The 60,948-nt window shown below is 52.0% G+C and overlaps 2 protein-coding genes across 4 annotated transcripts; one reads left to right on the top strand and one right to left on the bottom strand.

Annotated features, from left to right (window-relative positions):
• The first annotated feature begins 1,922 nt into the window (after window positions 1-1,922).
• TNIP1 (TNFAIP3 interacting protein 1) lies at window positions 1,923-48,306 on the top strand. Of its 3 annotated transcripts, none has more exons than XM_060008500.1 (18): window positions 1,923-2,087; window positions 17,161-17,332; window positions 18,507-18,641; window positions 20,259-20,344; window positions 22,028-22,108; window positions 24,748-24,939; window positions 29,673-29,767; window positions 31,390-31,510; window positions 35,160-35,249; window positions 36,871-36,936; window positions 37,085-37,216; window positions 39,798-39,926; window positions 42,149-42,280; window positions 43,580-43,705; window positions 44,252-44,317; window positions 44,700-44,891; window positions 45,745-45,835; window positions 47,540-48,306. In XM_060008500.1, exons 2-18 carry the CDS (start codon window positions 17,197-17,199, stop codon window positions 47,572-47,574), a joined length of 1,905 nt encoding a protein of 634 aa, XP_059864483.1. In that variant the 5' UTR covers window positions 1,923-2,087; window positions 17,161-17,196; the 3' UTR covers window positions 47,575-48,306. The 3 variants fall into 3 exon arrangements, with proteins under 3 accessions (XP_059864483.1, XP_059864484.1, XP_059864485.1); XM_060008501.1 differs by having other exon boundaries at window positions 45,749-45,835; XM_060008502.1 differs by lacking the exon at window positions 44,700-44,891.
• A 522-nt stretch (window positions 48,307-48,828) lies between these two features.
• Window positions 48,829-56,944, bottom strand: GPX3 (glutathione peroxidase 3). The gene is made up of 5 exons (XM_060008512.1): window positions 56,772-56,944; window positions 51,925-52,078; window positions 50,894-51,011; window positions 50,361-50,460; window positions 48,829-49,941 (listed from the first exon to the last, which is right to left on the bottom strand). Exons 1-5 carry the CDS (start codon window positions 56,856-56,858, stop codon window positions 49,720-49,722), a joined length of 681 nt encoding a protein of 226 aa, XP_059864495.1. The 5' UTR covers window positions 56,859-56,944; the 3' UTR covers window positions 48,829-49,719.
• Window positions 56,945-60,948: the final 4,004 nt, after the last annotated feature.

The following is a 60,948-nucleotide window of genomic DNA, read 5'->3' on the forward strand; positions in this document are numbered from 1 at the left end:
CCATGTGCATGGCCTTAAGTAAGTTCTTTACTACTCTGAGGACTCAGTTTACCATCTGCCAAATAGGGGATTGTGATCAACGGTCCAATGGCTCCTAACATGTAATGTTTAGAACTCAGACTGAAATGGATGGAAGAGGTGGATGTGGTCATGACTTCGAAGAGATGCATCTTCTCACATATTGCAGTTGTTAAGAAAAATTATCCAGAAGGAGGGAATCGGGCAAAAAGATGACTGTGTGACCTTTTTGTGCCATACTAGAGCACTGTCCAACAAGCCCACCTCTAGGAATCACCCGGCACTTTGGGGAATGAAACCATTTGCATAATTCTCTAAGGTCAGACATTTACAAAAACAGCTGAAATAGTTTGGAAACAAAATGCAAACAGTTGGAGACTCTTCATTTTTTAAAGTAAATTTCAGTGTTCATGAGAAGGACTTTGTTTGGGATTAGGAAGAGTGCATTCCAGGAAAAGCAAACTGGGAATTACAGACAAGAGCAGGAAGAAAACCGGACAGGGCAGGCGGGGACAGCGCACAAATGGGTGAGGTGATGCCTGAGAGCTGCAGTATGAACCAGTCCAAGATCGTAATCTCCTGGTGATTGGTCACACTCAGTGGTGCTTTGTTTGGTGTTCGCATCCCTCTCTTCAAAATATGTGTACTTATTTTCATAATTAAAATGAACTAGAATTAATATCGTTTTGAGACTCTGATAACCCCTTTGAAGTAACTAAAAGCATCCCAGGATGTCACAAAGCCTGAAAAAGAGTTCTTGGATTAGGCATATAGTTGTGTAGGGGGTGTGTGTGTGTGTGTGTGTGTGTGTGTGTGTGTGTGTGTGTGTTTTCACACAGAGTCACAGTTAATTTACAGAGCTCTCCTGTAAAATGAGGGCCTGTATGAAATAGTTCCCCAAATCCTTTCTGAGGATGAGGGCCTGTCAATGACTAAGTTTTCAATAGTTCCGGTGAAATGAATCTTTCGGAATAAGTTTTTCATAAAGCTATATTAAGCTAATTTGAAGAGCTGTCCTATATTCCAAGGTTAGGACTTGACACTTTTTGAAATTAAAATTTACCCTCTTTTAAATAAAATGGTGGGCTTAAAAAAACAAGTGTTCCCAAGCGTAAACCAAGTTACTGCTCCTTCCTGGTCTGGGAAATCTCACAGCCTGTTTGCATGATCTGGCCCACATATAGGTAGACCGTGTAGAAAGTGGGCTACGGATTTGCTCACTTGGGTTTCAATCTTGGTTCAGCCACTTACTGAGGTCATCTAACCTCCACGCGCCTTGTACATTAATTTATTTACGGTTAAAAAAAAGGGGGGGGGATAAAAACCATCTCACTAGGGTGGCTGACCGAATTAAATAAATAAAGCATGCAAAGTGCTTACCAAGTTTGGAGCAGTAAGTACGCAAAAAATGTCAGCTGTGACAATGAGATTCTTTAAGGGTACTTTCACCTCAGAATTTCTGTGAGCTCTGTAAGAAGTCCGGGGGAGCCCTGGACCGAACTCTAGGACCCCGAACTCTAGCTCTGGCTCAGCTACAAATGCTTACATGCCGTTTGGCAAGTCTCCCCCTCTCCCCCACCGGGCTCCGGCCCCTGTGCCCCTCGGCGCAAGGAAAGGGTGGGTGGTCTCTTAGGCTCGTCTCTACTCTGAAATTCCGGCTTTCAGTGTGGCCCCAGCCTCATTCCGGCGCCCGGAGTTTCCGCAGCAGGGAGGGCGGCGAGGGACTGCCCGGACCTGCGGAGGTTGCAGCCCGAGGCAAAGGCTACCCAGGAACCGGCCTGCTCCGGCGGCGGCTGTTTACCTCTCTGCGTCCCACCCCGGTGGCTGCGGACCCGCCCAGATGGCGCAGCGTGATTGGGCGAGCGGCCTGTCAATCACTGGGGACTTTCCCAGGGGGTGGGGCGGCCCGGCCCCCAGCACTTCCTAGTCACCGGCCCTGTCCCCTTTCCCCGACCCGGGGTCCTGTGCAGTGCTGTGGGGCCAGAGACTGGCCCAGGCCTCTACCGCGTCCCTGGACTCGGGCTGGACGCGGAGAGCGGGGTGCTGTCTCCCCGGGTCCCCACCCTCAGGTAAGCCGGCCGGGCGGAGCGGGGATGGAAAGGAATGGAGTCTGGGACTGGGCCGGTCCCAGCCTCGGTAGTCCACCGGGCGTGGCAGGGGGGAGGTCAGGCCCGGACTGGTGGCCTGGGTTTCTTGTCTCCTGGGCTCCGGCGCCCGAGGTCCCCGGGCGCAGGGCACCTCCAGGGGCGGCCGGGTCCGGCCGAGTGGGGAATCCCTGACCTGCGCGGAGGGTGGTGGGCGCGCGTGCGCACTGAGTGGGCAAGCGTGTCTGGGAACTGCAGGCGGGCTGTGTGCTGGGTGTGCGGACCCGCGGGTTGCAGGGTGTGTGTGCGGGCGTGGGTCTGTTTATAGTGTGGGAGACCAGTTTTGGAAGCCGTGTGCACACGTAATGAAGAGGAAAATAACTCTTATTGGGCGCTTTCCAAGTGCTGAACTAAGCTCTTTACATGTATTAAACTCGTTTAATTGCCACTTCCATCCTCAAAACGAGTATGATTATTATTATCCGCATTTTACCGGTTAGGAAACCGAGGCACTTGGAGATTGGAGTCATACAGTTAGAGAGTTGCAAATTCAGGATTTGAACGCTGGCGTTTGACTCCAGACTCTGTGCTATATACTGTTTCTGTTGAACATATTTTGCCCACTGTGGGAGACAACATTTGGGTGCATTTGCAGGGTAGCTGTAGTGAATTTTGGGGAGCGATTTGGGGTGTGGAGTTTCTACATATGCGTGAGTTTTCCGCTGTAGAACATTTGTCTGCAAGAGTGTGTGAAGTTGTGTGTACATGGAAGTGACTGTATTATATATTCTTTAATTGTATGGGAATTTTGTGGGTGGGAATTTTGTTCCGCTGAGTGAGACTTCGTGTTTTGGTTGGAGGGGGGGACTTTTGTGGATGATGCAGAAGAATCAGCAACGTTTATCCCCACCCCCTTGCAGAATGACAGTGCAGAGAAATGTATGGATTCCTAATGCATCATTTTTATTTCACAGTGTTGTCAAAATAGAATTTAATCAGCTCTTACTCATTTTCCAAACAATGTGGTAGGGTAGAGGGGAATTCAGCACCTGATGAGAGATCCGGAAAGAGGACTCTCAATTTTTTTTTCATTCCTGACAATGGATATTGCATTAGGAGGCTGGAATGTTTATTAGCACAGACTCATAGCAATCCTATGATGTATTAATATCACTGTTTTACAGCAGAGAGAACTGAGGCAGTGAAAAACCAATAATGGTAATAATAACAGCTTACATTTATCAGCACATACTGTGTGCCAGGCACAGTGCTTTATGTTGAGTATCTCATTTACTCTTTTCAGCAACCCTAGGAGAGAGTCACTAGTAGTAGCCTCAATTTTGAGGTGAGGAAACTGAACCCCCAAAAGGTTAAGACTTGCCCAAGACTAGTAAGCCTTGAATCCTGGGCCCTGTTTCCTTTCCACTATCCTGGCTGTGTCCTGGGATCAGGGCCTGGCACTTCAGTGAAGCACTTGATCATGTCCCTCTGGAGGCTGCAGCCGTGAGTGTCCTGTGTTCTACATACTTATGTGACCCTGTTTTCTCCCACCCGTGTGTGTCCGTGGGTATGGCATGGCACTCACGCTGAGGGTTGCTGCCTGCCCCTATTCCCACATCAGGGCCTTTGGGGCCCCAGGAAGCCGTGGGGTCTGACTCATACCCTAACCCCCAGTGCTGCCTGTGACTTGGGCCCCGGATGTTCTGGGTTGGGTTGGCCGACCTGATTTGAACACCTCAGAATTGTAGGAGGTCGGCTGTCTGCCTCCCTCTCTGAGTGCTACTGGGTACTATTTTATTCTTGCACTCACTGTGATTTAACCGCAGCAGCCTGCTTTTTTTCCCCTCGGACAGGCCAAGCTTATTCTTGCCTTGAGGCCTTTGTATGTACTGTTCCTTCTGCCTGGAACACCTTTCCCCAGCTCTTTTCATGGCTGGTTCTTCCTTATCTGTCAAGTCTCAGCTCAAATGTCACCTCCTCAGAGGGGCCTTCCCTGACCTTTCTATGCAAAGTAACCCCTTTTTTCACTTTCTGTCATATTACTATTATATATATATTTTAATACATTCATCACGCCCTGAAATGATCTTGCTTATTTGCAATTGAGAAAGTATGTGTGTAGACACGGTATGTGTCAGGCATACAGTAATTTTTACTGTTTGCTTGTTTGTTGTCTTCCTCTTTTCCTAGAATAGAAGGGTGAGAGCAGGGACCTCTTTAGTCTTCACGTGTGCGTTCCTGATACTAGATAAAGAGTGTCTGGGGTAAGGCTTTGCTGGGTTTGTTCAGCAGATGAGTAGAATAGAAGAAACTAGAATAATGGTGCATTTCACAGATGAGAAAACTGAGTCCTAGAGATGGGAAGGCGCTTGTCCCAGAGAGGTAGTGGCAGAGTCAGGGTGAGAGCCAGAACTTGCTTCCCAAGGCATTTTTCTTTTCTTCTGATAGTCAGCAAACATTTCCTGACAGCCCTCCGGCCTGGTGCTGTGTGGAGTGGCGTGGTACTCAGGTGAATAAGGTACTGGCTCTGCCCTCCAGGAACTCGTTGTGGACTGGGCAGAAATGTGCCATGAGCGCTAGCTGGAAGGCGTAGTGTGCCAGCACGTGCCCGGCAGTAAGTCTGACTGGGGTGTGGAGCAATTTGGGGGTGCCAGATGGTCAGGGGCCTTCTGGAAGGAGGCGACTTCAAGGCCGGGCCCAGGCAAGATGATGAGGTGCAGAGTGGGGCCTGAGCCCCTTCTGCAACTTAGGGTAAGAGGATCTGGGCTAAGGCTCTGCTGCACTGGGGGAGCTGACCACCTGGGCTAGGAAAAACCCAATGGTCTTGACTACCAGGCAGAGAAGTGTCAGTTTTTCCCCGTCAGCAGCACTGGGAAGTGATCAGAGCATTGGCAAGCCCAAGCGTGCATGAGTCCCCTGGGTGGCGTGTTAAACAGATTGCAGGGTTGCGCCCCCAAGGGTGTCTGATCCAGCTGGTGGCCGTGATGCTGATGCTGCCGGTCCAGCTGCTCTCTGAGAACCCGTGGTGTAGTGTGCCTGATTTAGAGTTCAGCACACCTGGGTGCGTGCTGTGTCTGCTTCCTCTTCTATAAGTTTATGTGACGTAAGTGCTACTTCCAGAGTGGTGTGAATTAATGAGACAGTGTGTGTCAAGCGCTCAGCACAGGGCTGGCATGGGGTAAGTGATCAATCGCTGCTGGCTGCCGAACATCATTAAATCTCATTAAATTAATGAGAAATCTCATTAAATCTCATTAATGAGGCTGATCATGAGGCTGTTGAAGGGATTTCAGTAGGAGACGATGCAGGTGGTCCGATTTTTCAGGCTTCGGGGTGACTTGCCTTTAATCCTCTGCCACCTCTGGACCATGCTGTGTCCTCTCTCGATGGGTCATCCTTTGTTTTGTCTCAGACGTCTTTCCATCCCTGTTTGGAATAGTGGCAGTAGACATGTGGGAGGGCCGCAGAGGACATCTGGCCCGAATTTCCTCAACAGCACCCAGCACCGCAGCAGGTGATTAGCCAGCCTCCGCTTGACCACCCCCAGTGCAGCGTCAGGAGTGAACTGCCTTGTAGGCGGGGCGGCCCCTTCCAGTGTTGTTACAGGTGGCTCCCCGGTGTGGGCCCACCTCCTTTCTCGTCCCTCTTTTTTCCCCTCACTGCTCACCTGACCACATGGAGGGAGGGGTGCAGGACGAGAGAGAGGGAGGGCAGTAGGAGGTGTGGTGAAAAGAGCGCGCAGCTGGCCACCCGAAGACTGGGTTTGCTTCCCCTCTGTGTCACCGCCGTCCCTGCAGCCTTGGGCAGGTCCTCCTCCCTTTGCTGGCTTTGGTGTCCCAGCTGCAAAATGAAGGGATTGCAGTGGCAGGCATCTTAGGGCATTACTTCCAGAAAACTGTAGCCCAGTGACTGGGCTGCCCTTTATGGCTCCGGTAGTTGCGGAGTTCTTCCCACAGGGCCAGGCCTTTCTGTGCCCACCCTCCCGGCTTCTTGCTGCTGCCCACCCCCCACCTGCCCCTCCTCTTCCTGTTCCTCTTTGGAGAGTGTCTGGAGCCCCCTGGAGAGTGGCCAGAAGGAAGGCACAGGGAAGCAGGGAGAAGCGCCCCTCGTTCTGTGGGGAGCAAGGCTCCATGGCCCGCAGAGATAGACCTGGGCGGCCACTTGTGGGAGGAAGTCCTTGTTTTTCCCCGTGACCGGCCCGGGACAGTCGCTCTTCCGATAGGAACAGATGACTGGGCTGAGGGGCGGCTGGCTCTTTGTCTGGGGGCTGTCCCCAGGTGGGGCTGAACTCTCCTCTCCCCAAGGAGCCCACCCCCGAGGCTGTTGCCTGTGTCCTTGAGCACCTGTGGAGTGGAGAGACCCGGTGGCCCAGGCAGATGTGTGAGTGTGTGTGTGTGGTGGGGGGAGGGAGCTGGGGGCTGGGGTGTCGTGTCACCAGGGAGTCATCTACTCAGAGACCAGAGCTGGTGCTTTTAGGGCGGGCGTGGGGGTGTCCCATGAGTCAGGGGCCCTTGGTTTTGTCTCCACCCGCAGTGGAGGACGCCTGTACCGCTCTCAGCTGGCCAGCACACCCTGGTCCTGTGCCTTCCTCACGGCCAGCTTCATCTCAGTGGTCTGAGGGACCCCAGTTCCTGCCACACCCCCACTGCTGCCTCTGAGGTGCTGCCACTCCCCGCCCCAACCTCTGGGAAGAGGAGTGGGGGTCTGAGGACGGCAGACCTGACTTCTAGAAAACACGAAGGAATCTTTCAGACACAGAGGTAACATGCAGACACTTGGGCATCCACCCATCCAGCTTAAGAAAGAACGTATTTTCTGTTCATGTGAAATTTCTCCCCGATCATCTCCTTCCCCACCCCTCCAGAAGCAAACAAGTGTTCTGAATTTAGAGCTTATTCTCTTGTATTTCTCTACAGTTTTATTATAAACATATACATCTGTAAACAATATTTAGTATTGTTTTGTTTTAAAATGTTATTTAAATGCCATCATACTGCCTGTGTTCTTCTGCAACTTGCTTGTTTCGCTTAGTGTTATATCCGTGAGGTTCATCCTTGTTTGTGTCTCTAGCGGGTGCCGGTTTGTTTTGCACAGCTGTATAGTATTAGCATTCCCTGGTGTGAAATGGCGTCGGTGTCTTTATTCCTTTTCTTCTTCATTAGGTTGTTTCCAGCCTTTGCTATTAAAATAGGCCCTCTCCAGCTTTTATCTGGCTAGTCTTGCCCCCGGAAGCTCTCTTCCTAACCACTGTGGCTCCTGTTGGGATAGTCTACAGAGTGTTCCCAGTTGGTCCTCACAGCATTTCCATAGGGGGAAGAAACCAGGAAAGTGAGGACTGCTCAGGGTCACTTGGTGAGGGAGCAGAACCAGGAGTTGAACCCATTAAACCCTCTTTACACCATATTTGGTATGAGGGGAATTCTCAAAAGTTGTCATCTTCTCCCTTGGAGGAGGGAGTTACAGGGCTGGAGAAAGCCTTTGTTGGATAAACCAGCTTTGGGCATTTTGGGGTCAGGTAGACGGGAGGACAGTCGAGTCTCCCTTCCCTTTTTTTTTTTTTTTTTTTTTTTTTTTTTGCGGTACGCGGGCCTCTCACTGTTGTGGCCTCTCCCGTTGCGGAGCACAGGCTCGGGACGCGCAGGCTTAGCGGCCATGGCTCAGGGGCCTAGCCGCTCCGTGGCATGTGGGAATCTTCCCAGACCGGGGCACGCACCTGCGTCCCCTGCACCGGCAGGTGGACTCTCAACCACTGCGCCACCAGGGAAGCCCTCCCTTCCCTTTTGTCCCAAGGTTGGGCCTAGTGCTCTTTGTCCCTGTGGCTGATAGTGGATGTGCTCCTCCTAGGTTAAGAGAGTCACAGCTGCTGGGAGGGAAGCCGGGCTTCTCGGCGCAGAGTATTTGTACCTGTGGATCCCAGGAACCCTGAGGAGGTGAAAGAAAGAGGGCTGGGGTTGCTTGGGCTGCCTTCTCAGCCCTTCTTAGGGGGCTGTTGGCAGTGGGGAGTACAGGCTGGGGACTGATGATCAGGTGGGGCTGTTCTCCTTTGTCCCTTGGGAACCGTGCCACCTTGAGCCCAGCTCTGCACCTGTTTTGACTCGGCTTCCTCTCCAGCAAAACAGGTATAAGTCCCCGTGTGAGGGCCCACAGGCAATGGGTGGGAAGCTTCGCCCTTGTTTCCAGCACCAAAGTCCGGTGCTTTTCTTCCCGCCTTTGTCACCTCAAGCCCAGCCCTGACCTTCCTGAAACCAGATCCTTTCTGGCGGGTTCCAGGTTGAAACTCTCCTTTACAGTTGCCAGGTCTCCATCTACCACATTCCTTGACTAGAAAACTTGTCCCTGGGCTTTCCCTCCTTATTTATGATTCAGTCCCTATAGCCTGTCTGTCCACGTGAAGCAGATTCATAATAAGGAGGCTCTCATCCCTGCCCGCAGCCCTCCAGCCTCATTTGGTGCCAGAACAGTAGCCCTTTCCTCTTGTTCTGGCCTTGTCAAGCCACTTAACTTAAAAACAAACAAAAAATTAAACTCTCCCTTTAAAAGTGTTACAAAATAACATGTATTCATTAGAGAAAAAACTCCAAAAACTCAAGCAATACCAAACGTATAACGTAAAAAATGAAAGTTGTGTTCTTTTCTCCTCTTTCTCTCCAGCCTGTATTTTAAAATTAATTTTAAAAATAGAACAGGACTAGATTCCATTGTAAAGAGTTAAAAAACTAGGTTAAAAAAAAAGTTTCTTTTGATTACAGTCCCCTAGCCCAAGTCCTTCTCTAGATCTGTCTACTAGCAGCAGTTCGGTGTGTATCTTTCCAGACCTTTATCTATGCACATTTCAGATTTCATACATATATGTATACATACACACACACACACATATATGCACATGTAGTTGTGTGTTGTTTAATAAATAGTATCCTATTATACATATAAATCTATACTTTGCTTTTTTCCTTAACAATTTTTTTCTTAATAAATAAATATTTATTTATTTATTTTTGGCTGCGTTGGGTCTTAGTTGCTGCGCACGGGCTTTCTCTGGTTGTGGCGAGCGGGGGCTACTCTTCATTGTGGTGTGCGGGCTTCTCATCGCAGTGGCTTCTCTTGTCGCGGAGCACGGGCTCTAGGCGCACGGAATTCAGTAGTTGTGGCACACGGGCTCAGTTGCTCCGCGGCATGTGGGATCTTCCCAGACCAGCGCTCGAACCCGTGTCCCCTGCATTGGCAGGCAGATTCTTAACCACTGCGCCACCAGGGAAGTCCCCTTAACAATATTTTATGGGCACCTTTCTGCCATTGCAAAGCAGTCTGCCCCATTCTTTTTGATGGCTGTATAAGTAGTACATTGAATGAATGCACCATAGTTTATTAAACTAGTCCTCACTTGATGAACATTCAGGACGTTTTTGCTGTTACAGAGTGTGTGGCAGTGCACATCTTTGTCCAGTCTCTGTGTATAGTGACACAGAGATTCCTAGCTTACTTAAATAGGCGATTACCCAGTCAGTTACCTCTGACCCTTTAGATAGTTGTAACCTCCTCAAGCTTACTTTTCTACAAGAGAACTTTCTTCTCAGCCAATCAGGCATACAAGCCTGATTGTTGACGTCATTGAGAAAGGACATTCTTTAGTGTGGGCAGCCAGCTATAGGAAAAGCAAATGTCCACAAGACGACATCAGTAGAAACATAATACCTGAAAGGGTGGAGGTGAAACTTACTCTCTTTGGTCAGGCAAACCACACCTGGAGTGTTGTGTCCAGTTTCAAAGCCAGCTGCAGATAGGGTGGGGGTGGAGGGTTGAGGGGGTGGATGCGGAGGGATCTGGAAGCCAGTCCCTACAAAGGGCGATGCAGGGAACAAGGGCTAAACTGCTTTGACAGAATGCTGCAGGTTCCAAATCTCCTCAGGGCTGAGATGGAGAAGAGGGTCATCTTGTTCCTTATTCTAGGGAACCCCAGGAAGCAGAGCAAGGGTCAGTGGAAGCAGAACTGGGAGTAGCCTAACTACAGCCAATGCTGGCTGTCCAGGGGAGGCTCCTGGAGGAGGAAGTTGGTCTGGGTCACTAAAGATGGTCAACCAGAGTCCCCTGGCTCCCCTGGGGACCGGATAAGAACAGGACCGAATTTCCCCTGAGCTTCCTTTCATCCTGAGAGTCTAAGCCTTGTTGACTGCTGGCAATCAAGGGCAGACTGGTACCTGAGGCAAAGTTAGCAACACATAGAGGTAGGGACCTAGAACCTGGGGCATGTTCCTGATAGTGGGACAACAGGCAGGACTGGTGTCCTCCCCCTGAGACACAGAGCCCTGTGCCCCTCAGTCAGTGCAGGCTAGTGGAAAGGGCACCAATGTTGAAGTCTGATAGATCAAGGCTGGATTCTTTGTTCTGCCACTAACCGGCTGTGTGTCCTTAGGCAAGTGACTTAACCTCTCTGAGTCTGCTTCCTCATCTGAAAAATAGAGATTATGCCATCTAGCCGAGAGGATTGGTTTCCTTGCTGGAAAACAGGGATAAGAATTTTTATCTCTGTGTGGTGAGAAGAAAATGAGGTAATAATGTTGGTAATGATGCCAGCCTAGTGCCTGGCATATGGTAGCACACAACTGTCAGGCCCTCTCCCAGGTTTAGTTACATGCTCTTTGGTCGACTTTTGCAGCGTTTCCAGCCAGCTGATGGCCCTGGTCCTCCCCACTGTCCCTAGGCTGATAGTGTAGAGCCTGGGTCTTGGAGGCTAAGTGGGGGCAGTGGGGCTCCCTCTGTGGGTGAGTCAGTGGAGGGGAGGAGGGGAAGAAGGACACAGAGACGTGTGCCATGTTTGAAGGACACAGTTCTCGGGCTGAGCTGGAGGGCCTGAGTGCAGGCCAGAGAGGAGGGCAGGACCTGGGAAAAGGCTGCAGACATCATCCAGGGGTTTCTCACTGCTCTTGGGGAGGCGACAGCACCCCTGATAGCACTGCAGGAGGATCGATGAGGCAGGGAAATCTGCTTGGGCATTGGGAGGGATTGGAGCTGGGGAGAGCAGGCTTTTTAAGGTCAAAAGGTTTTAGAAAGGGATGACAATAAACTGCAAGTTCTGGAAAGTTAGAACTAGAAGGGGCCTTAAAGTTTGTCTAGTCTTCCCCCTTTTGTTGTATTATTGCTATTGTTGCTAACCTCTCCTTTTAGAAAACTGAGGCTGGGTGATGGAAGATATTTGCCTTGGTGTACGTTGACTAGATCCTACGATTCCTGAGCCCCACCTGTTCCTCATATTACACCCCATGCCTGCAGCCTCTTTATTACTGAGTTGGTTGGAAAGACTGATTAAATCTTTGGCTCCTCACTGGGGAGGATGCTAAGGCGGGCTCCCTGGGTACAGACCATCTAAATAGGTGCTGTCTCTCTGCTGACAGCCATCAAGAGGGCACCGCCTGCTCTTTGATGGATGGACCTGGAGCCCCAGTTTCCCTGATTGTGAAATGGGTGAGGAGGACTGGAGGTCATCACGAAGTGCAGATGTGGACAGATTTTTGCTTTAGTTTGCGAGGTGCTTTCATGATGCCTCACTTCCCGTTAGCCCTTGGGGGACTTGGAAGATATTCCCATTTGCAATTGAGGAAAATGAGACTCAGATGATTCCTAATCTTTCATGAGCATCGCCTTGGTCCATGGGCTTCTTGTAGCTTCAGCTTCACCAGCTGTGGTGTTGTCCCAGTGTCCCTGCTTAACAGTTATTTGCAGTTCACAGAAATTAAGTGGATGCCATAACCAATCAGCTGGGCACAGTTATGGGGCTGCCTCAACCTTTTAGTAAGAACCTACTGAGTGCCAGGTACTTAGTGAGGTACTATTATTATTATTGTTTAGGAAATCTTATTACAAAATGAATACATTTCTTTGTTAAATAAACAATTGGGAAGTAGAAAGTGAGAACTCCCTTCCAATTATACATATATTATTTCATTTAACTTCCTTAATCTGACCTGCCGTGGATTCTGTTATTATTCCTATTTTGCAGATGAGGCAGCTGAGGCTCAGAAAAGGTGAGGGACTGGTCCAGTATCACACAGCCTGCAGGGGTGGGCAGAGCTGGACCAGGGGGAGGCAGGCGCAGGTGAGGCCGCAGGTGCAGTGTGTAAGGAGGGCTCCCGCTCAGGGTCTCTTGCGTGCACTTGGGCGCCCCTTTTGTTTTGCACCCTGCGTGCCTCACCTGCTTACCCCCAGATCCCACCCTACTGGGCCCCTTTCTTCCTGACTCCAAGGCTGTTTTATCTCCAGTGTGCTGGGTCCCGTCTCTTTCCTTGCCTTGTGGCTGGCTCCCAAGCCAGGCTTGGGTCTCCGTGGATCCTTAGGCCAGTTTTAAGTCATCACCCAGTTTCCCTCTGGTCCAGGCTCCTCCCTGTGCCTGTGAGGGAACTGAGGTACAGAGAGTGGACAGCTTGCCCATGCCCATCAGAGCGGGCAAGAGAGTAGACATCAGGACCTCTGATTTCCTGTCCTGTGCCTTCCTCCTGAAGACCCCTTCCCTTCACCACTCTGTCACCCCCACCCACCAGCATCCCTGCCAGCCCCTGCCTTTGCCTGGGGATGAGGCTGCTGGCCACCGTGACCTCCCAACTCCCAGTACCAGAGATCTACTCAGGAGTTTTCCTCTGGTCCAGGGAGAACTTCACTTCCCCCAGAGCTGCAACATCTAACTGACCTCAGGATGCAGCCAGTGCCCAGTAGCATTAGATCAGACTAAGTTCCCAAGTGGTCCTCAGTTTCCTCATCTGTCGAACAGACATCAGCCATGCCTTCTTTCCAAGGCTGTTGTGACAGAAAAACAATGCTTGGGAAACTCTAGGTAGTTTGCAAATGTTACTGGCTATGCAAATTCGTATCATTCATTCATACCTAGGAGCTCCTACTTCTGGCACCAGCACGTGGCTGATCACAAGGCAGCTTCTGATGGGCTGAAGCATTTCAGTGCAGAAGCTGGAATGTAAATTTAATTCTGAATCTAGCCTTTTTCAACCGTCATCATCCTCTTGGGTGGCAGTTGTGATTTGGGCCCACGTTCCCACCCCCCCATCCCCTTAGCTGCTCACCTGTCGTTCTGTCACGCCGGCTCTTCCTCCTTTTTTGGGCTGGTGGCTCCTTCAGTTTCAACAGGATCGCCTCCGTCGTTTCACTCTGTCGTCGCTGTCTGGCCTGCCATCTCTCTGGGCCCTTTTTTGCCCCTAAATCGGGACTTTCTGGTTCCAGCGGGCACCCCCAGGCCTCTCAGGGTGGGCTGCGGGATCCCACCCCCCTGCCCTGAGCCAAGATCTTGTCTTGGAAGAAGGTCTGAGCTGGCTGCCTCTTCCCCACCGACGGTTTCTGTTTTCGGAAGGCAGGTTGGTGTCCACTGCTGGCGGGTCACCTGATCTGTAGCTTTAAATGTAAAGGAACCAGGCTCAGGTAGGTATGGAGTCCAGGCCAGACGTGGCAAGAATGTGGGTGGGGCCTCTGCTTTGTAGTGGGATTGCAGCACAGGAGCAGAAATGGAGGGTGGGAGCACTGGCAGACTGGAGAGAGAGCAGGCACCTTCCAGCTCCATCCTGACGTTTTGTGTGACCTTGGTCTTCCTGCTCTGGGGCCTGACTGCTGCCCTCACACCATGAGGGAGGGTCAGGTTAGCTCACGCCCCGGGATGCCTAGGCGCTGAGCTCCCGTACTGCCCCATGCAAGGCGTGTGGGTGGTCAGCGCTTCCTTCCCCTGTCCACACCCACTCCTGCGGTCTGTGACAGAGGGGAAATGTGCTGTCAGCCAGGGAGGCAGGACAGTGATGCAGCCCCGCATTCCGAGACCCCTGGGGCGCCTGGTAACGGGCTTGGCCTTGTTGCCCTTGGAGATTCCCGTCCAGCTCTGTCATCCTGGGAAAGAATCCCCTCTCCAGGAAAGGCCTAAAAACCACACAGACCAGGAGGAGAGTTCCCATCTGCCCGGCGGTCATCCTGGAACTGTCGCTGACCATCTGGGCATGAGGTCAGCAGGACGTGGAAATTCCCCATTCCTGTCTTTGTGTTTCTTTCCTCCAGAAGTCCAGACCCTCCCTTGGGCAGCTCCTCTGATCTCCAGAGAGGACTTTCTCACAGTAGACTGTTTGGTCTGGGCTCCCTCTGCCTGTAGCCTGTTTCTCCCCCTGCCCCCCAGCTGCCCAGGCTGGAGTCAGGAGAATAGCCCTGCCTGCCCCTCCGCTGCTTCCCGTGAGTCCGCTTCCCTGTCGGCTCCCCAGTGCTGAGGGAGAACACGCGTGGTTTGGAGGATGTGGAGGTGGGGTTTCAATTCCTGTATCCTGCATCCTGCTCTGTCGCTTGGCCTTACATCTGGGCATCTCTGAGAGATCTTGGCTGTGCCAGCCTCGATTCTAGAAGTATATATGTATGGCTGTCCAGGTGCTTCTGGTCCGTGGATCACGGTTAGGCTCTCAGGATGTTTACACATGGCCTGTCAGGAGGCAGGCGTAGGGTCAAGGGTTCCTCTGGCCCTTTCTGTCTCTCTGTTCTGATCAGAGGTTTATTGGGGCTCTATTCTGGACCACTCTGAAGATACCCTGGTAGACCAGGTGATCTCGGCCCATGCTCTCGTGGAGCTTCTAATCTATTGGGCAAGCCAGATGTGGAGTAAAAACATTCCCAAATCATCACATAATGTCAGCTGTGAGTTCCATGTAGGGTGAGTGTGGAGTGGTGAGCAGGAACCCGGACACCTGCTGTCACTTATCACCAAAGGTGGCTACGGCCCCTCCGGCTCTTGGTCTCCCCATCTGTGAACTCCATTCAGCTCTTAATCACGGCTCACCTCCCAAGTGCCAGGCCTGTGCTGGCAACAGAGATGAGGAGAGCATGCCCCTGCCTCCAGGAGGTTCTCAGTCAGATGCACATAGGCTTACCTCAGTCATATATATTCCATACTGGGCGTAAGGGCTTGCTGGAGAGGCACACAGGAGAAAGGGGAGCATAGAGGAAGGATGCCCCCAACATCTACCAACATTTCAAGCTCCTTGCTATATGCTAGTCATTGTGTCAAGTGCCTTACCCACACTGTCTTTTAATTCAGTGACCACTTCAAAGCTTTATTGCTCTGCTGTGTAACATTGACCTTTCAAGTTAAAAATAAGTCCCCCCTAAGCTGGCTGGTGACTTTTGTGTTGGGTGTGTGGGCAGCTGTCCTTTGCCTCTGTGGGGCTCAGCAGGGCGTGGGTGCCTCTCAAGTGTGTGTTTCTCTTTTTCATTAGTCTTTGGGGGAAAGGTCCCTCTCACCAGAATTTTGTTTTTCCTCCTGGCTCATGGCATCCCATGGTAATGTGGACCCTCTGGGCAAAATCCTTGTTTATCTCTTGTGCTGCAAGGCAGGGGAAACAGCCCAGAAGGTACCCATGTTACCCTGCAAATAGGCTTGAACTTGCATTTTGCTCGTCTGGCCTGAGTCTTGGCAGCTGGGTGAGGACAGCAGGTGATCAGCTCGGCTTTCTTAGGTGGAGCTGGATTTTCATCTTGGCCCTCACTTGCTGGCTGTGTAATCCTGGCTGAGTTACTTAACCTCACCAAGCCTCCATTATAAAGTGAGGATAATTTCCTATGTACTTTAGGGTGTTGTGCAGTTTGACTGAGATAATGCATCTGAAGGGCTTAATGCAGTGCCTGGCAAGTAGGTTAATGAATGGTGGCTGTTATTATTAGTCCCTTTTTACTCTTTTCTTGCAGTGAGCACTTGTGGGTGCTCAAAGGGCCTTTGAGGACTCGTGACTGAAATCGTTTTGGCCCTGGGGGTGGTGTGTCTTGGGAGGGAGGTTTCGGGGCCCCAAGTCCTTCTGAAGTCCCCGGTGGAGACCTTTGGAGCTCTTTCGTGGTTAGTAAGCTCTTTGTAGGGCTGGAGGCTGAATCAGTTTTTCAGCCTCAGGGCCTTTGCACTTACTGTTCTCTCTGCCTGAAATATTATTCCCCCAGATATCAGCATGGCTAGTTCCCTCACCTCCTTCTATAAAGTCCCTGCCTCAAACTTCCTGCTTAATTTTTGTCCGTAGATGTTTTTATCACCCCTAATACTATGTTCATCTCTCTCACTATGTATCTACTTGTCTACCTCCATCTCTAGAATGTAAGCTCCAAGAAGGATTTTTGTCTATTTTGTTTGCTGATAATTACCTAGCACCTAGACTAGCACCCAGCACAGAATAGATGCTCAGTAAATAATTGTGGAATGAATGAATGCAAGAAAGAAGTTTCTCTGCTAAGTCACAGAACTCGGATTCTGAAATCACTTTGCACAGTGGTTTCAAATGAAATAAAGCTGGTGAAATTGAACAGAGTAATGCAGAGCACTTGCTGCACAAGTAGATGGTGCTTTGATGGAAAATCCGTCTGTTCATTAGAACTGGAAGGAGGAGGTTGACAGTGTCAATTCATACAGTAAATATTAGTCAGGGGGTTTTCTTCTTGTTCTTTCTTTTAAAAAAGATAGTGCACATATAAATGGAAATTCAGATTGGATTGACTTGCTTATCCCTTTGGTCACAAACATTTCATTTTAAAGATCACTGATTTAGTGTAAGACTTTCATTTCCCCTCCTCCAAGAGGGGAAGGGACTGCCCACAATCCCACAGTGAGTTAATAGCTAGACTATTTATTCACTTGATAAGTGTTTATTGGGCATTCCTGTCATAGCTAACACCATGCTGGGTGCTGCGGATGCAGTGATGCAGGGTCCTCTTCTTCTGGACCCTGTCAACAGGACATGAGCTCAAGTGTTTTGACTCCAAGGCCAGTGCTCTTTCTTGTACTCCACATTGCACCTCACAGTTGACTGCAGTTCCAAATGAACTGGTGGTACAGTGAGGCTGCTGAAAGAAACTGATGCCATTCTTAGGTTGCATTAATAGAGGCAAAGCTTCCAGATCAAAGGAGGTGACTATTCTGCTCTGCTGTACTGTGGCCAGGCAGTCTGAAGTGCTGTGTTCTCTTCTGGGTTATGGTGACTGCCTTCTGGGGCACTGATTGACTAGGATGCCTCAGTGGCTTGGCCAGCCCCCTGACATACTGCTGTTGTCCTTACAGCCAGGCGGGCACCACGGCAGGGGCTGAGCCACCATCATGGAAGGGAGAGGACCATACCGGATCTACGACCCTGGGGGCGGCGTACCTCTGGGCGAGGTGTCCGCAGCTTTTGAGCGCCTAGTGGAGGAGAATTCCAGACTGAAGGAAAAAATGCAAGGGATAAAGATGTTAGGTAAAGCAGACCCTGCACTCTGCCTGCAAGCCTCCCCCCTGCAGCCTGCAGTGCCAGCTGGCATATGCTTCTGCCCAAGTCATCCCTCTCCCTCCTGCCCCACAGCTGTGTCTTTGTGTACTTCTGTAGCACGGTGGCAGTATTCCCAGCCCTGAGTCCCTAGCACCCCAGAACCATGATGACAAGACTCAGAATACCTTGAGGGACTGAGAAGGAGGCCTGGGGTGGCGGAGAGGGAGCTGGCAGGCCCAATTAGCAGACAGGGAAACAGAATGGCCCATCTTCCAGAAGCACCAGAAATGGGGAGAGCTGGCATCACCAGGGCAACCAGGGTACGGTCCCCAAGTGTTAGAGCAGGGAGCTGAGCTTGGCTTGAAGCAAGGCGGGAGGAGGCCCCTTGGTTTCTCTGTTCCTGGCTTTTCCTCAAGCTGTCACCACTGCCCAGAACAAGCCTGCTTACCTCCACATGACTGACTGGTCCCCATCTGTCAGTACCCAGCTCAGATGCCGTCTTTTCCTCCATGAGAGGCTTTCATTGATTTCCCCATCCAGAGGGGACTCTCTTTCCTCCAAACTCCTCCTTTGCCTTGCTGCCACTTCTCTGGGCTTAGGCTTTGGGGGTGAGCACAGCTCCCAATTTTCCAAATGCTTTCTCCTTGCTTGGCAGATCTCTCCTTGGAATGGCAGATTTGGGGAGGAGGGATGGAGTTTCCCTGTCTCCACTTACAAAAGAAGGCAAACGAGGCCTAGAGGGGTGGTTGATGTTATGGAGGGTCTCCTCCCTTCAGGCAGTCCCTGACTGCAGGCCGTAGGCTGTGGGTAGCCCCCCGGGACCATGATCGTGGGCCTAAAAGAGCCCCTGGCTTTGTGGAGTCCCCAGCCAGGTGCGGTGGGAGTGGGGCAGGAAGAGGGTGCCAGGGACCAGGAGTTTGTTCTAGATTCCCCTCTGCTCCTTTTCCCCTGGTTGCAGGGCTCTTCCTCATCAGGCCTCTTTTTGGTTGTGGGCTAGAATGACGTGTGTCCCACTCAGCCCACAAGGTGATGCAGGGAGTGAAACCCAGGGCCTGCAGCTCCAGAACCCAGGTAGAAGCAGGCTTAGAGGCTAGGGATGGGAGAACGAGCGCACTGAACTGAGTAATTCCTTTTATTCCTCCTTCCCCCATTGTCTCCCCAGGGGAGCTTTTGGAAGAGTCCCAGATGGAAGCGTCCAGGCTGCGGCAGAAGGCAGAGGAGCTGGTCAAGGACAGTGAGCTGCTCCCACCGCCGTCTCCCTCTTTGGCCTCCTTCGACCACCTGGCTGAGCTCACAGGTACAAGAGGAGCCCAGGCGGTCCTCTGCCTTGCCCGTACTCCTTACTTTCTAATCCCTTAACCGTGGACGCCCTTCTTAATCAGAAATCCACCTCTCCTTCATTTATCCTTAGGCCGCAGGCCATCCTCCCAGTCATGTTCTGGCTGTAGAATCCCCCAGAAGATCAGGTTTGGAAAGGACTTCAAAATAACCTTGTCCAAAGATAGCTGGTGACTCAGCAGTCCTGAGGCCCTGGCAGACATTAGAAATGGATCACAACAATCCACTGCACCCAGGATGTGGACTCAGGATCTTTATCAGCGTAACTTATTCAGCAAATATTTAATGAGCAGCTACTATGTGCCCGGCATCATGCTCCAGGCAGCCACTTTGGGCCACTAGAGTTGGCATCTGAGTCAGAAGCTCTCTGGTCTGGCCCCCCTCCTTCCATTTTACAGGTGAGGAAGCTGAGGCTTGTGGAAGAACTAGATTTGCCTATCAGCCTGCTGCAGTGTCTTTCAGATGTCAGGTCCATATGCTACCTTTTTTTTTTTTTTTTGTGGTATGTGGGCCTCTCCCTGTTGTGGCCTCTCCTGTTGCGGAGCACAGGCTCTGGACGCGCAGGCTCAACGGCCATGGCTCACAGGCCCAGCCGCTCCGCGGCACGCAGGATCTTCCTGGACTGGGGCATGAACCCGCGTCCCCTGCATCGGCAGGTGGACTTTCAACCACTGCGCCGCCAGGGAAGCCCCATATGCTACCTATTAAAGGAAAGCGTTGACTATGACTTAGGGTTAAAGTCCTGTGTGTGATCACCATGCATTCCCCTGGCATGTCTCCAAGTCCAGGACAAGGTCTGGGTCTAGGGAGGAAAAGGTGCCCCCCGACATGGGGCTTAGATGCCTCCTGCTGCAGCCCCACCTTACGGTCTCAGCCCATGCCAGTGTGCCAACCTTCCATTTGGCTGCTGGCTATATTTAGTGAATGGACACATGGAGGAAAGTGATGCTCACAGAGTCCACTGTTCTGCAGGCAATGGATGTTTCCAGCTTCCACTTGTCCATTCAGTAGCGCTTTCTGAGTCCTGGTTGGGTGCCGGGCCTATCCCTAGAGGGAGCCGTGCAACTCCCCTCAAGGGGCCCCCTGTGGCCAGAGTGCCAAGAATTCGGGGAAGGAGAGCTAAGTTTGAGTCCTGGTTCTGTCTGCAGTTGCCAACTGTGTGACCGTGGGCCAGGTGGTGACCTTTCCATGCCTCAGTTTTCTTACCTTTAAAATGGGGACACAGAGCCGTCTTGAGAATTGGCTGAGATAATAAATATAAAAACACTTTGTTAATTGTAAATTGTCATCCTTGTCATCATTGAGGCAGGTCCAGGGTAGCAAGGAGCAGTGGCCACCTTGGGATTTTCCCAGCAAATCCAGGGAAGATGGTCTCTCTGCCCAGGTTCTACCCCGTCATTCCAGAGCCAATCGTTCTCCCAGGCTACCGGGCCCTGCTGGGACCACCTCCCATTTTCCCAGACTCGTGTAGGGAACTCTGTCTGAGAACTTTCCTGGCCAAGGCTGTCCTTAAGGGGGCAGCATCTGGGCTTTTCCCCTTTCCCTGCTGCTCACCCATGTTTTCTCAATTGTCCAGGAAAGGATGCAGATGTTCCAGCAACCCCCGCTGACCCTGCACACCCCAGCGACAAGCCAGAGCCAGTCCCCAAACCTCCAGCAAGTGTAAGTTGCATTTGGAGTCACGGCTGAAAGTTGCCTGGATTTCAAGGTCCCATTGGCAGAACAGCAAGAGAGAGGTTTGGGGTCAGGAAACCTGGGTTCTGACTTGCTGGGTGATGTTGGCAAGTTGATCTCAATCTCTCTGGGGCCTCGGTTTACCCATTTTCAAATGAAGGTCAGAGTTAAATCTTACCAGGAAGACCCTGATATGTACAAGGAGTTCCTCCCATTTGCTAGGTTGCATAATGTTAAGCATGTATCGACTGCACGGTGCTCAGAAAGTAGGCGGATGTGACAGCGAACTCCCCTTCTCAACAGGGGCTCAGAAACTGTCTTCTGCAGATTTGCCTTGAGAAGTTTTGCTTGGTATCCTAGGACTGGAAGGAACCCAGGTGGTCGCATCATATATTTTTATTTTTAAATTTTTAAAAATATTTATTTATTTATTTATATTTGGCTGCATCTGGTCTTAGTTGCAGCACGTGGGCTCTTTCATTGGGGTGCACGGGCTTCTCTCTAGCTGTGATGCGTGGGCTCTGTAGGTGGCACACGCGCGCGCACGGGGCCTTAGTTGCCCTGCGTCATGTGGGATCTTAGTTCCCCAACCAGGGATTGAACCCGCGTCCCCTGCATTGGAAGGCAGATTCTCAACCACTGGACTACCAGGGAAGTCCCAGTCGTACCAGTTAGAGTCTCCATCCCACAGATCAGATCAGATCCAGAGAGAGAAGGACATTTTGTGAGGTCATGCAGACAGCTGAGGAAACGGAGAGGTGAAAGGGAAACTGTCTAGGGTGGCGCCGAGATCCAAAGCTGGGCCCTTGGTGGCCATGGGGCTTCTGCTGTTCGACCAGGTTTAACAGCAATCCCAGAGCCAGTTGCTGGTCCAGAGGGACCATTGGCCCATCCTCTGGTGGCACAACCAGTACCTTCTACTTGGAGTGGCTGGGTGATGTGGGGGAGACTGGAGTCCTTGGCCTCCCTGGATTTAGGTGTGTCCTGAAAGTCTCTCCAAGTTTGTGGATGTCTTGTTGGGACTTGTCCCAGATCAGTCCACTCCCCTGGGATCTCTGGGGCTGGGTTGGCAAGGCTGGCACAGGACCACCATGGCTGTGGCCACACTAACTGTTGTCTGTGTTCTCCAGGTGACCAGTCAGAGACACCTAGGCCCAAGAGACAGCTCTGGTGCCATAGCAGGAATGTTAGATTTGCAGTCCTTAAATGCAGTCCTACTTTTGCATTTATTAATGATATGCCTTCAGTTTCCTCATCTGACAAATGGGGATATAACCTTCTGACCACTCCGTGGGTTGCTTTGAGAAAAAATGGAATTCATGAAAACATTTTAAAAGTGCAAAGCCGTTAAGAAAGATACGATCCTAAAGTGCTAGCGGTTTAAAGTCAGCTAGTCCAGTATCCCTGTTCTACAGATGAGGAAACTGGCCACAGAGGGATGTGACCTTGAGTCACACAGTGGGTTGCGGGCTGACTTGCTGGGAGTCATTCCTGCTTCGTGGTCTGTGAGCTCATCCTGGGCCGCCTCTCCTCCTGCCCAGAGGACTTGGACGTGAGGAGGGGTTTCCTCCTTCCATTCTCTGACCCCGCTGTACTCTCAGCCATGGGGCCCCAGAGGACGGGCGAGGCGTTTTTCTCTCAGGCAACCCCTGACCCCCTTTTTCTGCACAGAGCACCTCCTCTGAATTTGAAGTGGTCCCTGCCGAGGGGCATTCTTCACCAGAGAGCGGTGGCCACACCAGAAATACCATGGTGAGTGGACGGCAGGTCCCTGGGCATATCCCCCGTCTCCTCTCTGTTTCAGTCACCTGGCCCCGCGTGAGAGGCACAGGACCTGCTTATATCCCCTGGGCACCCCGGAGTCACTAGGGATACGCTTGAGGGGCCAGCACCAGGGGGTGCTTCTCGCTCACATATGCAAATCCGTGGCTGGTGACTTCCGTGTGAGCCACACAAGCACCCGACCATTGTGAAAGCCCGGGCACGTTGCCAGCCCCGCTGGCCTCCGCCAAGCGCTGGGCACCTCCGCAGGCTCTGACTCAGCCTTTGGGCCTGTGGGCTCGTAGCCTGGGTCGAAAGGGTCAGAGAAACCCAGAGCAGCTTGAGGCAGATGTGGCCCTTCTGTGCAGGCTCTTGGCTGCTCCCAGGCTCCCCTTTGGGGCATGCAGGTAGGAGGTTAAACCTTGCACTTACACATACACGCACGCATGCGCGCACGCACACACACACACTCCCCTCCAGCTCTGGGGTGTCCACCTGGCATCCTCATTCTCTACTTTACCCTACTTGCTGCCTTTATTCCAACTGTGTTGTCCTGTTTTCTCTTAAAATGGCAGACTTATTGGAGAACCACTGAGAAAGGTGTGGAACGTTGTTCAAAAGTCTTCAAGTCCTGCCCTCTCCTCCTCCTTCCTCCTTCCTCACTTTGAGATTTTTTGATTGTTATACAGGCAATAAGTGGTATAACCCTTCCCGGATACCTTGGTCACCACTGCCTCATTCTACCAAGGATTTGGGGCACAAATGTTGCTCTTTGCATGTGAAGTGAATGGCTTTGGGAAGTGGTAACTGGGACGTGGAGGGAAGTGAGACAGGAAACTGCTGGTTTCCATTATAAACCTTGTAAAACAATTTGACTTTTTAAGCTACAAATAGTTGATTAAAATGTTAAAATTTTAAGTTAAAAGCCAAAAAATTAGTGAAAATGTAATTAAATTAAAAATATTGAATTAACAAGGCAAAAAAAAATGTTGCTCTTTAGTTCACTGATTGCATCTTGTGTCTGTCAGTCCCCAGTGCAAGGTCCTCATCAAGTTGTCATGCAGCTTACACTAGCATGCCTTCAGTGATGAGGGGCTGCTCTGAGTATCAGAAACGTTCTGTGTTTTGTCCCCTGGGAACTTCTGTCCCCTTGTCCTGTTCTATCCCCAAGGGCTCTGAGAAGCTGGCCAAGGAGGCAAGACCCCCCTGCTCAGAAAGCATTTCACTCTATGACCTCAGCCTTCACCTCGTTAATAGGTTCCTCCTTAGCCCCAGCATGTGCCTAGTCTGTGCTGAGCAAAGACAAGACAGCCTCCCTGCTTTCTGGGAGCTTGTAGGCCAGTCGGAGAAGTCAGGGTGATGAAACAATTCACCAGCCTTCAACAGAGCACCGTTCACCACCTCATATCCTGTGTGGGAAGAGGCAGTGGGGGGCTGAAGACAGAACTGAAGAGCCTCTGATAGAATAAGGTGCTAAGAGTGTTATGGAGGCATTCACTGGACGGCACGCTGTGGCTGTCAGGGCGTTCCCACTGCTGCAGAGTTCAGGTGAGGGAAGTGGCCATAGATGGAGAGTCAGGAAGCCCACGTTCCAGTCCTGGCTCTGCCACTGGCTCACTGGGCAACTTTGAGCAGCCTCCTTCTCCCCGAAGCTTCGTTTCCAAACTGGAACCCGGAGGCTCCCTGTAGCTCTGATGGCCTGCGACTGCCATAAGTGGTAGGGGAGGACTGCTAGAGCAGCTGAGACACGGGGGTGCTGGGAAGGATGAACAGAGGGGACACCATAGGAATGAAGCCCGAAGAGGCGTGGGGCCTGATGGGTGGGGTCTCAGGCAGGGGAAGAGGGGGCCTCGGACGCCTGGCAGGGGCTTGATGCAGTCAGCTGTCAGCTACCCCTGTGGGTCCTTGGACGTGGTGTTCGCATAGCTAAGGCATTGTCTTTGCCAAGAGTGTTCTAGACAGAGGAAAGAGATAAAGAGAGAGACAGGGAGTGATAGATTCTGAGATTGGACTATATTGCTCACAGTTTGCTTCCTATCTCAAATCTCTGCTAGATTGGGATTCTTTGAACTATCTATGATTCCTAACGTGTTTTGAGTCTTGGGTCCTCTGAAAAGTTGATGAATGCTTGGACAACTCCCAAGAAGACACATGTATAGACATAACAGTCAGACAGTTTTGATGTCTGCTGGCCAAGCCTTCCTAAGCTGAAGAAGCAGTGCTGTGTACTGAGTGACACCCCTTCCTGGGCTTGCTGTTTTTGTGTGTCATTTCACTTGCATAAGAACCCTATGGGGTAGAAGAGAAGAAGCGGGATGCGTACGTGTAGTAGATGAGGATTCTGAGGCCCTGGGGATGAGGGATTTACCCACAGACGCTCAGCAAGGCCCAACGTGTGGGAGGAAGGTGGCTCCGGCACTGGTAAGCCAGCCAGTGGCCTGGGAGTCCCGGGTCCTGCCCTGTGAGTCAGCCCCAGACAGGGAACCTGCATAACTGGAGAATGTCCCTCGGCTGAGCTGGGATCAGAGGGGGAAACTGAGTCATGAGGAATGGGGAAGCAGAGGGAGGAAGGCTGGCGGCACCTACTCAGACTGTGGTGAAGAGCGGCCCGCATCCCCTCCCCCCACCAGGAGCTGGGCCCCCTGCCCCACGAGGACGGCAACCTGATGCTGCACCTGCAGCGTCTGGAGACCACCCTGAGCGTGTGTGCCGAGGAGCCTGACCACAGCCAGCTCTTCACGCACCTGGGCCGCATGGCCCTCGAGTTCAACCGGCTGGCTTCCAAGGTGCACAAGAATGAGCAGCGTACCTCCATCCTGCAGGTGAGGCCGGGCCCAGGGAAGGTGGCCGGGGGTCTGCCATGTGGTTCCCCCTCTGCTTCCTCCAGCTCTTCTGGGGAGTCCAGGGTACCACGGGGACTTCCGAGGGTGAGGATGGGGACCCGACTTGGGCTTCTTGTTCAAGGCAGTGAGCAGGGTAAGGAAGTTGTGAGAAGGGCCGAGGAAGAGGCAGGAAACCGGGAAATAATGGTGTGGGTGGCGCAGATTTCATGGTTGGGGTTACTCTCGAGGCTGGGGTGTGGTAGGTTGGCAGCAGCCTTGCCTTTGTTCTTCACATACAGGTGGGGAAAGGGAGGGGACAGAGGCCGGCCCCTTGTATGTTACTGTCCCTGCCCCCTGAGTCAGGACCATCATTATCCACACTTCACAGGTGGGGCCACAGCCCTTGAGAGGTGATTTTTTTTTTTTTGCCTAAGGCCCCCCAGTTAGTAGATGGTGCAGCTGGGATTTGAACCTCGGTCTGTGGTATTCCGAAGTCCATGCTCTTAACTCCCATCCCAACCTGCCTCCCCAATGGAGGAGGCTTCCTTTTATAACTCTTCCCGTGCTGTGGGAATGAAGTCAGATTTCCTTCCTAGGCCAGGCCAGGCCTTGGAACCATATGGTCCTTGGCCAGTAGACTCTTTATTGCTCTCTTACCTTGGGCAAGTGACTTATCCTCTCGGTCCCTCACTGTCCCCATTCGTAACATGGGGCTGGAAATGCCTCCCTCGTGGAATTGCTCTGAGTATTAAATGAAGCCCCTTGTACAGTCTAGAACATAGTAAGTGCTCAAAAAGTGGTCACTGTTAAGGTTTTGTGGTGATGGCTCATCCACACTGGGCTGGGGACCTGAGCCTTGAGGGCTTGGGGGTAGGGAAGGAATCACAGATGGTGAAACGGAGGCTCCGAGAAAACCTGCTCAGGACCTGAGTATCTGTCACCTTAGTGACAGAGCTGTAACTCCAAGGCTTCCTCCTTCCTAGACCCTCCTCTGGGCCAGTCACCGCCCTGTTGTCTCACTCATGTCAGCAAACATGCAAGTGCCCAGTTGACGGATGAGGTGCTGGGGTGTCCACTGTGTGCAGCTTTGGGAAGGGCCTGGGTTGACAAAAGCAGGAGGGGCGTCCAGGCTGGAGACAGGTGTGAGGAGAGATGGGGGGAGCAGAGGATTCCCACCCCCACCTTGGGTGAGGGGCCACACTGGGAGGCTGGAGGAGTGATTGGAGCCTGGAGGGCCAGGCCGAGGGAGACTGCCTTCAGGTGTCAGCAGGGCCCGGAGATGTCAAGTGTCAAGGCTGAGCCACTGGGGAGGCGAACCTGGTGCGTTGCTTGTGGTGGGATCACTTTGAGTGTCAACTTTTCAGCTTTGTTGTTGTTTTCAATTAATTAATTTTTGGCTGCATTAGGTCTTCGTTGCTGCGTGCGGGCTTTTCTCTGGTTGCAGAGAGCAGGGGTTACTCTTCGTTGCAGTGGTTTCTCTTGTTGCGGAGCACACGCTCTAGGCGTGTGCACGTGGACTTCAGTAGTTGTGGCTCGTGGGCTCTAGAGCGCAGGCTCAGTAGTTGTGGTGCACGGGCTTAGTTGCTCCGCGGCATGTGGGACCTTCCCAGACCAGGGCTCAAACCCGTGTCCCCTGCATTGGTAGGTGGATTCTTAACCACTGCACCACCAGGGGAGTCCCAACTTTTCAGCTTTGAAATAAGGATTGATACTGGGCCTCATAAAAGGGGTCCTGCCAACCCTTGTTATTTAAAAAAATTTTTTTTTTATTGACGTATAGTTGATTTACAATGTTGTGTTAGTTTTAGGTATGCAACACAGTGATTCAGTTTTATATATAAATACATATACACACATATGCAAATATTCTTTTTCAGATTTTGTTGTTGTTGTTGGGCTGTGCTGCGCGGTGTGTGGGATCTTAGTTCTCTGACCAGGGATTGAACCCGTGCCCCCTGCAGTGGAAGCGCAGAGTCTTAACCACTGGACCACCAGGGAAGTGCCCCCGCTGTTATTTTTTTTTTTTTTTCCGGCACGCGGGCCTCTCACTGCTGTGGCCTCTCCCGTTGCGGAGCACAGGCTCCGGACGCGCAGGCTCAGCGGCCATGGCTCACGGGCCCAGCCGCTCCACGGCATGTGGGATCTTCCCGGACCGGGGCACAAACCTGTGTCCCCTGCATCGGCAGGTGGACTCTTAACCACTGCGCCACCAGGGAAGCCCCCCACTGTTATTTTTTATCAGGCTCTTGTTTGTTTCCCTCTTAACTCTTATCATAGTTTGTAATAATTTTATTAGTTGGTTTCTTTACTTTGTGTTTGGTTTTTTCCCTTGTGTTCCCTGCTAGAATGTAGGCCTCACAAGAGGGGCAGGTGCCTTGTCAGTCATATTCACCACTGCATCCCAGTGTCTGGCAGTTCGTAGGTACTGAATGTACATTTGGTGAATGAACAAATGAATGAATGAACTAATGAACTCACACATGAGCTCTATTAACCCCTTTAATGGAAGGTGATGACTTTTGTGACGACCTCTCTCCGTCTGCTTTGTGCCCAGAGCGTTTGCCTCTTGCTTAGAAGGACAGCACATGAGGCCTTGTCCTGGTCTTCCCTTAGAGACCACAGCAGGACGTTCTGTTCCCTGGAGGCCCCACTCAGGGCTGTTGCATCCTGGGTGTTTGCCCAGCCTGTGGGTGGAGGTAGATTAATCTGGTTCCTCCTCGTTCTTTCACTGATTTGTTTCTCAGTTCACTCAGCATTTCCAAGGCCAGGTATGGCATGGGGCCTCTGCTGGGCATTGCAGCCAGTCATAATGGTGTTCTATTCCTCCATGTCTGACCACTTACCAGTTCCAGGCTCTGTTCTCCATCCAGCCTTCTCAAGTCTTTCCTGGGTTAGTCAGAAAGGGCTCGGTTTTGCTGTGGAAACAAACAAGTCTGAAATCTCCCTGGATAACATGAAAGTTTTCCCTCATATTCTGTGTGGCAGGGGCTTGTTTCTGCTCCACAATCACATTGAGGCCCCAGCCGTCTTGTGCCCTTCGGCAGCGATAGGGAAAAAGAGACCAGAGAATTGTGCATGAGCCAGCTCAGAAGTGGCACTTGTCACTACCACTCACCTTTCATTGGCCACAACTGGTCACATGGTCACAGCAAGTCTGGGAAATGGACATGGAAGGGAGCGGGTAGAAGGTCTGGTGAATATCGCTCACTGTCTCTGCCCTCAGCCCAGCTCACAGCCTGCCACCTCCCTTCTCTGCTCTTCCATCACAGGTGAAAGAGGTACCATTTAGGATCTGCCAGATGGAGTTTAATCCCCTTGGTGATTCCCAAGAGCTGTACAACCTCATGCACATTATTTCACGTGCACTAGACTACATTTTTTTTTTTTTTTTGGCCACACCGTGCAACTTGCGGGGTCTTAGTTCCCTGACGGAGGATTGAACCCGGGGCCTCGGCAGTGGAAGCATCGAGTCCTAGCCACTGGACTGCTAGGGAATTCCCTAGCCTACATTTAAAATAGATAGAGATAAGTTACGTAGCTTTGGGGAAGCTGTGAGGCTCCACCGAGGTGGTGAGTGGAAGAGCACCTGGCCATTTACAGGTCATGGGTTAGGTGCTCACTATGGATTTGTTGAGAGATTGAGTCGCTTAGTACTGACGTGGTGCATCACCCTTACCAGTGAGAACCTCCCTTCCCTCCATCTGTGAGGCCCTGAGTCTGGCTTCCCATCTTCCATGCCCCCTCCACCTTGCAGCACTTCAAACACATGTCCTCAAAGGTTACCAAGCGCCTGGCAGCTCACGAGGCACTTGCACTCTCCCGGTCTCATTTGTCCTCATAGCAGCCCTATAAAGGAGGCAGGGGAGGAGCAGTTGCCCCACTTTGTGGGTGGGGGAACTAACTGTGTCTCAGAAGTGAGGGAATCCTGAGCCACACTGGGAATTGGTGAGGTCTTGACCCAATGCCTTGTCTTCTGACTTGCCGGCTGACAACCTTGCTCCCTGGCTGCCTTGAGTACTCTCCAGATTGCCTAAGCTCTAGGCCTACTGCGACTCAGGTCCATTCAGCCAATCAGTCCTGCATTCCTTCAACAAAGTGTCGAGCTGAGCTGGGCCGTGGGCTGAGGATCCCGCAGTGGACAAGAGAGCGGCAAGAGGATCCCAGCCGTCTGGGAATTCATGGACTAGTCGGGTGGGGGGGACATTAAGAAAGTAACGACCTGATGGTTCTTTAGCTGTAATTGTCAGGGTACCAGGAAGGTTGAGAGCAGGGGACTGTGAGTGAGGATAATGGAGGTGACCTAACTCACCTGAGATGTGGGAGTCGGGGAGGACTTCTTGGAGGAGGTGACGTTTAGGCTAAGACTTGAAGCAGGAGTAGAAGTCAGCCAGGGGAAGGCTGGTGGGGAAGAGCATTCTAGGCTGTGGGAACAGCAGTGAAGGAGGAGGAGGGATGGTGCTCTCTGCCTTGGAGGAACAGAAGGCGCTGTGGCTGATTCTTGGTCCGGCGTCCTCATGGCTGGCTCCTGAGGGAGAGGATGCAGAGAGGAGCCTGGGTGAGCCTTGTGGCTTGGCTCCTGCTATCCCAAGAGGGCTTGGGTGAGGCCATTGCAAAGGGGATACCGTGTCAGGACCTGGCGTGGCTATAGTGCCCCTCCCGCCCCCTAGCATCAACCTGTATTTGGGGTGCACCCCTTCCCTTACCTTGCCCGCATCTCCCTCTCTGCCCTGCAGACCCTGTGTGAGCAGCTTCGGAAGGAGAATGAGGCCCTTAAGGCCAAGCTGGACAAGGGCCTGGAACAGCGGGATCAGGCTGCTGAGAGGCTCCGGTAAGTCCAGGCCCCTCAGAGGAAGGGTGAGGAGTCGGATGGGCAGGAGGAAGACGGTGGTGCATGGCACTGATTTCCGGGCTGAGTGCTCTGAGGCCTGTGCCCAGAGCCCTGCTTTGGATGTCAGGTCTCTTGGTCCTTCTCCTTGGGTGTTTCCTCTCTGGTCCTTTTAATACCTTGGGGAGTGTTTGTGTATAAAGTGCCTTGAGAGCTTCAGAAGAAGGTCTGTACAAAGTGTACTCCTTCCTTGGGAACTTACCCCCTCCACCTGTTAACAGCAGCTAGCTGGCTCTTGGAGAGAGGGCTCTGGACTTTGCTGCCCCCTGCTGGTCACCATCCTGACCTGCTCTGTTTCCTGAGAACAGTCAGGGGTTGCTCACCTGGGCTATACTACTGGGTCTCAGACTTAACTGTGCATCAGAATCACTGAGGGTCAGGAAAGGCATTGCAAGTTGACACTCCCGTGCTGAGATTCTGATTCATTGGGTCTGGGGTGAGACCTAGGCATCTGCATTTTCCAGTAGGCCTCTGTGATTACGATGTAGGTAGACCCAGGATCACACCTGAGAGGCACTGATCTTGACTGTCAGAGCTTGAAGGGCCCTTTGAGATCATGTGGGCCAAACCCCTCACCCTGCAGAGGGAAACTGAGGTCCAGGGAGAGGCCTGTGAGGCCCAGAGGGAGTCAGGTGTGACTGCTGATCCACTGTGCTGTTTTGAATCAGCATGTATTTATTGACTTCTGGATGGCCAAGCAGTTGGAATTTTATAGCCATAATGACTCCATCCATGGATCCAAAAACCCAGGCTGGAGGAAAGAGCCATGATTAGAAGGTGAGGATGCAAGTCCCCACTGTGTGACCTTGGGAAAGCCAGTTTACTTCTCTGTTTTCCTATTATCACATGGAAACCAGCTGGCAAATAGAATACAAAGAAATAGTTTCCATATCTCAGTCATACCTGAGTCCACATCACCATTTTTCTTATGTCCTGTATCACCTACCTTATTATTTACTTAAGAATTTAATTTGCATCATGTTTTTGCTTAAGATTATTATAATGAAAACTTGCACTAGAGTAACTGGAAAACAGCATGACCTGGAATAAGTAGAAGATACCTCCAATAATGAACACAACAAAAACGGAAGGATGTTAATTCGTTTTGGCGAATTGCCCGCTCAAGGCTCTGAGGCTGAAGGCTGCTCTTTCTCTGTTAACACGGGAGACTAGCAAGCACTAGAGAGACACTCAGGACCTATCAGCACCAAACTGAGACTTTCCCCATGCTCCGCACAGGACGTCTGAGGATAATTGGAAAGGGTGGAATTTTCTCAGAGAGTGTGATCCAGGGTTCTTTAATGCCGTGTGGATGTATCCTGGAGATCTCATGTATACAGACGTCTCACAGTTGGGGAAACCCTGTTGGTGAGCATCAGAGACTTCTAGGGAAGCTGCGCAAAGTGGCGTAAGGATGCCCTTTTTGGTTGCACCTGAGGGCAGGTCTCAGGGACTCGCCTTACTCCCCACGTCTCAGCTGCAACTCAGATGAGTAGCAGGTCTGAGGTCCCCAGGATCCTCGACCCAGGGCCAGCAATATGACCTTTCTCTTTGCCTCCAACCAGGGAGGAAAACCTGGAGCTCAGGAAGTTGTTGATGAGCAGCGGCAAAGATGGTGCCTCCAGATGGCCAGGCTCACCAAAGACGGAAGGCACGGGCAAGAAGGGGGCAGCCGCACAGCAGCAGGTATGTGGTCAGAAACTCCTTCCCCAGCACTGCAGTGGCTGGTGCCCAGCCTCCAGAGGCAGTGAGCCAGCCCCGCTGCTGGAAGGTTCTAGTTGTTAGACGGCGTTTCCTTGGCTTGTCCTGAGAGTCCACCTCCCTGTAGCTTCCACTCCTCAGCCCTTATTCCGCTACCAGCCACATGGAGCATCCCATTCCCTGGGACGCACGCTCAGCCTGCTGGCTGTGACTCTGGCTCCCTGGCCCCCACATACCTTCTCTTCCCCAGGCTGAATAGCTGCAGTTCCTTGGGTCATTTCTTATAAAGGTGGTGTCGTGTCATTTGTGCAGTCTGGGCGTATCCCCTAAACACATTTCAGTTTGTCAAGGTCTCTCTTACAGGGTGGCTCCGAAAAATCAGTTTAATGTCTCAGATACCCCTGGTGGTATTAGGGTGTTAGGTTGAGAAAGCCCCTGAAGGGACTCTGTTAAGCTCCTGCCTGGGAGCCTCTGACATACAGAGAACAGGGTGTGGGCTGACTCAGCAAGGCCTGCTAATGCCCTGGGCTGGCCCACCTGCCCCCTTCCCACCACAGCTCCCAGCGCTGGCTCACATCCAGTTCCCAGCTAGGAGCTGGCTGGCCCCTCGCCTGGTCTGTGCTGTGCTGCAGAGCTGAGTCCCAACTTTTTACTGACATGTTTTTCCTCTTTAATGGGATTTAATGGCCGTACAGCAGGACTCCATGTCTTTAACAAACCCCACACTTGTGTAATAGTAATAATTATCCTAATAACTTAATTCCTTATTACTCTGTGGCAATGTAGAGTTTACCTGGGATTTGCAAACTCATTATGTGATTTGGACGTCCTCTCTACATGTCAGGGAGGCAGGGCTGGGACTCTTACTCCGTGAGACAGCTATGGCAGGAGGTTTGGAGAGGTCCTGTGACATCACATCTTCTAGATTCCTGCATCCACCTGCTATTAGGCAGATGTGGGGTGTGAGAGGGCAACATGCCGATGAATGGCCTTCTGAATCCCAACCCATGAAGCCCCTCTCTGCTTCTGTTTACCCCTCAAGTCAGAGCCTGCCTTGTCTGCCCTCTTGAGGAAGTGACCTGATCTCCCCTGGGTTCTCGGAAGTCTGTGGGCAGGCCTCTTCATTTTTCCAAAGCCCTTAACATCACTGACTTCTCGAAAGGCCAGATGCCCTTATTGCCCTGCCGGGGAGGAAGTTCCCGTAGGAGACGTGCGTTCTGGGCAGTGGTGAAGCCTGTGCCCTGGAGTTGCATGTGGGTTGAATGCTGACTCTACCTCTGGTCAGTGCTGCCACCTTGGACAAGTTGCATAACCTCTCTGACCTCAGTTTCCTCCTCTGTGAAATGGAGATAATGACACCTACCTCAGAAGGTCATTGGAGGATTCAGTGATGTGATGCCTGTACAGTAGGTTTAGCACTTGGCACGTGGTAAACAGTGAACATTGGCTATTGCTCTTAATGGCAGATTTGATGCCTCTCTTCTCTGTGGAGGTTAAGGGTGCACCCAGGAGCACGGCACCCCCCTTCCTCCTTCCCCAGTGAGGGCAGACCCATCCCTCACTTTTCCTAAAGGAGGTGAGACCGTCCCTGGAGGGTCCCCCCCCACCTTCTCTCCTTACTCCCGGGCTCTATGGTGTACTTACAGACCTCAGCCTGTAGGGGCGCTTGAGCCTCACAAGTTCACTCAGCACCGTGCCCGCCCCGCCACCAGCCACAGGGGAGTGTGGACGGGAATGGGAAGGCAAGGAACAAAGAGAATGTGGGCAACGACTCCAGGACAAATGCTGTCGGACCCACAGGATGTCAGAGGTTGGGGCCCATCCTGTTTGATCTCTTTGTACCGAGGCCCAGAAAGGGTGTGGGTCTTGGCCTATATCAAGCAGGGCCTTGGAGATAGAGCTGGTGTTCAATTTCTGAATTGCTAGCATCATGCGGCACGTGGGATCCTAGTTACCCGACCAGGGATCGAACCCGCACCCCCTGCAGTGGAAGCGCACAGTCCTAACCACTGGACCGCCAGGGAATTGCCAACACTTCCTATGTATAAAAAAAATTTTTTTTTAACTTTTTATTTTGAGATAATTTTAGACTTACAGAAGAGTAGCAAAGTAGCCCAGAGAGTGCCCATCTCCCCATCGCCTTAACATCTCACCTAACCGTGGTTCAGTGATCAAAACCAGGAAATGAACATTGGCACAATACTATTAACTAAACTACAGTCTTTGTTCAGATTTCACCAGTTTTTCGCTCATGTCCTTTTACTGTACCAGGATCGAATCCAGGATCCCACATTGCATTTATCAACAGTTGTCCTGTCTCCTTAGTTTCCTCTGTCTGTGACAGTGCCCAGTGGTTCTTTCATGAGCTTGAGGCTTTTGAGTTATACTGGCCAGTTATTTTGTAGAATGTCCCTCAACTTGGGTTCCTCTGATGTTTTCTTATGATTAGACTGATGTTACGGATTTTGACAAGAAGATCACTGGAGTGACATCTTGCATCATGTCAAGGGTACATGATATCGATGTGTCTGTTTACATTCAATCTTGATCATTTGGCTAAAGGGGTGTCTGTCAGCTTTCTCCATAATAAAGGGACTAGTTTTCCCTTTGTAGTTAATAAATATTTACTTTTGAGGAGACACTTTGAGACTGCAGATGTCCTGTTTCTCCTTATACTAATTTTAGTATCCACTGGCGGATCTCACCTGCAGTGATTATTAATATAGTCTTCTAATGGTGATTTTGTGCTTCCCTCATTCCTTCTCTATTTACTAATTGGAATTTTTCTTCTCCCCCATCTATTTATTCATTTATTTTTTTCTATTAATAGGGACTCAAGGATATTTATTTTATTCTTTGGCTTATAATCCAGCACTATTGCAATTTGTTTTCTTGTTCAAATTGTTTCAGCTTTGGTCATAGGAAGCTCTTTCAAGTTGTCTCCTATGCCCATTTGATATGCCCTTCTTCTTCTTATTATTATGATTGAGCACTTCCTTACTTTCTGGCACCACAAGTCTCTCCATAATCACCTTATATTTTCCCTGCCCCAGGCCTGAAATTAACCACTTCTCCAAGGAGTCCTGTTTCTTTTTGTTAGAGAATGGTATTTAGAAACCAAGATCTGTGCTCATTGCTATTGGAGTGACACTGCTTTAGGCCCTCTCAGAGGTCAGAGCTAGGAAATACATGTACTAATCACACATGCACACATATCTTTATTTGTGTATCTTTTTAAAAACATTTTAAAAATAAACATTTTATAAAATGTGTAACTCTTGCCTTCCACGCTGGAGCATTTTTGGCTGATGGGTGGGGGAGGAGAGGGCAGCTGGCAATGCCTTAGAGATAGAGCCTGAGCAGGGAAAGAAGTGGCCATGGAGGGGCGGGGGAGGGAGAGGGAAGGGTCTGGGAGCCCCTGAGGGTCAGGGAGGGGGAATAATGATCTCCATGGACTTCCCGAAGGGACTCAGTCATATATGGGACGAGTATCAGTGTCCTGGTGGGTGGGAGGGTAGAGAGACAAGAGACGGAGGGCTGGGTCTCATGGGTGAGCAGCCTTAGAGGGGCACTGAGTAGGGCAGAGAATTGTTACTTGAGGCTCTGCTGAAGGCCCCTCTGTGTTTCTCCTCAGGCTGGTGTGACAGCAGGTAAAGTCCCAGAGGTGGGAGCCTTGGGTGCTGCTGAGAAGAAGGTGAGGATGCTGGAGCAGCAGCGCACGGAGGTAGGTGGCTGGAGGGAGTGGTGGTGGTCGGGGAAGACCCTTCCTCACTCCTGGGACCAGCAGGACAAAGACCCTCCCTGGCCCTCTGGCTCCGGCTAGGCCCGGGTCTCTGTGATGCGTTGCCATGGTGACTACTGAACCATCTGCCCATGGGTGAGAGATGCTGCTTTTCCCTGGCTCTTGTCTCCTGATCAGTTCCCCTACCCACAGGAGTCACTCTGAGGAGGTGGCATTTGGGGTATGGCCTAAAATTGCTGCGGGGGGTAGTTTAGGAAGGCTCCCATGGTAAACCCTGGATGGTGGAGAGAGGTTGTGATAAGAGGCAAGTTTTAGCATCAGGAATGGGGAGTCTGGGGTTCATCTGTCACCACGCAGCTGGTTCAGGGAGGAACTGTCACAGAAAGAGAGATCCCATACCTGCTTGCAGCACCGCTTCTAATCAGTTGAGAGTCTCCAGAAGTTGAGGCTCTTTCCTTGTGTCTCGTGCATAGTCTTCCTCCGTCCCCCACCCCCGGTATTTCTGGACCAGAGGTGGCAGCTCCATCCTCTCTATTCTCTGAGCCCCTCCTCTCCACACAGCCCCGTCCTTGTCCCAGTCCCTGGGCCTTTCTGCCCTCCCTGGTCCTCCAGCACATCTGAAAGTCATGTTCTCTTAGTCTTTTGTTTATATGCATATTCATTTTAGTTTTCTTTTTGTATTACTGTAAGTTTTTTTTTTTTTTCATTATAAAAAGTTCGAGAATCTCACCTCCTGGAGATGACCACAGTTGATAACAGTTCATTGCATATTCCTCAGTTTTGTCTGTATACTTACTAATGTATGATGTTTGTAAAAATGTCATACATACCACATTGCAGATTGCTTTTTTCCTTTCTTTCCTTAAAATTAACTATATCTTTGAGGGTATTTACTTATATGTAAAACATACCCTGTGTTTCTTTAATTCTGAGTACTTTTTGTCATATTTTAATGTTTTTGAACTTGGGATGCCCTTTCCATTGTTAATTTAATGATGTTAGGTTGTTTTTCTTCCTCGAATTATTGTTATATCAAGATTATGGCAAATAATTAGTATCATCTCAGAACGGAGGCAATGTACTAGGCACCGGAATTTCTGAAGAGCTGTGCTCCATTTTCTGTTTATTCTATCATTTCCTTAACCTGTTTCTGATGCTCAGGTTGACCTCTGGATTTTTTTGCAATATAAATATTGTTGAGATGATCAGCAGTACACATATTTTTTACACACTTGTACAAGTGCTTACTTTGGTTACATTTTTCAGAGTGGAATTATTTGGTTAAAGAGAACGAGAATTTGAAATTTAAATACGGAGTCCCAAATTGCCCTCCACATGGGTGTGTGTTCATAATTCTACAATAAAAATTATATACTCTTTCTGTGTCTTGGTGTTAGTCTTGCCTTCCCGGCAAGGGTAAAATGTGGCGGTTGATAAAGGTGATTTGCCCTGAGGAACGTTTTTGAGAAGCGCAGGATCGAGGCAGTGTGTGTAGCTGCTGTCCACGCACGCCGCACACGCCTGCGAAGCTGGTGTTGGAGGAGTTGGCTCTCTTTGGTCGTTCTCTGCTTATCTCCTGCCCACCCCAATCTCTCCCCCGCAGCTGCTGGAAGTGAACAAGCAATGGGACCAGCATTTCCGGTCCATGAAGCAGCAGTATGAGCAGAAGGTACTGTGGGGGTGATGGGAACTCAAGGCTGGAGCCCTGCTTCACAGCTGGGCTCTCTGGGCAGCATGCTGCTTCCCTCGCAGCAGCCTTGAATCTTGGACGTTCACCCCGGCCCTCACACACTCCCTTTCTCTGCCTCTGATCTCAGATCACTGAGCTGCGCCAGAAGCTGGCGGACCTGCAGAAGCAGGTGACTGACCTGGAGGCCGAGCGGGAGCAGAAGCAGCGCGACTTTGACCGCAAGCTCCTCCTGGCCAAGTCCAAGATAGAAATGGAGGAGGCAAGTGTGACTGTTGGTCCCACAGGTTCAGCTCCGGGAGGCCAGCCCTCTCATCCCCAGCAGTCTGGAGCTAGGGGAGTAAACAGTCAGGGGTGGGACTCAGGAGACGCGGGTTCCATCTCTGACTCCCGTACTCAAGGGCTGTGTGGCCGGAGGCAAAAGCACTTTCCTTCCCCGTGCCTCAGTTTCCCATCTGAAAATTGAGATTGGATTAGTTATTCTTTTCATTTTTTTTCTTGTTTTTATACCGAAGAGCTTTGGTTCAGTTAAAATCTTATGATCTAGGGAACTGCACAGGGAAGCACAGAATGTAAGAGATTCCGCAGGCCTGCTCCAGTACACTTGATGAGCTGGGCGCTGCTGAATGTGTACAGTGGTGAGGGCTCTTTGTGGGCGAGGGGCTCCAGCATTAGACAGAGCTTCCTTCAGTCCTTCTTCTGGTCACTGTTCAACAGATCATGCCCTGGGCACTGTGCTGGGCACACAGACTCAGCAGTGAACAGTCAACCCCGCCCTCAGGGGAAGAGACGTGGGACATCTAATTACAGAAGCAAATGAGTAGACGTGTGTTAAACACGACACAGAAGTTACAGGGATCAGGGCGAGAGCATAAAGGGGGCCTGGATTCATTCTGGGGGGGGGCCCAGGAACAGGTCCCCTGAAGAAGTAGCATCTGATCTGTCACGTGTGTGACTGACACCGGCCAAGGCCCTTCAGGATCCTGGAGCAGCTTAAAGAGGAAGGGCCATTGGACCCCCAGGCTCTCTGGAGATTTTATTTCTGTCACCATGCCTTCTCCTTCATGAGAACTGTGTACGGGCTGCTTTTGCCTGACTTAGAAATGGCCATTTCCAGCAGAGTTCCTTCCCATCAGTATGCAACACCCAGGGGCCTTCTCCGAGCGGTCAGCCTGCCTTGGCGACCGCCCCGTACCTTGGAGATGTGTGTTAGGGAGGACACTGCCTGTCTTTTCTGGTGAGTGTACAGTCACAGCTTGGGATTGTCAGCCAGACCCTGGCTCATGTTAGTGGGTGGGATAAGTTTCTGGCATCTGACACTCTTCGCTGTCAGCTGGGGGAAAGGCGGGATGTTTCAAGACAAAAGCGTGGCCCTGTGGGTAGGGACACATGGCCATAGAGGCCGTGCTGACCCGGGAGCCTCTTAAGCAGGGAGTCCGCGACAACTCCCACAAGATCCAGCCAAGGCTGCCCTTGGCCATCTTTGGCTGAAAGCAGCTCACCAGCTAGTTTGTAGGATATTGACATGTTCACACGATACAGATACAGTGCGAGTTTCCCTGGACCATCTCCCCTCACCACCCCCACCACCCCAATTCCAGGCTCTTCCCAGTGGTAACCATGGTTACCATTTGGGTGCATCTTTCCAGGCCTCTTATCACAAATAAACATACAGAAATAGACAGTTTAATATGGGTGTGTCTGGTCTTTCCTCTGCACTGTGCTGCCCTCTTCTATTTTAAACACTTGCTTTGACTTGCAAGGGGACAGAGAACACCAGAATTAGGAGACCTGGGTTCTAGTCTAGCCCCAGCTCACAGCGTGGCCTTGGGTAAGTCACCTCCCCTCTCTGGATAGTCATTTCCTGTCGTGTAAAGGGGCTAGGACTTGATACTCTCTGAGGGCCATTCCAGATGTGGCTCTTTGCGATGAAGAACCTGGATTGTTCCATAGTAGGTATGGAAGCAGTGCTTCCACCTTGAAGCCTTCCCTGGTTTCTTTTCAGCTGTAGTATTCTTTCTTTTAACCTCACAGAAGTACTTTGTTTCTCCGTGGAGGAACCCTTTCTGCCTTGTGCTGCATTTATTTCTGTGAGGGTCTTATCTCCTTTGGGCTCAGAGACTGTAAGAGCTGAAAGCTCCTTTGGAGACTTTCGGTGGCTTACCGCTTTCTGTGCGTCATAGAAGACCCCTGTGCGAATCTGGTGAAAACTGTGGCTTTTCTCCCTAGAAAGTTGCACAGTCAAAATTGTGTGCTTGGGGGCTTCCCTGGTGGCGCAGTGGTTGAGAGTCTGCCTGCCGATGCAGGGGACACGGGTTCGTGCCCCGGTCCAGGAAGATCCCACATGCCGCGGAGCGGCTAGGCCCGTGAGCCATGGCCGCTGGGGCTGCGCATCCGGAGCCTGTGGAGGCCACAACAGTGACAGGCCCGCGTACCGCAAAAAAAAAAAAAAAAAAAAAAAAAAGTGTGCTCGGTTTAGGGGCTCACAGACCTCCTGAAGCCCACCTGTGACTCCTGTTACAAACCCCTTACCTATGGCAGATAGGAGAGCTTAGACCAGAGAGGGCTGGGACAGTGCCCAAGGGCTCAGCTCACTGTTGGAGGAGCTGGTGGCAGAACCCGGGGCCTTTCATTCAACTGAGCCCCCCCTTCCTTGAGGACAGGACCATGTAGACCTTACCGCTCTCACCCGGGTGCGTCGCCTGGGGCCTTGTGCGTGAGCATAGTGGGGCAGCAGAGTGAGAGCGAGAGGGGAGGCATGGCCGCGCAGGGCAGGGCGGGCAGTCAGGGAGTCTAGGCCTCCTGGAGAGGCTCCCTGCTTACCAGTCCTGTGTTCCCTGCAGACCGACAAGGAGCAGCTGACAGCAGAGGCCAAGGAGCTGCGCCAGAAGGTCAAATACCTACAGGATCAGCTAAGCCCGCTCACCCGGCAGCGGGAGTACCAGGAAAAGGAGATTCAGCGGCTCAACAAGGTGGGCGCATCAGCTATGATCCGTTGGGCGGGCAGGGCTTCCCTGAGCCAGCCGCAGTGCCCACCCTGTGGTCGGTGCCTCAGACCCTCAGCTCAGGAGGGGCGACTCCTGGGTCAGGGCGAAGGCGCTGAGGCTCTCGGAGCTGCCCCGTGATTTCCGCCACCTCTGCCTTCCCCTCCCCGCACGCTGAGTGCCAGGCTGGGACTCCATGCTTGCTCCCCTGCAGGCCCTTGGACGTGCTGTTCGCTCACACAGTGCCACCCCCTCATCGTTCAGGTTTAGCTTTAACACTGCCTCCTCATTGAGGCCTTCCCAACCCAAGTCTCCTTTGAGCTCCCTATTCTGTCTGTCTAAAGTACCGGCAGCTTCTTTCACACCCCTTCTGGCATTTTCTTGTGATTACTTATCGATGACCTGTCTTCCCATCTGACTGTGGGAGGTGTGCGTCTTCACCAGAGTACGTATCCCCCAGCACCTGGCGCCAAGCCCGTACATGCTTAGGAAAAACTCACTGAAGGGAATGGATGGTCGCTGGCCTGAGGTTCCTGCCCTCGAGAAGGGGGATCCAGGGAGATATGGGGCTCGGGGTGGGGGTGGGAGAGCCCAGGTTAAACGGGAACGCTTTGCTCTGAGCCAAGGTGAGAGGCAGTGGGCTGGGTTGGGCTGGGGGCTGTTTCTGGTCCCGGGTTATAGCCCCTGCCCACCTTCCAGTGCAGGGGCTCAAGGAACAAGCTGACAGGAGGGGCTTTGAAAGGAAACTTTCTCCTAAGGCTCAGCTTTTCCTGCTGTGGAGCCTGTGCTCAGCGTTTCCTCCCGTCCTGTCTGTCTGCCTTTCCCTTCTGCCTGCTTTTCCTGCTCACAGCGGGCTCTGCTGTGAGTTTGCATTCACTAGGCCCCAGGGGTGACCTTTTCTGTTTGGTTTTGGTGTTTGGTAAGCGCTGATGATGCTGAGTGTGGGGCCCTGGGACCTGTTCTCAGGGAAAAGAGTGATCTGTCCTGAGCTGGGGGAATTGGGGGTCTAAATCCAGGCAGAATGTTGTACACGCTGCTGGTTGTAGGGATGACTCAGACAGGGTTGCTGCCCTCCAGGTTTCTGTGGCATAGCTGGGGACAGACACTGGTAGGGATGATTAACGCAAGGCTCTCCCTGTCTCTGGACCTCAGCCTGCTCATCTGAAAGATGGGGCAGACGGAGGAGGAGGGTGCGGTGCAGCCATAGCCGCCCCTTGAGCATCCGGAATTTACTCTTGGCTCAGCAGTTTCCTCATGTTTCTGGGGGAGTCTTGGAGACCAAGTGGGGCCCAAGTCCAAGTTGGGGAAGGTTTCCTTTATCTCCCCAAGGTCCAGGGAGGCACTGTGAGCAGTGCTGACGCATGGCCAGCAGAGGCCCTGCTGTCCAGGGAGCTAAAGTCCAGGTGGTGATGAGGATGTTCAGTCTTGAGCGGTGTTCCAAAGTTCTCAAGCAACACGTTAACAGGGTTGAAGGAGAAAATCAGTCAATGGAAAACTTTTAAGAGAATGTAAGCACACTGTTTGCGTAAGGAAAGGTATCTTGCGGACATGGTAAAATAGGGGTGCTTTTAAAATTTTCAAAATGCTATTTGGTGATGTTTCAGCCCATTTTCAGGGTTGGAAAGGTAAAATATTAATTAAGTCAAAATTAAAATCCAGGCTAATCTAATACAGAAGAGCTGGGGATGGAGAGGTTGGCTTGGTGGGAATGGGTTACGGAAGCTGAAGAATCACAGGGCAGGCAGTTGTCGAGGGGACTGAAATTTCTTTCCCCAAAGGACTTAGTATTCTTTCTAGGTCTGGGTGCTAAGAATTGAGCCACTCGTCCTCAGGAAAGGAGATTTCTCCCTTCTACATAAAGACCACAGGTTAGGCTGCTGGTTAAGAGCACACGCTGGCTTTGAATCCCTGCTTTGCCACTTACTAGCTGTGTGACTTTGGACAAATCACTTCAGGTCTCTGAACCTCAGTTTTCACATCCATAAAATGGGAATGATGGTCACAATCTTTTCTTCATAGGACTGTGGCGAGGATTCAGTGAAATGATGTGTGTATAGTGTTCATAAATAAGATAGCACTTATTAAATAGTGGTGGTTATTATTATTGTTATCAGGAAAGGGGCCTTTCAAGGGGGCCTGACCCTTCCAATGAGGCCTGACTTCCAGGGCCTTTCTGCTGATGGGCCCATCTCCTCTGTTCCTGATTCCAGGCCCTGGAGGAAGCACTGAGTATCCAGGCCTCCCCATCATCTCCAGCAGCAGCATTCGGGAACCCGGAAGGAGCTGGAGGCCTGCTAAGGAAACAGGAGCTGGTCACGCAGAATGAATTGCTGAAACAGCAGGTGAGTCTAGGGGGAAGAGGTCAGGTAGGCGGTGCCCAGTGGGAGCTGGAGCATTCCTGAGGGCCCAGGCTGGGCCTTGAACCATGTGGGAGCTGTAATCTGTCATCCTCTTTCTGGCCATTGGCCAGGACCCCTGTCTGGATATAGGCTTATCCTCACTACCAGTGTATCCCTATCTAGGTCATTCCTCTACCACCATCATGGCTTAAACATTTCTGTGCCCCAGCTGTGCTATTATTTACCTAATATTTTGAAAACAAATTTTAAAATAAATTCAATAAATATATTTAAAAGGGAACTTAAATTTCTACTATAAGTGGGAAAACCTGTTTATTATTTGCCATAAATAGAAAGTAACTATAAGCAATAAATACAGTAAAAGGTAAAATAGTGTGGTTGAACTCTAGCTAGACACTGTTGCCTGATGAAGACTCTGAGCTTGAGTCGTCTCTCCCTTTGTTTAAGGGAAGTTAAGTACTAGAAATCTGTTAAAGACACAATAGCATAAAATGCAGACTTTCTTCTTGAGGGACACAGAGAATTGAAAGGAAGTTGAAAAGGTTTTGGTTCTCTCACGTGTTTCTGTGGTGTTTGGTGCCATGCTTTCGATCCTTCTCAATCATTTTGAGCCTGGTCGGCTTCTCACTGATCTGCAGTAAGGATGTGAAACTGCAGAGGCAGAGACAGGGCCCCACCCCGTCCCTTCCTTGCCAGGGCACCCCAAAGCCTTGGGAGAGTTTGTAGGCCCTCTGCTCTGGGAGCCAGGAGACTGGAACTCCAGGCCTCCACTCATATGCTTTTTCTGTGGCCTCCACCTCTCTGTGGGCCTCAGCAGAAGGAGAGGATGGGACTGGTTGATGGCTGTCGACCTGTTGTTTTCTTTTTTGGCATGGATCCTTTTTTCAAATAAAGCCCTATGTTGAAGCCCAGAATATAAGATAGACAGACCCAGAACTACTCTCTTTGAACTTGGGGGTGGGGGGCCAGAGGACAGAAGAGGCCAAGTAAGGGAGTGGGCCCAGAAGGAGGGCTTTCTCCCGCCCACCAGGCCAGGGGTACTGGAGTTTGGGTTTGACCTTCTTTACAACCTCTGCATGGAACCAGGTACCAGATCCTCAGAGGTACACCTGTTCCCCTCTCCACGGGGATTTTTGAGATGCGGTGAAACCAGTTTTGATGTCTGACTCCCATCAGGAGGCCCAGGGTTCTAGGCCCGAGCAGGTCTGAGCCTCTACTCAGAACTGCCCCTCCTGCCTCATCCCTTTCTCCCCACCTCCCCACCCCTTCCCACCCCTTCAGGTGAAGATTTTTGAGGAGGACTTCCAGAGGGAGCGCAGCGACCGGGAGCGCATGAATGAGGAGAAGGAAGAGCTGAAGAAGCAGGTGGAGAAACTGCAAGCCCAGGTCACCCTGTCACATGCCCAGGTGACAAGAGCTGGACCAAGGAGGGGGCAGCTGGCTGTCCTCACGGGGAGGGGGCATGGATTGGAGGGTCCCTGGTGAGACTGGATGTCAGGACACTCACTGATCCTCCTTTCAGCTCTGCTGCCACATTTCTGTGGCCCTCAGTAAGGCCCTTCCCTTCTCTGACCTGTAGCTCTGATTTTCCACAATCAGTTTTCATGCCTTAAAAGAGCAAATTTAGGAGTTAGCTCTGAGCCATCCACTCTCTCCCACACTGGAACTAAAAGGTGTTAATGCGAAAGCACGGAAGCAGTGAGGCTCACGCAGCCCTCCTGACCTGTGTTCAGACCACCCGCAGTGATGGGTGAGCAGGACTTACCTGCAGCCGGCAGCCTGGGCTGTGCTGTGTCTCACAGGGCCCTTTCCCGGGGCTGGGCCAAGCAGGACAGCCCAGAGCGGTGCCTCACGCGTTGGCTGGTCAACCCTGCGGTTGGTTAGGCCCTGGATCCAGGCCTGGCCAGGAAACACCTAGGCTAACGGTCTTCTCTCCTTCCCTCCTTCTCTCAGCTAAAAGCCTTCAAAGATGAGGAAAGGGCGAAAGATGCCCTGAGACAGCAGAAGAGGAAAGCAAAGGTGAGGAGGCTTGAGGGAGGAAGCAGCACTGACTGCATTTTACCCCTTCAGGGTGCTGCAGTCACTGGGCGGGGGCGGCATCGTTTGCTCAGGTGCCCAGCTAACTAATGAGGTAATGCGGGTGGAGCATTCATAACAGTACTTGGTACAGAATACGTGCTCAGGACACACTAACTGTTATCGTAGCTGATATTCGGTGCCCATGTACCAGTTTTCCATGCCCATGTGCCACTCTTGTGTGCATGTGCCAGCCTTCCGTGGCCACGTGCCAGTCTTTAGAGAACTGAGATTCTAAGTAGAGAACGGGAGACGGGATGGGTGTCGCTGGGACGGCCCATGCAGCCTGTCACAGGCCAGAGCCAGATGTCAGCCTTTCTTGCAGACCTCGGCAGACCGCTACCACCTGGGGCCCCACCTGGAGCATCTCTACGGGGCCTACCCCTACGCCTACCCGCCCGTGCCCCAAGTTGTGCCGCACCGTGGCTTTGAGGACTGGTCCCAGATCCGCTACCCGCCTCCCCCCACGGCCATGGAGCACCCACCCCAGCTTCCCAACTCGCGCCTCTTCCACCTGGTGGGTCTGTGCCCCTCTTTCACTCCAGGACACACACACAGGCCACCCAGACACTTTCCAGAGGGCAAGGTCAAGTGAGGGAGTCAGAAGCTGCATCCTCGGCCCCTTCTGAACAGCACTGTGGTGTGCGGCCTGCTGTCCCAGGGGCAGGACCTTCCAGCCCAGGGCTGCTCAGGGTCACTGGTGTAGGACAGAAAAGGCCAAGTAAGGGAGTGGGCCCAGAAGGAGGGCTTTCTCCCGCCCACCAGGCCAGGGGTACTGGAGTTTGGGTTTGACCTTCTTTATAACCTCCGCACGGAACCAGGTACCAGATCCTCACCATGCATTCGCTCCCTTTGCTTTTCTTTCTCTTTTCCCTTTTCAGTTTCCTTTCCTTTTCTCTTTTCTTCCATGTTTTTGGCTGCTTTTTTCTTCTCTTGCTTATCATTCTGTCTCCGAAGAGCTGCTGTCACCTGTCCCATCCTCTGCAGTGCCTCTGCCACAGCCCCCTCAGGTACCCCCGCTCTCACCTGGTGACAGCTGCCTTCCATCCAGCTTCTCCCCCATGACCGTCCCTCACATGCATCTTTAAACACTGGAGTGTACTGCGGGGCTTAAGAGATTAGCTCCAGGATTATAGAGACCTGGACTCAAATCAAAGCTTGGCCACTTGCCTAACTGGACGACCTTCAACAAGTTGCTTAACCCATCTGAGCCTCAGTTTGCTAACCTCTAAAATGGGGGTGGCAACCTGGGTAGTTGTAAGGATTCAGTTATACTCGATTAATATGAACTTAGTACTGTTCCGGCACACTATCTGCTACTGTGATTTTCAAGTATGGTAATTGCTTACTAAGCACCATTGTTGTTGCAGCCAGAATACACCTGGCGGCTGCCCTGTGGAGGGGTACACAATCAGAGCTCCCAAGTGATGGGCTCACCCACGGCCAGGCCTACGGAACCAGGTGAGCATGATCCCCTGGTACGGGGCCTTGTCTTCCATGGGGGGAGATAACTTCTTATCTGCCAGTATCACCCCCGTTTGGGGACGACGATGTTGCTACCTTCTGATCTAGGTGGAGGAGGAGGCCCAGCTTTCTGAAATAGTGTTGAGAAGAAAGGGACGGTGACTGCATCATGAGGGGGTTGAAACCATTCCTTCCTTCATTACGGTTCAGGGTCTAAATGCTGTGTGCTGTACGAGGTTCTGGGGAAGCTCGGATATGGTCCCAGCCCTTATGGCCTTACTGTCTAGTGAGGCGGGCAGAAATGAATGGTTAAAATCACACCAATGGGCATACAGCTACACTCAAGTGCCCTGAAGGAAGAGGAGCAGGTTTCTATGAGAGCAGACAGCAGAGGGACCTGACCCAGCCTGGGGGCCGTGGTGTTTGAGTTGAGACCCTCAGAATGAGTGGCATTAACGAGGTAGAGAGGCAGAAGCCAAGGGTGTTCTTGCAGAGAAAGGACAAATGCAAAGGCCTTGCTGGGAGGGGATGAAGAACTGTGGCCAACCTGAGGATTGAGAGAAGGCCGGCGTGGCTGGAGCCAGGAACAAGGTGGGGAAGGGGGGGATGGGCAAGGCAAGGTCAGGGAGGTTGGCGGGTCCTGGCCGAGAGGGCCTTGCAGGCCACGGCAGGAGGGCTGGGCTTTATCCTGCGGATGATGTGCAGTCCTTGGACATTTTAAAATCAGAGTGGCATGGGAATTCCCTGGCAGTCCAGTGGTTAGGACTCTGTGCTTCCACTGCAGGGGGCCCAGGTTCGATCCCTGGTCGGGGAACTAAGATCCCACAAGCCCTGCCGTGCGGCCAAAAAAATAAAAAAATAAAAAATAAAATAAAATCAGAGCGGCATGAGAGATTAGATTTGCACTTTGTAAAGCTCCCTCTGGCCACGGTGTCCGCCACAAACAGTTGGGGACTGGAGGTCTGTTCGCTAGTCACAGGAGCACCCTGGGCCCTTGGTCACTCCCTCACTTTCTGCGAGGCTCTCATGGGGCAGAAGACACTGCCTTGCCTGTGGGGCTTCTGGGAGCAGAATTGCAACTAAGGGGAGCAATAGAGAGGCCAAGTCCATCTCAGCAGGAAGAGGGGTTTTCTAAGGGTCGCAGCTGTGCCAGGAGGTCGAGTGCCCCTCTGCAGAAGGAGTGGGAGCAGAGACTACAGGGGTACTTAGAGGGCTGTGGTGTGGAGGATCTCGTGGCTGGAAGGAGGAGGTATTGGGCTGGTCATTTTCTGATGTTTCCCTGCGGAGCCCTAGAGGTTCTGTGGAGCCCCTCAGAACCTGCTTTGATGAGGGCAGAGGGTGGCCAAGTGGGCGGGACTGTCCCCTCCCCCAGAACTACTCCATTTCTGGGATCTGAAACCAGACTGACTTAGGTGCCAGCACCTCCTAGACCTGGGACTTTGAGCAAGTTTTTAAAAACCTCTCTGTGCCCCAGTTCCCTCCCCCCCACCCCATAAAGGGATAATAATGTGTCTGCTTCATAGGGCTGGGCAAGGACTGAATGACAGATATCCCTAAGGCACTTAGCCCAGGGCCTGGCACTTGGTGATACCCAACAACCCTCACTGGTCTCTTTCCACTCTTACTATATTGGTTTCCATAGGACTTTGAAACCTGCTGTACCACCTCATCTTCAAATCCTCAAAATTTTTGTTTATTTAGAGCCCACCAAAAATGACCGTGAGGGACCTCAGTGAGACCAGTCCCTTGGCTCCACCTTCGTCTTGCAGAGCCAGCTGACTTCAGCTTACTGGAAAACTAGAGGCCACGGGCTCTCCGAGCCTCAGCCACTCGGGAGGCGGAGATGGATGGCCAGCTTGAGCCCTGGCCCCAACCTGAACTGTTGAGAGACTGGGGAGGCTCCATCCGGAAGGCGTCCGTCTGGGCCTTTCCTTTGGCGTGACTGGGAAGAACTCACTACTCTGCCACTGGGTGGAGAGAGGTGTCATCCGGCCTTGACCTACCATCCTCTGCAGAAACTGCTGGCAGATGTTAATCTCAAGTGGGGTGCAGTCAAGGCCCCTTCCTTTCACAACTTCCCCAGAAGTGGTTCAGCAGCCCCTCTGGGGACCACATTCAGTTCATGTGTGTGTTTAGTTTTTGCTTCAAGCTCTGCGGTAGCAGGACCTGCCCCATGCACATCCCCTCCCGCTCTGAGGAGCTGCGGGAAGAACGGGTTTGCCTCTGGGAGCAGAAGAGACGGGATGCTCTACTCCTGGGCCCTCCACTTCGGCCCATGGCAGCCTTGCCAGCACCACTGCAGCCTGGGATGAAGCCCATGCCGGCCACATCGGCTGAGGGGCCCCAGCCTGAAGCTGCCAGGCCCTCAGCTGGAGGCCTGTGGTGCTGGAGGCCCGGTTTGGGGTGGCTGTTGATCCCCGGGCAGCTGTTTGCACGAATCTTGGACATAAATCCAAGTTGAAGATTAACATTTTGTGACTGGTATTCTTTTATGCCCTGATTAATGTTCCCCTCCTAGTCAACCAGCATGCTGCTTTCCTGGCCCCCTCCCTCCGTACCCCATTCCTCCCAGACACCCCCAGAAGCATCACCGTTACTCTTGGCAGATATCCCCTGGGGCCCTGCTCAGAGCCTCCGTGAGGGTCATCCAGGGGCTGGGGGTCAAACAACCTGGGTCTACATTCTAGTCCTGCCCCTCACTTGTCAGGAGACATTGGGCAAGGCCTGGACCTCCTGCGAGCCTGTTTCTTCACCTGTCAAATGAACACCTCACCCGAGCCCTAGCTGCCGTGGAGAACTGTGGGATGAGAGTAGATGTGAGCTGGTTTTATAAACTCCAAATGCCGAGTGAGGAAGCAGAGTGGGCCTAGGTGGAAACCAAAAAGCAAGGGCCCAAAGGTCTCCCTTCATTCCTTTTCTCTTCCCCTTCCTCTTCTCCCTTCCCGCCGGTGAGGGTGGCCCCATTGAGGAAGCATCACAGTAGGCTCAGCTGCTGCAGAAAGGCCTTTACTAGGCAGACAGGGGTGAGTCTAATGCCAGTGGGTCGGGGTGTAGGCAGACGGGGGAGTCTAATGCCAGTGGGTCGGGGTGAGAGGAGAGGGCACATCCCTCAAAGGAGCGGGGGTGGCATCCCTGCCTGGGGGTCTCAGCCTGAATGCACAAAGGGCTGGCCCTTCAGACAGGCTCAAGGGAGGTCCGCCCACAAGGGCTTTGGGCCCCTCCTTCATGGAGATGCCACCCCTGACACGGGGAACGTGGCCCTTGCTCTCACATCTGCCTTGGCTACTCTCGGAACACTGCGGGGCGGGGTAGGGGGCTTGGCAGGGCCCTCAGGAAGGAGGGAGGCTGTGTGATGGAGAGGACGGAGGTCGGGCAGTGTGACAGCCCCAGAAGCTTCTGGGCACTTCAGGGGTGATGTTTGGAGGCAGTGGGAGGTACCAGCTCCAAGGGTTGAGGTCCAGGTTAGAGCAGAACGGTTGAATCTAGAGCTGGTTTTTTTCTTTGGGCTCAGAAGGAAGTGAATTGTCATTGGAACAGAGAACTGGAAAGAGGGGAGTTACTCTCTGGCACTCTCCACGGCACACAGCTGTCGCCACACACATGGTACCCGTTCCTGGGTATTCATGCAGGTCAGCCCACGTGGCCGTACACTTAAGTGTGTGCACATGCCTGGTCACACACAGCTGTAGGACTGCATGCAGACACCCATGTGCACAGCAGTACAGACACAATTGTATGCACACGTTCGTGTCAAGCCGAGGCCTTGCGTAATCATAAGGGGTCTAGCGTGGGAGTATGGTGTGGGTGGAGAAATGGATTCCTTCCTGAACAGAGTCCTCCCCAGCCCCTGCGTGGTGGACGTGGGGTGGGGTGGGCCTCAGTTACTTCCCCCTGGCCTCCAGGGTGGCCCGGCGCCGCATGTAGGTCAGGATGTCCATCTTGACAGTGTTGACCGTGGTGCGGTGGTGCCAGCGCATGATGGGAACACCGTCTGGCCCCACCAGGAACTTCTCAAAGTTCCAGCGGATGTCATGGACCTTCATGGGGTCCCAGAAGAGGCGGTCCGGGGAGCCCAGCAGCTCCGAGGTAGGAGGACAGGAGTTCTGGAGCAGAGATGAGAATAGAGTCAACCCTGCTTGGGACCCCTCCCACCCTCTTATCCCGCCTCCTTCCCAGGGCTTCTTGGAGGAAGGAGAATAGCCTGGCACTGAGAAAAGAGCACCAGTTTGGGAGTTAGAAAACTGAATCCCAGAACCAGTTTTGGCTCTAGCAGATTGTGAGACCCTAATCTTGTCCCTTCTGGGGCCCATCTGTAAAATGGGCTGATGAGACCCTAGGGTTTGCAAAGCCCTCTAGTTGGAATAATAACCAGATGCCAAGAAATTCCTCAAGAGCGCAGGAGCAGAGGAGGGTTGCACAGGCCTTGTCTTTATGTGGGCTGGAGACAGGAGCGGCTGCAGCCTGGTCCAGAGCCAGCATCAGCTGGGCAGAGAGGCTCTGATAGAGGTGGCTGTGTACTCACCTTCAGGAATGTGTAGAACTTCTGTTCTTTCTCCCCGTTCACATCCCCTTTCTCAAAGAGCTGGAAATTGGGGACGAAGCCCCCACCTGGTCGGACATACCTAAGAGCAATGTTTTTATGTAGGTCCCAGGGAAATGGGCACAGGGCTCAGAAATGAGAGGAAGGGACAGAACAGGGGAGGGGGTGTTGGGAGTCTGGATGTTATTCTACGGTGGGCAGTGGGAGCCAGTGAATATTGAATGGGCACAGGCATAATGTGGGTCTACAGTCTTTTTCCAGTTCGGTACCTTCTCAATAACCCCTGCCCTCCACCTGTACTCCCCTTCCCCCTCCCCGGTCATGCGCTCACAACCATCGTCCTTGTCTCTGTCCCTCTCCTGGCCCCTCTTCCACTCGTTCCACTAAACAGGGTTCCTGGAAGGGGAGAGTAGTTCTTGGAGGCTGATAAATACCCATCATGAGCAGGGGCCGCTGCAAGAGATGCCCGGAGGCTAGGCTGGGGCGCTTTCTCAGGACACTGAGTGAGCACTCACTTGAGAGTGGGTAGGATCTCCGAGTTCATTCCTGGTTCCTGTTTTCCGAATTGGTTGCAGGGGAAGCCCAGAATGACCAGACCAAATGGTGCAAGTTCTTCCTGTAGTGCATTCAGTTCTGGGCCAGGGAGAGAGAGAGAGAAGAGACTGGGCTAGCCCGAGGAGGAGCCCTCCCGCCTGTGTACCACTCCACCCGCTCACCCACTGTACAGCTGAAATCACTGAGGCCTGACAGGGGAAGGGACTTGCCCAAGATCATCCGCTGAGTGCAGCAATGCTGGGATGCAAGTCCCATGCTATGGATTCCAATCTGGATAGGTTGGAGGTTTGGGGAAAAAGAGAGCAATATGGTTCATCCAATGAGTCATCAGTCACCCACTGCCCAGGTCCAATGATTCCCAGGCAGGACATTCTAGGTCAGGTTGCCCATGCCTCCTTCTCACACCCCACCCCAGCCCCCAAAGCATTTTCTTGTGGGTGCTGTCAGATGCCTTTCGCCTGCCTGTTCCTTCAGGCTCTTGACTCTGACCCAGCTAAGGAGAAAGAAGTGAGGATACAAGGGATCATGAAACCTGGGTGCAACACCTGGTTCTGTCACTAACACCCATACTCTGGGGACTCAGGCCAGTTGCCTGCTTTCCAGGGGCCGAGAGAAGCACTAAGGCAGATGGGGCTGAGGACAGGTGGGGAATTCTCAGCAAGACAAAGCTATTATTTCTTACTCCAATGAAAGGACACTCCAGGCACAAACCCAATCTCCTCCCTCCTCCTGCTTTCAGAGCAATTGAGGTGCCCAGGGATGAAGGATAACTGAGAATCTTCCAGAACACGTTTGAAGGTGATCAGACCTCAGGCTTATATAATCATTTTCAAAGAACCATGGAACACAGTAGGATTAAGATATGGAGTTTGGAATCTCATGATCACCGTCGCCCCTTCCCCCTTGCACGGGGAAGGCTCCTGTGATTGGAATGTGCCCAACTGGCAGAAACAGCCCCAAATAAAGCAGGGGAAGAGGGATGGGCTCTTACCAAGGTACTGGCTCGTCAGGCCTCAGTAGCTGGCCACGTTGACAAAGAGGAGGTATTTGCCAGCGTACTGCTTGAAGGGGATGTACTCCTGCCCGTCAATGGCGAGGGCTCCGTACTCATAGATGCTGCTGCCCACCCCAGCATGGCAGTCCATCTGGAAGAGAAGACCAGTGCCGGGGAGCGGTTAGAGCTGGAAGGGAACTTGGACTCCACCATCTGCAAGATAACAGGGAGGAGGTGGAACTGATCTGCCCAAGTGGTCTTGACTTGCCCAAGACCACTCCAAGAATTAGAACCAGACTAGAAGTGAGGTCTCCTAATTCCTTGTACAAGACAATAATTTTGAAAGTGCTTCATGAGCTGGTGGGTGCTGTGGAGACTTGGAGAAATACTTACTTTGGTCATTACTTCTGCATCACGTGTCAATTTATAAACAGTCACTGGGCAGGCTCTGAGGGAGACTCCCCCCAATGCTGGTGTTATGTTATTGGATGGGCTGGTGGAGACGGGGAGGCTATTGCAATAATGCAGGCAAGTGGTGATGAGAGCCTGAACTAGACCATCGTGAAGGACGAACTGAACAGAAATGAGGAGGCAGCAGTATGGACAGTGGTGATTCAGAGGTTCCCAATCTGGGGGACTGGAAAACTGAGGCTGTTAGAAAATAGGGAAGTAGGATAGTAGCCAGGAATGGGGCAAGGCCTGCCATGAGGATTAGATGGGATGGTCAGGGTAATGCCCCACTGCCTGGCATAGATTCAATGTTCCCTGGGGGCGAGCAGCTGTGACGATGACCATTATACCTTCCTCTGCCCAGGCTGTTCCACGGTCAGCCTCCAGAACTAGTAGAGAGAACATTAAATGGGCTGCAAGCTGGGGAGCCTGGATTCCATGACCAACTCCGCCACTAACTCCCCGTGTGGTCTTGGACTAGCCCTTGCTCTTCTGTGGGCCTCAGTTTCCTCATTTATAAAATGAGAACCTTGAACCTGATCAGCTGTTCTCCACCACCATGGCTTGAGAGCGTCACTCTCAGGGGAAGAGGAGGGAATGGATTACTGCCGGCAAGCGGGATGCTCCATTTACCCCACTCTGCCCCATCTCATCTCTGCCAATTTTTGGTACAGACTACAAAAATCTGGGTCTACTCTTGAAAGAGTGTCATGGCATCACTACCATAATTAGCAGCTGGGCAGGTAGTCCTGGCCTGGACATCTGAGAAGAGGTGAGAAGACAATAAACAAATCGAATGCAAACTAGCATTATAGACCAGAGAGACAGAGCCAGGTGGTTGGAGTTAGAGAAGCAAATTCACGCCCTCTCTTCCCACCAATCCTGGAAGACTTGCTGTTGCAGCCAGTTACACCTCTGCCCAACTGCGTGAAGAGAGCCATCTGGGCTGGCAGGGCGTGGCCCCAGCAGGGTGTAAAAAAGCAGGCTCTGTCTTGAAGACTCCGTAGCCTGCTGAACCAGGGGAGCCGGAACTCCCTTCACGCGGCCATTCCCTGACAGCTGCAAGCTCTCTTCTTGGCTCCAGTACGAATTCCCTGCTACACGTGAGTCTAATATTCCATGCCCCGTGACTTCTAGTGGCTGCTGGAGGCCGGCCTGAGACCTAAGCTTGACGTTCCTTCAGCCCCTGGGCTTCGTGGGCCCCAGCTGGGGTCAGCTCCACCTCAAATACAAACAGCCAGGGCACAACAAACACGCCCTAGCTGGCCACAGAGGTCTAGCAGCCAGAAGGAAAGGCCTCCCGCCTGCCTCTCTACTCCACCCCGGTCTGAAAACAAACTGTGAAATGGGGAGAAAAACAGCCAAGAGGTTGTCTAAATAATGGAAGCTTGTAAACAGCGGGAGGATCAGCTTCTGAAACCAGTTTCAGGGTGGGAATCTCCTCTCATTAGATTTGAGTCTTTGCTGGCTGTGTGGCCCTGGGCAAGTCACATTCAGTCTGAGCCTCCGTCTGCTGACGGGAGAGGATAATACCACCTGCCTCCCAAAATGGCTGCGAGAATTTACTAGCAGGTCAAAACTGTCTTGCAAGCCTCTTAGAGAGAAATCTGTACCCGCCCCTGCCCCACCCACCCATCAAGGGATAGGGTAAAGGGTGCTGACGTTCCTACCTTATTGTGAAGAGGGCTTTGATGTTCCCCAGCCAGTGTGAAGAAGATGATGCACTGGGCAGGGTGTTTACAGGAGAAGGGATGTGTGACAAAGTCTCCATCCTTTCTACTGGGCCAATGAAGCCAGTGCTGTGAGTTCCGACCGAGAGGGGTCAGAGAGCGCCTATGGTGGGGGAAGCCATGGCCTGCGTTCACCACTGAGCACACGTCCAGTCCTTACGGAAGCCCCCTCCCCTTTTCTGGGCCCATGGAGTCCCAGACCCCTGCACCTTAACCCGGATGTCAGAGGAGCTGTGGGTGGAGTGGGGGAGAGGGAGTGAGGGTGCCTCTATCCTCCCACAATTGCACAAGACAGGAGAGTTTCGAGAGTTGGAGGGGGGACCCCGCCAGGACCCTAGCTGGCTTGGGTTGCTGGTCCTGTGTCTTTCTCCTCACCCATCTGCCCACTCCCATCAGTGTGAAAGTGTGAGAGGAGAGCTAGACTGGGGGCAGGAGACCTGAGTTCTGGGCCTGGCTGGGCCTCTGATTCTGTGTGAGGACTCCTGTCCCTTCTCTGGGGCTCTGGCTCCACAGCTGTGAGGTGGGGTCAGATTCAGTGCTGTCTTGAGGGCTCTTCAGCCCTGACTGTCAGCCGGTGGTTCCATGATTCCCTCTGCCTGGTTTAGTCACCTAGAAACCAGCGGTTACTAGGATCCCACGCACGTCAGCGGTTGTTATTCTCTCTAGTCTCTGCAAAGTCCTTTTGTAGAGGAAGGACAGGGAGGCTGGGCAGTCTTAAACCGGACTGGAGAGGGGACACGGCAAGGAAAGGAGGATTCCCTTTGTTACCCAGCCCCTCCCTTTGAATTGGGAGGAGGCAAACATCCCTTTGGGGCTCTCATCCTTTGCCCATCCCATTCTCCACCTGCCCCTTGCCCCATTGCTTGGCCCTGGAGTTGGGGTAGGATAAGTGGTTGAGTCCTAGAACCAAGGGCTATGACATTTCAGCTCTCTCAGGACCTGGAGGAGAAATAGGCATGCCCAGACTGTCATTAGCTAGCAAGTCCTAGCTGGTTGTATCTGATATGATCACACCTCACCCTAAGACTTTTCTAGACCATACCCATCCTGTTTTCTCTGAATCCATCTACTCCCCAGAGTTCTACAGAGAACACATGGCTATGATGAGTTATCCATGGGATCCATGTTCTTACCTCCAGCCTTCTTGAAGCAGGGCCCATCTTCCCTTCTCTGCTTCTCCCCACACTGAGGTTATAGGACTCCAAGATACTGCCCTACACATGGTTTACCCTCACTTCTACTCCACACCCCAATATTGAAATTCAGTACCATCCCTGCCCTGGAAAATACCTTCTGAGTTGGAGATTATGAACAGGACTGGATACAAAGCCAGAGGCTTAGAGGAAGTGGCCCCATAACCATCCAGTCTCAAGGCTGACTCCAAGCAGGACCAGACTGATTGGCATTTAGGCTGAGGACAGGACAGGGGATAGAAACAGACGGAAGAAACCTTGTGTTTGGAATGGGCTTCCTGAACAGTAGATACGATTTTGGAAACAGAATCATGGAGTCATAAGATCTTAGAATTAAGATCTGGAAGATTTGAGAAACACAGCAAGTGCAAAGCTTCTTCTTCAGCTTATACAAGTGGTGTGTGTGTGTGTGTGTGTGTTTGTGTGTGTGTGTGTACTGGGATGCTGAAGACATAAATCTCTCTCTTTGGGTCTATGCCTGGCTTCTGCCTCCCCACCCTGGGGAAGAGGAGAGATCTACAGCGCCCACTTTGGCATATACTGTCCGAAGAGATAAGCATGTGTGGTCACCCCTGCTCCCGGCCTCAGCATCTCCAGTCTAGCTAAGGGCCACACACTCTGCTGGGGATAGACTGAGGCTCAGGAGAATTCTGCCTCTCCTATCGAGCTGGCAGTCCCCAGCTTTCTCCAACTACTAGGTTTGCTCAGGCCAAGATGGGCAGTGGGTGGTGAGTAGTGAGGCTGCCCCCAAACAGGAGACACTTCAGAGAACAGCGTGTGGATTTTGCAGCTTCTCCAAGCATCCCCTCTGAAATCATCAGCCTCATTGTGCCCTGTCCTCCCACCTGCTACAGGTGGAGAAACTGAGGTCCACAAAGGAAAAGCGAATCTAGTCAGCATCCTGGGCATTCTGTGCTGCCAGCTCAGAGCTCCTTCTGTCACAGACCTCTGCGTCTTCTACCAGTATCCCAGAATTCTACCTGCGTTTATGCTTGGGCTAGACGGGGACCACACAGCCGCGTGTTCCTTCCCTTTCACCTTGCCAGCCATTCTCCCTGGGAACCTCTGCAGCCAACCCAGACCCTGAGTCTCCAGGCCATTTTCTGTGCCCCCCACCCCCTTCAGGCCCCACTGGAGGGGAACATCTCAGAAACAGACGGTGGCTTGGAGGTAGCAAGGCAACCCGCAGGTAGCCGTGGGTTTGAAAGTGTGGACCGGGAGAGAAGACCCTTCCTCCCTCATTCATTCTGCCCACCCGGGGCACCCAGGTCTCCAACAGATGGAACCGCGAAGAGTCTGACGACGGTCTGGGTATGCTGAAGAGGGAGGCAACGGGAGCTAGGGCGTCTCTCGCACCTAGGTGTCACCCTACTGGTGGGGAGCCCGGGAAGAAGGGTGCCTCACCACCGAGAGATGGACACCTGCGGACCACGTTCGATCCCCCGGCCACCCATCCCCGAGGCTCACTCACCATCGACTTCTCCTGTCCTCGGCTCGGCGGAACGAAGCCGGCCAGGAGCAGGGAGAGAAGGCAGGATGCCCGGAAGAGCCGGGCCATGGTGGGAGGGGGCCGCGTCTCGGACTCGCCGGAGACGCTGTCTGATCCCGGGCCACAGTCCGTCTGAGGTGTCGTCCGCTCTCATCCACCTTTCAAGCCCTCAGCGATGACCAATCCGCGGCCGGGCCAGAGTCCTTGTAGCCAATCGCAGGGCGTCTGGCATTTCAGGGGCGGACACAACTTACCCTCCGCTTCTCCCCTCCCCAGGCCCTGGGCGACAGTGACATAAGCAAGTCTGGACAGAGAGATGGGAGCCAGTTCCTTGTGAACCCGTGAGGCGGGACCCTCTTCTTCTTTAGACTCTAAAGTGCTGGAAGAGGCAGGCGCAGTGTCCTCAGCACAGCCGGGGAAAGGGCTTTGAAAAGCACCGAAGAGTTGATGACACCCGCAAGGTGTTCCCTGTTCCCTCCTGCCTCCATTCTGGTTGAAGGGATGGATATTAAGGACCTAAAATGTCAGCAAGATCTGAAGTGAGACTTCCAGGAACAATTTATTTACTCTATGTAGGTTTAGTGCTTAAAAAGCAAAGGGTGAATGCCCTAGGATTTTGAATGCAGCCCTCTCCTGGGAAGAACATTGGGATCCCTCAGCTGGTTTGAGAGCAGAAAATACATTTGCTCCCTGTGTAGCCTTGAACATGTTGCTTTCCCTCTCTGGGCCTCAGTTTCCCCAACTGTGTAATGATGGGATTGGCCGATGCTCTCTAAGTCCCTTCTGGTTCTGGCTAGATGACTTGTTTCTAAAAATAAGTGACAGACCTAGACCAGGAGTCGCTTGAGAGTAGGGACCATAATCACCCTGGCACAGGGCCTAGAACACAACACGTGCTTAATATTTGCAGCATTAATCAATCCATGACTTCGTTTCTCTGCTTCGAGATGCTGATGATCAGTTCAGGGAGCTCTAGGTCTGTGCTGTCTAGGTATGATTCTCTCCACCGATAGGGGACTGCGTTGGGATCAGTGCTTCCCAAATCAGACTACCAGCCACCTGAGAAGATTTTCATACAGATTCCCAGGTCCCTCTTCAGAATCAGTGCATTAGAATCTCTAGCGGCAGAGGCTGAGGCTCCACCTTCAGACGTGTTCCAAAGGTGATTCTGAGGCAGATGATTCTCTGTCTTCTGATGGAGAAGTGCCTTGAGATACCATGCCTCTACGATGATTTAAGATAGTATTGTCCCCGTGGGAATTTGGAAGGTCTGTCTCAATCCCACATTCTCTGGGAAGCCTTCCTTACCTCAAACCACAGCCTGTTGAAGTGAAGGGAGTGTTGAAGGCCAGGAATTCTTTAAATGAGTTAAAGCACAGAAGCATTTGAACAGGGGCTGACACAGAGTATGTAGTCAATAAATGCTATTTATTCAACCACCTCATTTTGCTGAAGCCTAGAGACGGGGAACAATTTACCCAAGTTCCCAAAGCAAACTGATGGCAGAGAGGGGACCAGAATCCAGGTCTAGACTCCATTCTCAGGCCCTCTTTACTTTGTTCTGGTGTCTCCTGAAGGTCATATTTAACCAAAGATACAAACATCTGTATACATATCAGTTTGTCAGAAATCCACTGTTCATTAGCATCAGCAGGCATCTAGGATCCCTCAAAATATGTGCCTAGGAGCTTCTCTGGTGGCGCAGTGGTTGAGAGTCCGCCTGCCGATGCAGGGGACACGGGTTCGTGCCCCAGTCCGGGAAGATCCCACATGCCGCGGAGCGGCTGGGCCCGTGAGCCATGGTTGCTGAGCCTGCGCGTCCGGAGCCTGTGCCCCACAACGGGAGAGGCCACAACAGTGAGAGGCCTGCGTACCGCAAAAAAAAATGTGCCTAGCATCATGTCAACTCGATGAAAGATGTCAAAAAGGTTTCTGAAAGTTACAGTCCCTGCCTTCAAAGTGTGTCCAACAGAGCCAGGACAAGGGTAAGGCAAGTGCAGAGCTGGCACCCGCGAGCGAGTGCCTCTTTAAATGGTGCACCCTGAGTGCCTGACTTGCCTCACCCTAGTCCTAGACCTGCTGTTTGGTTTCCCCGGGGGAGACAAGAAGGAGTCAGAGCCTGAGGCTTGCAGTGGGGCCACAGACAAGTTACCTTCTTTCTCTGGGCCTCAGTTGGTCAATCTGTTAGATAAGAGTCTTCGACAATCTCTCCGTGGTGGTCTCTGTGGCTCTACAGTTCCAAGGGTCTAAGGAAGACCTGTGCTGCCCCAGACTCGGGAGTACTGATCGCATGGACAGTGGGCTGGGAGTTTGAGGGAGCATGACCTGCCGTTGGGTTGGGCCTTCATGCTGCAGACTACTTTCAAAGGAGGTCTGAGCCTCAGTACAAAGACCATGAAGACAAGGTTGAAAACAACACTTGCCAGTCTTTTCACCATAAGCCTTTCTAGCACATTTGGTTGATTTGTTCCCAGGAACCCTATGTTTTGAAAGATGTTATTCTCCGCCAGGATGTTTCCCCTTGCCCTCAGGTTAAAGTCCAAATTCCTTAGCGCTTCAGACAGTATCGTCCAAATCCAGCCACTTCCTCATCTTTTGCCACACTCCTCTTATTCTCTCTACCCAGCTGTACTGGACTGTTCTCCAGTTCTTCCACCATGCCGTTCTCTCTCACCTCCAGGTCTTGTCTATGTTGTTGAGTTCTGTCTGGAACTCTCCATGTTCTCTCTCTTTTACTGCTTCTCTCCCACCATTTTCAGGTTTCAGCATCCTGTCAACACCGTGGAAAGAGTTTTATTCAGGTCCCCTTGCTTTATTCTATTATAGTTCCTAGAGTATTTGACATTTTCTACATCAAGCCTTTGTTGTACTTTACCATCATTTCTTCTTTTTCTGTTTTCTACAACAAATCATAAGGTCCACAAAGGCTTCATTCTCACCACTTTGCAGAGGGCTTAATACACAGTAGATGCTCAGTAACTATCTATTAAATAAACAAATGCCAAATAAAACACTGTTTGGCAAATGGAATAAACAGATCTTGAGGTCAGCATGTGCTATCAAGTTTGAGCCCACGAAACTGGTCTGATTACAGCTGCTAGTAAGATTTGAGATGTGTGAGTTTGTCAGAGGAGAGCAGATGATTTCATCTGGGTCTCAGGAAAGGAAGGGTGGAGACAGATACTCTAGAGGAATCATAAGCCAGTTTTGTTCCCAGCCTGAGAACATGCCCTACTGCATCCCAGATAAGTGGGCACCCAGTACCCCTTCACTCTCTCTTTTTTAGACGTATTTGGGGAGCTCCCTATCTACCTGCTTGGTGGGTGGATGGGGACTGTAGATGATTAAAAGGCTTTTTAAAAAGTGCTGATGCTCTGCGTCTTTGAGGCAGATAGAGCATGAGTTAATAAATAAGAAGGGCGTAAAAAGTGAAAACAATGGAAGCCAGCCCTATGGGTGCTGAGTAAGCACTGGACTCAGTGACGGAGTCAGCCAGCCCAACTGATGGGTCCAGATGGCAGTGGCAGAAGGGAGGCCCAGCCCCACCACTTCAGTGCCAACTCAAATGGTGGCACTGTTTTGCAATCAAGACAGGATTGCAGAACCTAGGTGGGGCCCTGAAGCTGCTGGTTTCCTAAATAATTGGCAGGTGCTGTCTTAGAGCTAGCCAGGGGACAGGAAGAGAGGTGGCTAGAGCCTTTGCTTTTCAGACCAATGCCTTCCAAACTCTGGGCCTCAGTTTCCTCATCTATGGAATAAAGAGTTGGACAAGTTGACCTCAAAGGCCAACCTTTTGGATAATAAGAGGAGCAGCCAGCATTCACCCAACATCCTGTATGTACCAGGTACTGCCTTAGATTTATTGACTTTTGGAAAAATCCCTGTAACTTCATGAGGTAGCTAACATTATTATCCCCATTTTAGAGATGAAGAAACTAACACATAGGTTAAATCACTTCGCTTAAGGTCATGCGGCTGGTAGGTGGCACAACCAAGATTCTGACCCAGATGTCCTGTTTCCAGAGTCCTTGTCATTATCTGTAAGCCTGTGCTGTTCAACATGGCAGCCAATAGCTGGATGTGGCATGTGAGCACTTGGAATGTGGCTAGTCCAAACTGAGATGTGCTGTGAATGTAAAATACACACTGGTTTGTGAAG

Source organism: Delphinus delphis, chromosome 3 (assembly GCF_949987515.2).
Source record: "Delphinus delphis chromosome 3, mDelDel1.2, whole genome shotgun sequence".
Lineage (NCBI taxonomy): Eukaryota > Metazoa > Chordata > Mammalia > Artiodactyla > Delphinidae > Delphinus > Delphinus delphis.

Excerpts from the sequence above, each read along its gene's own strand:
- TNIP1 (XM_060008500.1), top strand. The coding sequence starts at position 17,197 with ATGGAAGGGAGAGGACCATACCGGATCTACGACCCTGGGGGCGGCGTA. Across the intron at positions 39,927-42,148 it reads AGATTCAGCGGCTCAACAAG|GCCCTGGAGGAAGCACTGAG; the intron begins GTGGGCGCATCA and ends TCCTGATTCCAG. Across the intron at positions 42,281-43,579 it reads ATGAATTGCTGAAACAGCAG|GTGAAGATTTTTGAGGAGGA; the intron begins GTGAGTCTAGGG and ends CCACCCCTTCAG.